Source organism: Schistocerca nitens, chromosome 5, assembly GCF_023898315.1.
Source record: "Schistocerca nitens isolate TAMUIC-IGC-003100 chromosome 5, iqSchNite1.1, whole genome shotgun sequence".
Classification (NCBI taxonomy): Eukaryota; Metazoa; Arthropoda; class Insecta; order Orthoptera; family Acrididae; genus Schistocerca; species Schistocerca nitens.
In genome coordinates this window covers 62,935,305-63,007,393 of record NC_064618.1, presented here as the reverse complement: position 1 = coordinate 63,007,393, position 72,089 = coordinate 62,935,305, and positions in this window count along the sequence as shown.

Sequence of the window (72,089 nt, the reverse complement as noted above, 5' to 3'; positions counted from 1 at the left end):
ATCAGTGTACTCACTCCAGGTGTATCGCTCCATTAGTAAACAGAGACAATGCACTTCTACACTGGTGGACAGCAGTAGCCTACAACTGCTCTAACAGCTGAAGAGCTTAATACGACTTCCACCGGTTTAAAGAATCCACATAGGAAAACATTACATTACGGAAAAACATTTGTTTTTATGTCCTCTACAACCTCCCAGAGTTTGTCGGTTTAAATACTTTTCACCCCGTATATCTACCTGATATGTGGAAGAGAGAGACACGATAATCTCTCCACTGGCAAAACATCCCATATTAGCCCTCCATTTAGATAATCGGTTGTTGACTACCAGGGTGGAAGTGACCAGCTCTGCCGTGCTGCTCATGTGTTTGTCGACCACCAGATGGCGCGCGTATCTGCTAGTCGCCCGAGGGCAGCACCACGGCGAGGCAAGAGTGGGCTGTTAAAGCGAATCCTTCTTTTGTACGAAACAAAAGTGACAGTCTCACCCTGCAACCGAAGCCGGGCAGCTTTGAGCAGCAGGTGGCCAGACTTCGGTACCTCGCCGCAGCAATCCACAGCGCGATGAGCGAGTTTTCTTAGTATCAGGCTGGTGTGTGCCAGTGTCAGCGCGTTTCTACATACAAGGGCTGCACAAACATAAGGAAACAATGAGAGATACTTGAATATAAATGCCTTCAGGTTGCGCTATTGCATTTGACCAAGAAAGACGTCTGCGGAATGTTGTGAATACGTTAGGAAGTATCAATCGCGGTCAGAGAGAAGTGGTCAGTGCATTACGTCGTGGCTAAGTGAATTTGAAACTAGGCAAATTGCGGAAACGGATAGGAAGCCGGAAGCCTGAGGGTGATCGCATGAAGACGAAGCCGGCAGTGCGGCGGAGCAACATCGCAACCGTGCAGATGGGAGACCAAGGCTGGGTGTGACTCGGTGTGAACGTAGGACGGTGTTTGGTGTTACAAATCCGGGTGATATGTGATGTCTGGGAGCGACTAACCGCTTGCAACTAACCGCTTGCTCATCAGCGTTTTCTGTTAAAATAGCTGGAATACATTTCATTCTAGTGAGTAGTGCTATGTTTTGGTGCAAGTATCAGTGGTGGGCTACCTAAGTATCCAAAGCTCCACACTGGAATCACAACAATGCCTCGAATAGACCTGGACTTGAAGAGTCATGGTCTACACCGATGATAAGAAATTGCAACATCAAAAACGAGTTCTGTGACATAAACGAAAGTTGTTAGGAGTGTTTCTATAATTAAAACAAGTTGTCTACTCAAATTTCACGTCAGCTGCATAAGAGTGGCCTAATAGTGTCACTATGAGGCTGCAAAACAGGTTTCCTTTAAATACACGCTGTAACTGTCGTGAGCTGTGGTTACCTTTGAGATTTGAAGTGGTGAGCTGAGCGTTCTAGACGAGAAAGACTCCATTATCAACACCTCATTGAGTTAATAATGAGTAGTAGTGTAATGCGGTTACGAGAAGCTGCACATTCCTTCTGTGATACTGCAGAGAGACTTGGCAGAAATATAGCCACTGTACATGACTACTGGCAGCGGTGATCACAAGAATGTGGTGTCACAAGATGACTGGGCTCCAGATGGGCACGTATCTCTGCCAAGAAGGAAGACCTTGGTGTTCGGCGTATTGCTCAGGAGCATCGTACTGCATCTGTAGCAGCAATTTGAGCAGCAGTTAGCACCACAATGGCACAACGAACTCTTCTAAATCGGTTACAACAGCGTCTCCGAGCCACTCGACTTGTGGTGTGCATTACATTGTCCCCAAACCACCACCATTTGTGACTGCAATGACGTCAAGTGAGAGCTCATTTGAGGGCAGTGTACAGGAGGCCTGTTGTCTTTTATGACAAAATTTGTTTCTACCTCGGTGCCATTGAAGGCCAAGTGTTGGTTAGAAGCAGGACAGTTGAAAGCCAGCAACCCATCGGTTTGTGTGCTGTATACACTGGACTTACGTATGGAGTTCTGGTGTGTGGTACTATTTGGTCTGGCAGCAAGAGCACTCCCGTGGCTATCCCACACACCCTAGTGAAAATTTGTACGACCATCTGGTGATATGACCTGCTTGTGCTTCCGTTCATGAACAGCATTCCAGGAAGTGTTTTGCAGCAGGACAAAGCTCGCCCATATACTGCTGTTGTAACCCAACAAGCTCCACAAAGTGTTCACATGTTACCTTGGGCTGCTCGATCACCAGATCTGTCTCTAATTGCGCACATATGGGACATCATCGGAAGACAACTACATTGTCATCCACAAAAAGCATTAACTGTCCCTGTATTAACCACAAACTAACGTCCAGCACCTGTACAATGCAATGCATGCACGTCTTCATGCTTCCATTCAACATCCTGTCGGTTACACACAGTTATTAATGACCAGCACTTCACATCTGCAATGGCTTGCCTCGCATTTACATTAACTTGTGATCTTGCAATGTTGATCACTTATATATGTTACTTAAATTAGCTATTGTTTGATGTAATGATTTTTTTCAGCAGTGTTTTAACTGATTTCTGTTGCAGGCAGGATTTTTACTGTTACTGCTGTTGTCTGTGCTTCTTTCTACAGGATTTTCATATGATTAATGTCTTACTACTGACTGGATCTGCCTGTTCTAATATTAGCTAAGATGCTAGCGTTGGTTGGGTGTATTGTTTGATTTCGTAACCTACTCCGCTATTTTCGTATGATAATTCATGTCCCTTTTATTGCTGAGTTTTCGTCGAAAATGGACTCAGCACTGAAATTTCATGCTGCGTATTAGGTTAGCGCTTCTTTATTTTTGTATGTTGATCCATGCCCCTTTGTAAAGGTGATTATTACTGTGGGGAGGGAGATCTATAAAGTATTATCTTATTGTACTCGTACTAGGTATCATGTGTTCTTGATAAACCAAGCAATGTTTCTTGGTTTGTCCGATTTCATGTATGTGCTCTAAGTTACTGTATATATTGAATTGATTAGTAAAATGATTCACATGTCGTTAAGACTTTGATCCTCTACAACTCCAGCTACTTTTCACTACCAGCTTTTCTGTGCCACAGATTGTAGCGGAGTATGGGTGTGAGTTGTGTGTGAGTGTTGCTACTGATATAGTTAAAATAGTGATATTTTGGTTGTATGTTCATGGACCCTTCGATTGTGGCATTGCACGAATCGCTATTCTGGACGTCGCAGCGCCAGAGGGAGCTGCTCCCAGAGGGAGCTGATGATTAAGAAATGATTCGTAGGCATAAGAATGTGCTATCACAGAACTGAGTTAACCCAGGAACTTTGCCAGGTGGTGGGGGTCGTCTTTAGTTGAAATCAGGGCGGCAGCAGGACGTGATTAAAGAATTTCCTCTCATAAAGTCAGATCTTACTGGTGTTGAAATACTTGTGGAGTTTTTAGAAAATGAAGTGCCGGCCGCCGTGGTCTAGCGGTTCTAGGCGCTCAGTCCGGAACCGCGCGACTGCTACGGTCGCAGGTTCGAATCCTGCCTCGGGCATGGACGTGTGTGATGTTCTTGGGTTAGTTAGGTTTAAGTAGTTCTAAGTTCTAGGGGACTGATGACCACAGACGTTAAGTCCCATAGTGCTCAGAGCCATTTGAACCATTTATGAAAATGAAGTATCCTCCCAAACCGATTTAAATAGGCAGCATGCTAGGCTTTCACCCCTACTGTTGGGACTAGACGCTGGAATAATCATTTCGTGGCGTTGTGTCCTCCTGTGTTAGAGGTAATGAAAGAGCGAGAGTTTTCTTTGCTTTGATTGCGGAAACAGAGCTGTTTCTATTCTACTTCGTATTTTTGATTAAATAGAATGAAGTGTTCAGAATATGACACAGCGGTGTAGCTGAATGTTTCGTTAGGGCGTGGAATAGCGTGTTTGTTTGGACAGATCCCTTGGAAAAAATGAAAGAGTGCTGGGAAATTTTTCGCACACTTCTGCTGAAACTTAACCACACAGAGCACTTCCCGGTCTGTGCCTAGCTAGCACTCACTGCTGTTTCCTTGTGGTACATTTGTTGTGTCGTAGTTGATTTCATTGTTATTACACACTCTTAAGTTCTCCAGATAATGACCATTTTAGTGGAGAGGCAGGGGAAGGGGGGCGGGGGAATTGTGAATTAACAGTTTCAGGGCACAGAAGAATTCCTGCCCCTCTTAACTGTTATGCCAGTGCTAGTGATCTGTTGGTGGCACAGCAGAGTGCACGCAAATATGCTTGTGAATGAGATCGCAGGCGTGGCTAGGCGTGCTGTCAGAGCCAATTGCAGTTCAGTGTAGAGTAATTGGAGCTAGCGATGTGCAGCCAAGGGCCGCAGCCGAAAAGACTGTAGCGCACCGCTGCGGATACGTTGTGGCAGCTGAGCTCGTTTGCCATCGGCTTGGCTGGCATAAGAAGTGCCGGTGTCGACGCAGTAGCCTACAGATGGTGGATTTGTGGGCGCTGTCACCATTGGGAACAGGCAGTCACCGTGCAGAGGAGGAGTGAAAACTAAAAGAGCTAGTAAGGTGAAGCTTGAAAGTGGCTGCCTAGAGGCGAAGATGAAAGTGTGGCGGAACAGCACGACAGCTAGGTGGATGTAGCGCCGAGTCTGGATAAATGGGAGTGACGAAGTGCTTGCTCAGGAGTGGCTCCTGGTACGACGATTGGAACACGGTGTACAGTGGTGAATAGCGCTATCTCGTCTTGCAAACAGTGCCGGTGGTTGACTACATAGGCATCCCAGGTTTCACAGTGGAAGCACAACAAACACGTCGCTATTCCTGGAATCGTAGAGCTGGCTCTAATCAATTGCATTGTTGCAGTGCAGAATTTTGGCTGTTACAGCTCTTCCTTTCCTTGTTCTTCTGGCTGCAGAGTGTACTTATTGATTCATGTATTCTTGTTAATTGTGTCTGTGTATTTGTGTTGTCTCTATAGTGTTGGCTAAGATAAAGGCCTTTGATCGGTGCATTGTAAGAAAAGGCATTCTTATGTTCTGATGTTGGTGCTTGTTATTCCCATACGATATTTTTTTGCCTGCTGTAGTGTAAAATTTTGATCTAAGAGGCGTTAAAAATTTATATTTTGTGCTGTGTACCAGATTACTGCTCACTTATTTTTGTATAGCTGACTGTTGTGTAGGACGAGATTTTTATAGAGTTTTGAACTATGGCACTTGTTATCAAGCGTCCTTGGATGAACGGAGCTCTGTTTCCTGTTTGTTATCCATTTTGTGCATGCTGTCTAAGTTAATGTATGTTTTAAATTGTTTATTAATTTTCTTTTGTATTTGGTTAAGGCTTTACACTTACACATCCGCTACCACTTTCCATTCCCATAGTTTTCTGCATCACATAACGAGTCCGAAGTGTGAATGTGGTAGGAAATGTAGACGGTGTGGAAAGGAAAAGAGCAAGGCACAGTCAAGAAATATTCAGAGACAATGAAGTGAAATGGAAAGAGGATGTGGATGTCTGGTGAAACAGGTGCAGGACGTTAAAAACGGCAGCTGAAGATGGAATAATGGGATTAGGAGTCGTTGTGAACAGGAAGGGAGGGCAGAGACTGAGTTAGTGGGAACAGGGCTGTGATGGGTTAATCTCATCAGATTCAGCGGCAACTGTACACCAACAACAACAACTCAGGTATATTGTGTCCGTAGTAAGAAGAAAATGAAAAGATGGCGAAAGAATATGACAGCAACGAGCATGCAACCCTGTACCTGACATCAGAAGCAGAAAGCCACAACGTAGAATATGAAGACTTTAACTCCCTATGTAAATGGAGATCAGTGTCTATTAATCATGGGGGGCTGACATGGGGGATAGAAACGCGGTAGTGGGGGCAGTAAAAATGAGGAAGGAGACTGACTCTCTGACTTCTGCAATAAATTACTGCTACTAATGGCAAAACCACAACAGGAAGATGTATATTACGAAGACGCCTGGAGACAGGGGAGTATACCAGCTGGCTTACATCAGTGTTAGATAGTAATCCTAAAACTGGATACTAGGTTGTACAGCGTGGCCATAGTAAGAGAATTTAGATCATAATTTACTGATGATGAAGAGTAGAATCAAGTTTAAGAGAATAGACTAGAATTACCAGTCTCCAAGAAGAGTTGAGGATCGGTAATGTATATTAGAAATTTTCAGAGACCATAGTACTGCTATAAGGAATACACATGAGGTAGTTAAGTTGAAGATGAATAGACATTTATGAAAAAGGCAGTCTTGACAGTTGGACAGATAAATATAGGTACAACTAAGAAAGGAATGTAGCATATGTAGGTAACAGGAGAATTACGACAATTGATAGAAATATGAAACTGCAAAACCGTTCTGGAGAAGACTGGAATCCAATAGTATAAGTCACTTAGCATTAGACGACTAGGGAGTGCATGTTTGCCAAGGCAGAATGGTTGTGAGTATAAAGTGGAAGACAGTTCAGAAAGAAGTAACCATTGGAAGGATTGATATAGAGTGTACCAAGCCAAACAAACGGCGCTGAAGGTAAAAACAAAGATTTGAACATTAAGAAGAGTGCAAAACGAATGCCACTGTCAATCGCAAAGGAGAGACCTGATAGGTGGCAAGCGTAAATTGCATGTGTCTACAAGGGGAGGGAGTATATGCTCACGTGACAGAGAAAGAAATTAGGAAGCAATTTAGAAGCTTGACAGAACTTTTAGAAAAATATGTCATGAAATAAGGCATAATGGATAGACAGCATTCACATAGTGTTGCTTAAATAATTAAGGGACGTGGCAGCCTAAAGACTACTCATGTTGCTTTATAGAAGCCTTGGGAGTGGAAAGACACCTTCGTAATTTGATAAAAAAACGTCAACCACAAGATATGGATGATAACAATGGCAGGCAAATATGAGAACTATCACACAATCAGCCCACAAGCTCGTCCAACGAATTTATCAACAACATACAGAAGAATGGAATGGAAAAATTAATCATTTGTTACAACATTTTGGCGCTACAAAATGGAATGAAACAAGGGATCCAATTTTGACATAGCACGTTACGACATTTCTGGCTCTGTTACCCAGTGTATTCACTCCCAAGCCGCATTCCATAATGGAGACGGTATTTATTGAAAGGGGTGTGATATAAGAAGTGGAGTCACGTGATGACATTCTTTTCCTAATTAATATTTCTTTGATATTATCCTGATTTAGTTCACAATTACTACAGTGATCCTGAATAGTAGGCCATTATACCACATTCAGATTGAAAGTTCGTTGCAGATTAAAACTTCCTGACACATTATAGCTGTGGGCCTGATTATAACTGTGTGCCTGACCGAAACTCGAACTCGGGGACATCCGCCTTTTGCGAGGAAGTGCTCTACCAGATGATCTACCCAAACATGACATTAGTCTTGAAAGTTTCGCAGGAGAACTTCTGTGAAGTTTGGAAGGTAGGAGGTGAGGTATTCCTGCGAGCGCGGGTCATGAGTCGTGCTTGGACAGCTCAGTTGGTAGAACAATTGCCCGTAAATGTACCGAGTTCTGTTCTCGATGCGGAACACTGTTTTAATCTGCCAGGAAATTTCACATTAGCGCACGCTGCGCTGCATAGCGAAAATTCATACTGGAATATTGAGATTCTTTTTGTGAGCTTTATTCCTTAACAACTTTAGGATTATGTACGGCAGGCAATGTGCTTCATGAGGCTATGTGTACTAAACCAAATGTTTCAGGCTGACTTTGGTGATCGAGTTTCGTACAGAATCAAGTGAGCACATTCGAGCAAGGCAGCTGGACGGTGGGGTTGTATGTGGAAGGCTGCAAGTTTAGCATCTTCATTTCGCACCATCTATGTAAATATCTTAATGTATCAGGTCTCAGTGAGCAACGTAAAGGAGAGCGTGTAAACATGAAATTTATTTTGGTACGGGGCAGTAACTTATGTAAAGTTTTATGAACACGGATTATCAGGGTTACTTATTTGAACTGTGTTCAATAGTAACTTGTAGCCGAATTTTCATTATATCTCTTGTTAGCAATTTGTAGCTTTGTCTCCTAATGGTACGTGTGCTCATTAAAAATGTCACAGGCATTACTGATTGAAATTTTATTTCTTGTTGTGTAGCGTTGAGAGCCTTCGTCTACCCATCAGACAATTTCTTATAGCCTTCACATCAACAAAGATTAATTCACAAACTATCCGTGCTGCTTCTGACCAATGAAATCTACAGAAGACACCACATGTACGGAAAATTAGAATCTACTATTCGGCCTTGCTGCGGCAAAGTACACCTAGATCTCTCGCACGCTTTGCATACACAGTTAAAATAGATACAGGCGCATATTATCTGTAGCGATAAAGTGAAAACACACAACGTTGGAGCATAGAACAGTTGACTCTTTTTTGCGTTACACTGCAAACGTTAATTATTTTCAAACGTTAGCAGTCCCTCTCGTATGGTTTCGCCACACAGGGTAGGAATAATTAAAAGTTCTCTCAGCGCGTGAGGCTGCAACTTACTTCTGAGGACAGGTGACAGAGTTTTAACTGAATTGAATTGTGTAAAAGTGTAACTGAACGGTATCTGGACTGTTTCAACTGGTGCTGTAAACAATTTATTATATATAACATTCGGTAGATGCTCGCTGCATTACGTGAGTAGTATCGTTACAGAGATTTCATCATGGAACGTGTGACGAAGCTAATTATTTCAAGTCTTTCCACCTTGCAAAAAAATGGCTCTGAGAACTATGGGACTTAACGTCTATGGTCATCAGTCCCCTAGAACGTAGAACTACTTAAACCTAACTAACCTAAGGACATCACACAACACCCAGTCATCACGAGGCAGAGAAAATCCCTGACCCCGCCGGGAATCGAATCCGGGAACCCGGGCGTGGGAAGCGAGAACGCTACCGAACGACCACGAGCTGCGGACTTTCCACCTTGCAATCTTGTAGAGTATGTACGCATGAAACGGGAAGAGAGAGAGACAGAGAGCTTCAGTAGCTCAGATGGTAGAGCACTTGCCCGCGAAAGGCAAAGGTCCCTAGTTCGAGCCTTAATCTGTCGGGAAGTTTCAGAGAGTACTGGATTTTGTTGTCACATACGTGCAGCTGACGTTGTGGCCGCTGGGCCAAGGCGCTTGTTTATCTTCAAATACTGCACACACTCATAATGAAACTAAAAAGCAGTATTAAATTCTATTCGGTCTTCTTCATACTCCATAAAGAGACTTGTACTGATGCCACAACTGTACTGTAAACATTTTAGTTTATCTTCAATATTTTCGAAGGTATAAAGTTTTACGTAAACTCAATAATAACATTACTGATACTAGGTATAAAGTTTTACGTAAACTCAATAAAAACATTACTGATACTACAAAACTGATATCATTAACAATCTCATTTGAAAACGTAACCAACAATATCAGCTCATATAAGCTGTTTCTCTATAAATTTCTTTTCTTTTATTACGGTAGCTTGCTGATAGCCCTGGAGTGTTACTGGGAGTACACTCGTTGTACAGCAGTGTTTCCAAAAAGTATAGCTAATGGCCAACAGAAAACACTGCATTTCTATGCTTCCCAGTAGTTTCATGCCTTAAGAAGCCAGTACGGTTATTACCTCCAAAGAGTCAACAGTGTATATCCTTTTCAAGATATTTAACGTTTGGGGTACAGGCGCACCCCAGCATGGCGCAATTACTCTAAGAAATTTCAGGACCAAGGTTCTTTATATCAGTAAGTATGATGTCAAGTACAGTATACTTTCACTTAGTTGTAGAAAATTATAACATTGCTCCTTACGAAGCTTCAATTACCTAGTGTTTTCAACAATTACAGTGGATAATTGAAAGTTATCAGTAAACTGACTTTTTATAGGTAAAGAAAATGGCATATCAAAACCAGATTTTCGACCCTACAAAGGAGGAGGATATTATCGAAATACATCGTATGCTCTTAAGTTCAGATTCTGAAAGCTTTTATTCTGAAACCGATGAAGAGAATTGTGTCATTACGGATTTTAAAAACAGGGAGGAACCTGAAAATTAAGAAGAACAATGGGATGCTCTTCCATGTCAAATTCGCTGTCCCACTGCGCCAGTTTCCGATCCTGGTAAAGATAATCCACCACAGCGTGTTCAGATTTCTGAGTCATCGATGCTGAATTTTATAAAGGCTCCAAATAAACTCTATGGTGGAGTGGTGAAAGAGGTTTCCCTATTGCACTCCTAAAAGGAATATTATAGTGCTGTTAACAGGGAACAAAACGCAAGACACCTAAAGAGGCCACTGGATGCTTGGCAGCAAAACAAAAGAAAATTTAGATCTGATTACAGAGTGCACTAACAAAGAAACTGAAGCTCAGAGACCTACATGCAACGAAATCAAGTATGACTAAAAAATACTTTGATGCAGTACATGAAGACATAAGCCTTCATAAACCGAAAACAGTGATTGTACTGATATCAAAGCCTTTATAAAATTGATGTGCTATGCTGGAGTAACAAAATAGGGAGTTGTCATTAGAAAAGACCTTTTTGACATAAACAGTGGAATAGGAATATTTCGGGCAACCTTACCTGTTCTTGATAAATTGTCTCGCGTTTAATGACAAAGACACTCGAGTGCAAAGAAGACTTGAGTGACAAATTGGCTCCTTTTAGGGAAACACCTCAGGCCTTCATAACCGAAATGAAAGAACTACCCGTACCTTCCGAATACACCACAACATACGAACAATCAGTTGGGTTTAGAGGCCGGTGTCCAATTACAAAGTATATTCCTTCCAAATCAAACAAGTATGCGATCAAGATAGTGATGTCCTGTAACGGAAAAATATTTTATGTGCTGGAGGAGGAAGTGTAAGGGATCTACAACAGAAAATATATGTGTGATTCGATATTATTGTGGAACCCTCACTTCTCCTTTCAATGGAACCAATAGGAACTTATATGTGGACAATTGGTTTACATCCATAGAAACCGCGAAGAGCCTTTTAGAGAAGAAAATTACCACAGTTGGTACACCGAAAAAAATAAAAGAGAGATTCCTCCATGATTCCTCAGCATCAGGGAGAGAGAACCAAATTACGCACTCTTCTGTTTCACTGGTCACCATAACCTGTTATCACACTGCCCTCCATAACAAAGGAAAATGAATGTTCCTATGTTGTCAACTATGCATGACAAAGGGGATGAACCAGGTCCAGTAGAACTCTCGGAAATTATTCAGTTTTGTAACTATACACAAAGAAATGTTGACACGCTACGCCAGTTATGTCAGAGGTATTCTTGTGCTAGGAAAGATGAGGATTATAATGAAATATTTGATGGTAAGGAAATATTTCGGAGGCGAAGATCTTACCTAAAGAGTTCCGCTGCGGATATGATGCGACCAAACACGTTGAGACGTTTGGAGAAACTGACTTTCAGAAGCGGACTCTATCACACCATCACTCGTACTTTAGACATGCCAAAGGAAGAATAAGCCGAACCAGAATCCACAACAGGACGGTGTATTTTTGCAGAAGGGCTCGAGACCAAACATCCAGAGCTAAATGAGCTATTTTAAAAAATCATCTTTCTTGGATCATCAACGAAAAGTGTGTGCTTCCTGTCTTCAGCTGACATAGAAGGGGAAATCAATGATTAGAAATATGGTTCGAACAAAAAGCAAGAAGGGCTGTGTTCTAGTAGGTGACTCTGTAGACTGTTTGAGTACAAGTTAATTCCACTATTCCTAAATGAAAGGTAGTAAATACCCCATGGGAGTTTGAGGTTACTTTTGAACACTGGCTGTAACAACAAAAGATAAAGTGAGTTGCTACTAGTTTTGAAAAAGTCGTTACGTCGTGTGGGACAGGAGTAATGAACTTACATAACACATGTAATTAATTTGTGCATGCATTTTTGAATCCACGCTGGTCTAAAAGCACACAAAATGTGTTAATGTAGAATTTGCGCCAATACTAGTGGCGATAGCTACAAAGAGTTACACTACCATCAGAAAAAAAAAATGTATTTCGCTACCCCTTAAAAGGATATGGCCTGACTGCTGTTATAATACTGAAATTCCTGGCGAGAGTGCCGGAGAAACTCCTTAGCGCCAACCAAGAGATGCAGATTACGTAATGCACGTATTTTGAGCTATCAAATTCGCTATCATGCTACAAGCAAGGGCAGGAAGGAATAGGCAGAGAACGGACAGACAATGAGCAAAGTGGAGACAGCTTCGGAAATGACATGCATCGAAACTGGGAAGAGAATGAAGCTCTGTGACATAGTCGGAGCATGGACAGGTAAATAACGATTACCTGGTGACCGAGATAATTGACTGTATTATTTTATTTTATTTTATTTTCATACAGTCAATTATTTTCTTGGCTTCATAAACCCACCATCATCTTTATTATTCTTCTCTGACGGATATGGATGTACTGATGTCTGTGATAAGTTGGAGCGAGTACAGTATGAGATGCGTTGACCTGATGTGACATCATATGGTTTGCATATTTAAACTTTGTATGAACATGATATACCGCCTAATGAGACTGTATTGTATGTGTATGTTATGGTGTTCTGGTATGATGAAAACAAATTTACACTTGATGTGTGAGAACCACATATATTTCTCAGTAATGTACTCAGCGCTCTAGTCACTATAATTTTCACCTCATTTGCTTTAAGTTAGAATTTTTAAAAGTGTGGCACCAGCCTTTAACTAAGCTAATTCAAATTCTGTTATCTAACTATTATTTATCTTACGCTTTCCTCTGATATTCTTGTGGCGTCTGGTACTTCACATACCATTCACAGCTTCTCTTCCAGTACCGTATACTTACTGTAACCATCCCTAGTACTTGTTTTCTTCCAGATCATCAGCCGCTTTTGTTACCCACAAATCCATGTCTCCACAGTTGTTTTAAGTTTTTTGGAATTACTTTCGTCACCTTACTCTAAGTTTTCACTAAAAGTACAGCAGATGGACAACAAAAATTATGAAATAATTCCACACATCACTAAGATGTTTCAAAGTAAATTCATGTAAGGACTTAACAAAATAACACATGTCGTTCCCTGGTAAGTCCATTCTCTTGCTAAGACTACTGCGCAACGAGAGTAGCACATTGTCAGAAGAGAGTAATTTTTATGGGTTTCCTGCAGACAGTTCCGCTGTGGTACAGGGAACAGGAGCACCTCTGTGTGGGTGTGAAATGGCGTGTGAACTGGAAACGTATTCTAGAGTCGAAGTACGCAGAGAATTACCATTGTTGTGGGTAAGCACTTTAATTTTCTACTTATTCAATATGAAATCATGATGGCGTATGGACCAAATAAGATGACGTCCCCAGCGCGTAGGATATGGGGACAACAGTTATAACAATGTGATGCTGATCAGAAATTACAGATCTTGCACAGTGTAGTTTCCTACTTCTCAGCAAGAAGAGAAAACATTTTTCCAATGATAAGGACGTTCTCAAAGTGGTTCTCGAATGGCTCCGTGAGAGAAATGAACGGCGACCTTTTTAATAGTTAAAAACGATTCAACAGCCAAGATCGCATAAAATATTTTTTTATTTAAGACAACCGGTTACAACAGACTATGTTTTCATCTCCAGGTTTTATAACAACAGATTCTAAGACCTGAAAATGACAGCAGAGACTACTGAAAGCAGTTCTCATAGATAAAAAATAATATTTTATACGATGTTGGCTGTTGAGTGGTTTTTAATTGGTATAACATTCAGAAATTAGCCTACAGAAACTTGTTCACTATGTCGAAAATTAATATCACGTATCCGTGTAACTTCGAAGCGTCTTGCAGCGATCAGTGAAAGTTACGTGACCTGCAATAATAATGTGTAGCTTACTTTTTAAGTTCACTCACATAGTAAAACGGGAAGAAAGAAAAAGTAATAGTAGTTGTCATTCAGTGTCCCAAATATATTGTGCCGTTCATAGAAGACGGCCTAATTCTCCAAGGGAATAGGGATAACATACAGCTTAAAGCCATATTGACTGTTAATCGATCGTGACTGTTTGGAAAAAGTGTAAAGGTTTTCAGGAACCGCTATCAACCACAAATTTAGTTCACTTACTTAAATTATTTAATGCAGCAACATTTGTCGAGGTAGAAATCTCGTTTCCAGGTTTCAATCACAACTCAAAAATATTTACCCAAAATATACAGGGAAATTAAAGTTATCTTTTACAGTCTCGGCAAGAGCTGTGGACATCTTGCGCAAAGAGAGGAGGGTAACTCAGTATCAAGGAATAGTCACATATGTGTAACTTTCATGTTCGGATTATTTCTTTTTTATTTTTCAGCTTTATTTGTTTATTTATTTAACATAATTGCTTTGTTCGTACGGAATGCCTGTCTTTCTGTGGTGTGTTCTGTTACCTCCATTCCTTGGATCTTGTTAACTACTGTATACAAACAGAGTAGGGCCTGCAAGGACACTTAGAAAAGAAACTCTATACAGTGCAGTAGAAGCAAGATGACATCATAACAAAGCTTGTTTAGGTTTAACTAGCGATATGCCCGAAGTGCTGGTTTCTGGAAACCATGGTGAATTTCTGATGATGGTCGACAGAATACATTTCAACAATAGAGACTCTGACACCTTCATGTTGAGAAAGACAATATAAAGATTCTTCTAAAGAATCTACAAAAATATTGCTACTGGAGCACTGTTAAGTATGTAATCTTGATCTTTTCGTAATTTCTGTTTTAACAGTATTGAAGTCGTTGAAGAACTGTGGGTTCTAGAAATTTTTAATTCGTTCATGATCTTGTTTCTCTAATTTAGACCATGAGTGAATTTTTCAGTCTCCACTTGTAAAATAGTTCAATTCATTCCTACTGATGTACGATTCGTTTTAATGTCGAGTTATCTGTTGTTTGTTTTGATTTAAGTAGAAGGAAGAATATGGCACTGAACACGAATTAATTTCTAAGCACTGTAGGATCTAAATCTGGGCAGAGAGATGAAAACTGGGGCTTACTGAAACTTAAAAGGTGAGTCACTCCAGTGGAGCTGAAGCGAAAGAGTCGCAACCCGACTGGACTCCGACACAATGGTGGAGCGTAAAAAAATTATGACTGTGCCCTGGAAGGTGTTTAAAAAATTCAGTGAGACCGGAGCAGTGGAGCCCCTGAAGTAGAGTTCTGCCATCGTCCCAAATGCCCGATAAACCAGGAGGCGTCGTTTTCTGCTCTCCCCAAGATACGACGGTTGCTGCTAGTCATGTCAAGGGGGCTGTAAGCGGATTAGTATGTTTCTGCGCAGTCCTATTGTGACGCGTGACATTCCATATGAGACAGAAGACACTTCTACCCTTGTCAATAACACAAGTCGCTGTACTGTTCATGTCCATTAAGAAAAAACCTACAGAAACGTAGTATCTACGTCTATAATACTTCACGACAACGCGAATCACACTGTTCCTCATACAAATAGATTCCAAATCATTTCGACTTTTCTCACAACACATGTTGCATGTTGATTAAATGAGCGAGATAAATACTGAATTACATTTGGTACCAGTCTAACAGCCGTGCACCCTAGTACACCACTTCCGGGATTTGGGGTGGCGTCCAAGCCCCCTCCGGCTTTGACGTGATTTTCAGGAGGTTTCCCACATCAGAATTAGTGAATACCACTCGGGTCCCAAAGTCCTGGTACAGCTGCACAATTCGCAGATATTTAGATAACATTCTCAGATTTTCACACTTGGTAACACTAGAAGCATGCAAATGGGGTACTCAAGCTATGTCCAGGGAAAGCAGGGGGGAGGGCGGTGGAGGGGGAATGATGGCCTCACAAAGGGCATCCAGTCAACCTCTACTGCTAACACTGCCAAATCGCATAAATGGTGTGCTCGCTGACCCTGTGTATTTACTGTGTAAGGCAATGAAAAAGAAAGAAAAAACCGAAATAGATTTGGCCAGACGATTTGAAAATTCTTTTACTTATACTGGATTCTTTTGCGATCTTCCTCTGAGTGTACCAAATACACATGGCTGACGAAATTCAACATTTCATTTCTGCTGCAGCCTTTTTTCTTAATCTCCCTCTTCTACGACAATTGTAATTTCCGTGTTCTTGTTTCTATCAAAGCAGCGTCATTATTACAATGACTGAGTGTAGTGAGTCGCAACGCAACTTAGGAAAAAAGTACTGCAGTTCTCGTAAATAGAACTTTAATTAAGGGGAGCCGGAGGTGCCTATGCTGCCCATGTTAAAATCACTAAGTTTGAGGAACATTTATGAATAAACTACCAAATAGAAAAATTTGAATTTTTTTCTTTTTACATGTAGAGTGGTTTAGTATTGCAGTTATGACAGAGGGATTTTGGAGTATCTTTTTTGTTTCCTTCAAATTATTGTTTTATTAATGACCCAAATTTTTTTACAAATAATTGCTTTATAATTAAACTGAAATGAAACTACTGAACATATTGCCAAATGGCTGTCTTACAATGTAAGTTTGACCACTAGGAGTGCTGTATAAAAATTTTAGCTTGAGTGGATTTTGAGAAAATGTTCCTTATATTCGAAAAATTTTAATTTACGGGAAATGGCTATCAAAGTTTCTCAATACATTCCTGCACTGTAGGATGGATTATCAGGGTCTTCTTCTTCATCCTCCAAAAACTTCCTCTTCTGTCTTCTTTTCTGGCCTGTTGTTCCATCATACTTCATATGCCTCTCTTCTTTCTGCTCCTCTTGTCCTTTCTCCGTCAATAATTCTTACTACTCGTACAGTGTTCACCACAGCTGTAAATCCTAATGCCTTCGAACTTCACACTTCACACTGTTCCCTTGGTTGTAGGTTGCTATTGCATCATAAATGCCAAAGTGCAGTGTTTTTATGCTTACAAACACCCTTTTAGGAATCACTTTCCTAATCAAATTGTTTACGCTCTCATTAGGATTCTGCGTCTTTCCGTGTAGACATTTGTGTAACAATTCTGGCTGTGCTAAGTCATGAAAAATTGGTTTTATTGTGCCCTCCTGATTATTGTACATACTGTATATTACCCGGTTTACACAAGAAGTATAATACTGCCAACAACAGGCGCAACACTGAACTAATTCGAAACGGTAAACAGCAAAGAGATGATGTTCCGCGCTCTTATTCATTGTAGTATCGCAACTTGGTATTAGTGTTAATTTTCTTTTCCCTTCGTTCTTCCTTATATACACGGTTACTAAAACGTGGCATCGTAACCAGAACAAAAGTGTCCGACAATATTAAATGGAGCAAGATGTTCGAAATTCTGAGGAAAATAGGAGTAAGCTGTAAGGAAATACGGGTAATATTTGTCACAGAAAACAATGTAGCCAACCCTTGCACACTCGCTGTATGCGTAACAGGCCGAGAAAATCCCAAGCAGTTCGCCAGGAAGTCACAAGAGGGTGTTAGATGCATTCAGCGGCCGCCCATTTCCTCTGCAGGCGTGGGGGAAAATGGTAATAACTCCTCTTCTAAGGCGAGTAGAACAATAATTCAAAGTTTACATTAAAGAGGAATGCCCGCAGCTCGTGGTCGTGCGGTAGCGTTCTCGCTTCCCACGCCCGGGGTCCCGGGTTCGATTCCCGGCGGGGTCAGAGATTTTCTCTGCCTCGTGATGGCTGGGTGTTGTGTGATGTCCTTAGGTTAGTTAGGTTTAAGTAGTTCTAAGTTGTAGGGGACTGATGACCATAGATGTTAAGTCCCATAGTGCTCAGAGCCATTTGAACCATTTTAAAGAGGAATGTTCCAATTAATTTTCGGTAGCAAAAAAAAAAAAAAATTAATATTTGGATTTGACCACCTCTGGCTCGCCTTAACTGGGTTGGGAGCTGTCTGAAGGCAAAATGACAATATCTGTGGGCATCTCTTTAGATTAAATAAAACAGAATGAGAGAAATAAAGACAGACAACGAGCGAGAGCTCACACGTAACGTCCTGATAGCTTCGACAGATATAACCAGGTAGTTTCAATGTTCCTAGATTAAATGTCCCGATCTGTCGCAGTAAAAGCAGACACTAACACAGTATCTTGTGTGGCCAGTAACAAGAGCGACAGGTGTAACGCGGCATGTTAAAATAGCTGTACGATAGTAAATACCATAATGGGAAATCCCGCTGAAGAGGAGTAAAAAACTCGGAAAGGAGCACTTGGAGAAACGCAAGCGGAAAATAATAAGCAAGAGAAAGTGGCAGAATAGTGCTCACTCAAGCAAATATTTTTACGTTAACACATTCGTAAAAAGTAACGTAAAACTAAGTATAGGCCCTTGCAAGATTGCTGTTAATTTCTCTACTTTTACAACGCTCAATGAATTTAAATGCAAAAAATCTGTGCAATTAAGTTTAACTGTAGTAATAAAAAGACGTGATCCATCACTACTCTCCACCTAATGGTGTGATTACATGCAGTGTTTGGGGAAGTTATGAGCTTCAGAAGTGTAGCTTATATTAAATAAACACGAGTGAAAATAACCACTACTTAAATTATCTGCCAATTTCTTTTACGAATATGTAATATAGAACGTATAACCAGTCTTATTGTAACAACGTCAGGAATGCTCAATTCTTGGATAAGCAGTCATCAGTTTTGGCCTGTCTCCCGTAGTGTATTCTGCATGATTCCAAGAACAACACCCTACAAGCTTGTCGCTCAAATCTATGTCTCTACCTACCTCTCTCCAAAGATGTAATATAATTCATGAGGTTCTTCACAGCGTGTAGGTGGTGATTTCAAGGCGAAGGTAAATTGATTATCATACTGATCATAATCGACATGAACACAAATACCGGAAACATTTGATGACTCCTATGATAGGTGTTTCTTCCTTACGTCTGGAATTCTTTTTGTTGTTTTCTGGTTGCTAAGTAAAGCATTGACTTACAGGTTTCTCAGTGTTCAACTCGGACTATTTTTATTTCATTTCTTATTTTTCTCTTCATTCCTAATTCTTGCATCTCTCTTTTCACGAGGATGTCAGTTAACGTTGCGAGCGTTATTTTTCAGGTGTCTGTCATCTCGTATTTACGTTAGTTTTGGTTGAGAATTGGTGAAATTTTGGTACAAGGGATTGTTTTTGTGTAAGTGGTTGATAACCGTCAAACAGGGCTCCAGACTGTCATTTGGTACTTTATAACCTGTCTGCCTCCCTAGTTACCTGTTGAGCGCAGTTGACTGGCGTTATGGGGAACTCGGGTTCGATTCTCGGTAGCAGCATGGTTTTTTGTTTGGCAGAAGGACCGGAACGGGCTGCACTGAGCTTCGTGAGGCAAACTATACAGCTTCTCTACCGATTAGCAGTATTTCCAAGGTCAAGTAACCCGAAGACGACCATGTGAGCGGTGTGCTGACCACATGGTCGTTCACACTGCGTGCGGTGACGTCATTATTAAGGATGACACGGCGGTCGGTCACGCCTGATTAAAGCATTTAGTGCCAAAACACGAAACTTCTTTGATAATGCAGCTTCTGATTGCAAGTACTTGTTTTTTTTTTTCGGAAATTCAGTAGAATATCAGATACTGATTCAATTACTGCATATTCAATAACTTGTATCAAGTAAAGAAATTGCTAGATCGTTGTGTGAAGCACATTAAATGAAGTAACCATCATAATCCTGTAATGAATAAGTTTGCGTGGTAATATCGAATTTTGGCCTATTAAAAAATCTGGAAAGGTTATACAAATACAAGAATCTTAAATTGAAAAATTAAATAAAAAAGATACATGGATGTCTATGTGTGTTGCGTGTATTTCTACATGTTCTCCTAAACCGCTTATTCGATTTCTACCAAATTTGATACACATATCCCTTAACAATCGCTGTGTGGATAAGAGCAACCTGAATATCATATTGCATTAGATATGGCGTCATAAACAATGACGTTATAAAAGGCTGGAGCATCATGAATGATGTTTAAATTATTTATATATTTACCGTATAGCGACAAACTCATATAGTTTACAATTATACGTGTAGCGATTTAGGCACAGAGCTAATAATTTCCAGTTAATGAAACTGCGAGGGCTATTCGGAAAGTAAGTAACGATTGGTCGCGAAATGAAAACCACAGTGAAAACCAAAACAGTTGTCTTTGCAACAGTTAGCTACAACTTCCAACTTCGTATAGCCATAGTCGCCGATCCGACTTAGACGTTTGTCGTAGCGTTGTACCAACTTTCCAATACCCTCGTTATAGAAGGCAGCCGCCAGTGCTTTCCGCCCATTCTCTACGCTGGCCTACAGCCCGTTGTCCGTGCCAAAATGTTGTCTTCATAGAGATGAAACTCAGAGGGAGACAATTACGGGGTGTATTGTGGGTAATCAAAAATTTGCAATTGGAAACGATGCAGGGGTATCTTCATTGCAGTTATGTAATGTCGGCTGTATAGCTTCAGGCGAAATTTCTAGACAGGCCCTCGTACTTGGAGGAATACACTATTGTTCTGGGTATCTTTATGTGCTCCATGTGTACTCAGAACTAAAAAGAACAACGTAACGCATCGACGGGCATACTAGAGACACTGTCCAACAGTCCTTTGCAAAACGTCATCGTATTTTCTCTGTGGTTTCCATTTAGCGACCGATCGTTTCTTACTTTCCGAATAACCCTCGTAATAATTCAATGGTACTAAGAGCAGGTCGTTTAAACCATAAAATTATGACTATTAATTAAAACAGACTGAAGCCAACTGATAGCATAGGGAATAACATTAATAAAGTCACTTAATGGTCATGAGTTCTTCCTCAGAGGGCAGTCCCTGAGAATACGCTGAACGGTTCGTTCTGGGGCACCACAATTACAGGCTGAAGAGTCTCGGAGTCCCGACTAGTGAATCATAGAACTGCACCTGGTGTGGTCAAATCTTATAGTGTTCAATCGTGTCCGCTCACTTCTCTTGGTAGACTGGCAGATGTACCTTGAACACATTGATGTTTTATTGTTCCAGCATTCCACCTCCTGCACTACTCTTCATTAAGGTCAAACGTCTTGTTGCTTCTTCCATTATGCCACAAAGGATTGTGTGAGATCAAGATGACTGGAGGTAAGTCATTTAAGACGGTCTGAACTGGAAGGTCTTGCGGGTAGTATGGGTGATTCAGCTTCTTCCATTCTCGATCGGTTGCTTCCTGGTGTCGCAGTTCAGGTGGTGCAATGTTACTGAGGCTGTGCAGCCAAGGGATCGGTGTGGGTTTTAGTGTACACTTGTGTCACTCAGTTCCTTTTATGATATTTCGAGTCTTTGGCTTTTGGCTAGTGTTTCCAGGCGGTTTTCATACGTTAAAGACTGATTGAGTGTGGCACCAAGGCATTTAGGCTGTAAATTATGTCTAATACCCTACTGACAGAAATTCACATTGAGGTGATCATTTACGATTCTTTTGTTTAAGTGGCTGCATTTGGTTGGAGTCTCCATGCTTTGTGTATGTGCTGAGCTTCCATTCGTCTATTAACTTGAGTACTGACAAATATCTTTGCACAAAGCTCTATTTTTACGCAATTCAGGCGAAGGCGACGTAATCTGACAGCAGCGTTGTGATCTGCAGACTCTTTTTATTTCTGCACTGTTATTTGCTGGAAACGGGAGAGTAGGATGTAGAGGGAGGAGGGAGGGAGATCGTGAAGTTTGAGGGAGTGAAGACGGCGACATCACTGATATGGGTGATGACGTTGTTGATGTGATGAATGGACACTGAGGAGGAATGTGATGCTTTGGCGTAAACAGTATGACACTCATGTGCTCACAGATGTAAACACAGTGCAGTGGAGAATACCTTGCTTTGCTGCTGACACTCAATAGCTACCATGGTACTGGAGGGAGGTGTAGATCGTTAAAAATGTATGGGTGGACAGAGTGGGTTGACAGAGACTGGTTTGCCTCCAACGTGTAATTGAGGACTTTGGGTGGTAGTGTTGCTCAAGGAGAAAGGCAGCAGTATGAGAGAGATATTGGTGGTGGTCTGTAGTTAAGTAGTGGGAAGACTGATGGAAAAACGATATTCACTGTTGTACAAATTACATGCAACTGGTAGTATTAATGTCAATATATAAGAAAATGATTTGCTTATGTATCAATCGAAAAAATGATTACACATATGACATGTACTGCGAAATTATACAAGTTTTAGTGAAAAGGAGAAGTAGCTGTATGGACATCAAGAGTTCAGAGGAGGAGCTAATGCATGAGAATTAATAATCGGAAATATTATGAGTCACTGCTGCAGTCCACCCATATGTTTTTCAACCAGAGCATTATACTTTACTGTGTGTTCTGGCTTAGAGCAGGTCTTGTCATGGGGGAAGCCTCGTCAAAGAGATCCACCGCATGAGCGTCTAGGAAAGTCATTCCAGTGATGATTTCCCGTTGCGTTCTACTGATGAAGATGAAATGATAATGAGGACAACGCAACACACAGTCTCTGAGCGGAGAAAATCGCCGACCCAGCCGGGAATCGAAACCGGGTCCCTAGGCGTGACAGACCGCCGCGCTGACCACTCAGCTATCGGGGCGACCACCTGAATACTGAGAAAACGTTAAAGGAAACGAAACAAAAATTTGAGAAGTGAATTAAAGATCACCGAGAAGAAACACAAAATTCTAATTTAAGGCCGGCCGTTGTGGCCGAGCGGTTCTAGGCGTTACAGTCTGTAACCGCGCGACCGCTACGGTCGCAGGTTCGAATCCTGCCTCGGGCATGGATGGGTATGATGTTCTTAGGTTAGTTAGGTTTAAGTAGTTCTAAGTTCTAGGGGACTGATGACCTCAGATGTTAAGTCCCATAGTGCTCAGAGCCATTTGAACCATTTTCTACTTTAAATTACCAATGACAGTAAGAATATCATTTGCGGCACTGTCGCAACGAGGTAGGTTAAACATAATGGTCAGTATCACAAAAGATTTTATCAGATAGAAACCAGCAAAAGTAAAACAGCTGTACACTTAACAAAAACTAGAGGATGAATAGTAGAGGGAACGAGATATATAAGTCTTTGAAATAGGGAACTACAGAAGAATTTGAGGACTAGATTGGCAGGTCAAGTAATTAATGAAGAGGTTCTGCATTTTATTGAAAGAACAAATGTTTTTATATACAAAAATGACAAAAAAAACTTCTGGCCTAATATGACACATCCAGAGCAATTAGAGAACAAAATTTTTTTTATTGAGTAACGTAACTGGGAGGGGTCGGTAGGGTGGGAGGAGAACTCTTGAATGTGGTCGAAGTTCTTAGGCCACATTGGTTGCAGTTTTTATGCAGTTGAATAGATGTGCAGAGAGCAGACTCAACTCCATAACAGCAAAAGTTTCGTCTCTGCACAGAATAACAAAATTAGCTTTTCTTTTTAAAATGTCAAGTTAGATCATACTGCAAATAATTGTGGACTTATGTACTAAACGAGTCGTATAAAATGGAATAAGCGAGACGAAAAGACTAATAAGCCACAAGTGACGCACTTTTTGGAATAGCAATTTTTGGAGATATTAACCAAAACTCTCCTAAAACAAAAACATGATTTATCTGTCATGACAGCCGGCCGCGGTGGTCTCGCGGTTCTAGGCGCGCAGTCCGGAACCGTGCGACTGCTACGGTCGCAGGTTCGAATCCTGCCTGGGGCATGGATGTGTGTGATGTCCTTAGGTTAGTTAGGTTTAAGTAGTTCTAAGTTCTAGGGGACTGATAACCACAGCAGTTGAGTCCCATAGTGCTCAGAGCCATTTGAACCATCTGTCATGACATCTGGTTATCAGAGCTGGAAGTAGTCTACTAATCTTCTACGCAAAGGAAAGGAATCTCCAATATGAGGTTTGAGAACTTGATGTCAGAAGCTACGTTCGAAACTGTGTACACATTTTCAGTGAGTGTGTCGTACTTATAGGGCCTTCAAAACGCCAGGGATTTAATATGGCAGAACGTGAAGAGGTTTTCCATTGTAGATAAGAATGATGGAAAATATTATATTCCGAAAGTTTTACGTGATATGAGGAACAAGTTGTATTGTTATTTAAGTGGTTTTCTGTCAGTCATATCGAATGGGAGTAGTTTCGTTTCATCAGCTGAGGTTGATGATGTTTTGCGCCCAGCTACGCCCAGCAGGCAATTATTGTACATTATGTTGCGATTGTGTGTATAATGATATGAATTTTGGTGACGGAATCAAGTAAATAATAACTATTCTGTAACGCCCAGGCATGAAGTAAATAATAACTATTGTGCAACTCCCAGCCTGACGCCAATCAGACGCCAGTTCGTCAGCTGTTGTGTAAATGTCTCTGCTTGCGTATTCCAGTTAGTCTTAGTTTGGTCTCACGACTCTGAGTCGTAGCTATGACAGCGTCTTGCGACATATATTACGAGATTCATAGCCGATGTGCAAAAGCCCAGAAGTGTTCCTCATTACAACAGGGAGTTAATTATGGTGGTCAATAAATCTTCGCTAATGTACCACGATTCTATTCGATAACTGTGCTAACATTGGTCTGACTACGGTTATTTTCGACACTTGGAGCCGAGCCAAAGATATTTCTTTCTTTTATGCTGTCCTGACCACTGTCTGCGGAAGTCATTCTCCTCCTCGTGTGATTCCGGCCAAGTTTCTCTGAGCGCGACATCTGCAGTGGACTGTTGCTGTCAACCGCACAAGCAGATTCTGCCTCTCTTATATGGGGCGCTGAACCGATGAAGGACGGGCATACGGAAGAACTGGATTGGGTGTAGGGGAGGAACGAGGGCGCAGGAAATTGCTTGGAATGCGGTGTCCCCAATATTAACAAGTATCTTCTCTAGGAAAGAACGATCTGTCATTTATATCTACTGTAGCGATAAGCACTCTTTAGAGCTATGTGCAGCGACCTATCCTTACACTTCATGTTCTACGAGTCTGTATAAGACTATTCTAGTTCTTTGAATCATTGGCTATACTACAGTTACAGTGTTACTGTATTCCTCCTTACATTTAGTAACGTATACTGCAGCCGGTGACCGAGTTACATAAGTACCGTCAACATTCATAAAACCGACAAACTGCAGGGACAGATTCCTGACTGCAAATGGAGGAAAAAAAAGCCTGGGGATATGTGTCCGGAAATGCACGGTGTGCGTGCAACGAGAGCAAATCATCCCGGACCACATACAGAGCTGCATTGCATCCGCGTCACACACATTTTCCATGTGGCCTCCTTGGGAGTGCAGGTGATTTGAATAACAGCGCCTGTCGCGGAGGATAACGTAACCGCACTTTGGCTTGCATCACGTTGAAGCGCCACATGTCTGGAGCTTGTACTACTGTTCGTCTCAATATCGTGAACAACCTTGCCCACCAAATCCGGTGTACACACATTCCGGCAATTCTTCCCTGCACGTTCATCTGTCTGAAAGGACGCATGATGACACAAGCGCAGAAAAACTGCTTGAAAAGTTATGTGATGTGGTTGATGTCTACGAGGGTACTATTGTCGTAGTGTCCACCAGGTCGCTCGTCTCTGCCTCATTCTTCATTCTCTCTCTCTCTTTATATATATATAGATATATAACGGAATAAAAGAGAACCGCACCGACAAACTCTTGCACATTCTTCCAACGGGATGAACGAGAACCGCACCGACAAAATCTTGCAGGTTCTTCAGCTATACTTCATGATTACTTTGGTATCAGGGGCCAATGTCCTACACCGTCCCGTTACGGAGCAATAGTTTAATTATGATTTATTTGGTTTCTTCCCACAATTGCCCTTTTTGTGACAGTACTTTAACAACATCGAAGCAATGAAGAAGCCTTTAATACGCAGTATCCAAGACGTACAGCACACAACACACTCATTCTGTTCTCTTAGTGTTCAGTACAACTCTTAACAAAAGCAGAACTGTTCCCTTATGGGTATAACTCGAAATTTCGATCACTGCGATCACGGTATACTATACAGCAATGCACCCTTCGACTGTCCTACATCTCTTAAAATTCCAGGAGTTTAGCATACTATTTCCAGGTTTTTAAAGAACCTTACCATTCAGGTCTGCTTGAATAGTGACAGGAGTCTCGCAAACTAGGCTTCTCACATGAACCCAAAGAGAGAACGGCTTTAGTTTTATGTGTGGCGACTGAGCTGGCAATGGAACAGACGTAAAGCTGACAGAGGAAAAGAACCAAATGAAACATATTAACTCTGTACTGAGCCATCAGAGCCGGCCGGAGTGGCCATGCGGTTCTAGGCGCTACAGTCTGGAACCGCGTGACCGCTACGGTCGCAGGTTCGAATCCTACGTCGGGCATGGATGTGTGTGATGTCCTTAGGTTAGTTAGGTTTAAGTAGCTCTATGTTCTAGGGGACTGATGACCACAGCAGTTAAGTCCCATAGTGCTCAGAGCCACTTGAACCATTTTTTTGAGCCATCAGAGACAGTTATTACCAAGAAACAATTCAGAGTTTATTCCTGAACAACCTCTGGAAGTTTGTCAGAGGAGTTCTGGAGATATATACATAAGGGTATGTGTGCTGGTATTTCCACTGATGACTGATGATAGTGCACTTAACTACCTTACATCAGTGTTTACTCAATTTTCAGACCAGTAGAATTTCTTGGCTTGGTTAGTACCTCCGTGGTCTCGGGGTAGCGTCTTTGATTTTTAATCAAAGCGTCATCGATACTGGGTTAAAGTCCCGCCAGCGCTTAAATTATGATTAATAAGCAGCATTTGGCAGCCGAAGACTTCCGGCATAAGGTGTCGCTCTCTTTCTGACAACGGCCTTGTCAAAGAGGGCGGAGGAGCGGACAGAGATTCAGGGCACTCTCTTGTCCTTGGGGTGGGGAACTATCCCTAAAGGCGGAAGAATCAGCAATGATCAACGGCATGAGGATGCAGAAAGCAATGGAAACCACTGAATTAAAGACACATAACCTATATCGACAGGACATGTGGCCTATAATTGAAAAAGTCTTATGATGATTTCTCCATTGACCACAGATTCCGAAATTGTCCCCCATTCGGATCTCCGGGAGGGGATTGCCAAAGAGGAGGTGACCATGAGAAAAATCCTCAATAATCATCTAAAGGATAACGTACTACAAATGAGGGCGTGGAATGTCATAAGCTTGGATGTGGTAGGGAAGCTATAAAATCTGAAATTGGAAATTAGTGGTAGGATTCTATGGGACCAAACTGCTGAGGTCATCGGTCCCTAGACTTACACATAACTTGAACTAATTTACGCTATGGACAACACAAACGCCCATGCCCGAGGGAGGACTCGAACCTTCTACGGGGTAGCCACGCATTCCGTGTAAAGTCGCCTTAGATCGCGTGGCCACCCCGTGCGGCAGAAAATCTGAAAAACGAAATGCGAAGGCTCGGAATAAATGTAGAAGGGATCAGTTAAGTTAAATAGAAACAATACAAGGATTTCTGGTGTGCTGAGTACAGGGTAAATTCAACAACAGCAGAAAATTGTATGATGGGTTTACGATTCTTTATGAATAGGAATGTAGGGCTGAGAGTGTGTTACAGTGAACAGTCCAATAATACGACTGTTCTTATTGGAAACGACAGCAAACCAACACCGAAAATGGTAGTTCAAGTTTACATGCCGACATCGCAAGCTGAAGATGAAGAGATAGAGAAAGTATATGAGGATATTGAAAGGGTAATACAGTACATAAAGGGAGATGAAAATCTAATAGTCATGGAGGACTGGAAGTCAGCTGTAGGGGAAAGACTGGAAGAAAAAGTTACAGGAGAATATGGGTTTGGAACAAGGAATGAGAGAGAGAAAAAGAGTAATCGAGTTCTGCGTTAAATGTGAGCTAGTAATAGTTAATACTCTATTCATGAATCACAAGATGAGGAGGTACACTAGGGAAAGACCAGGTGATACGGGAAGATTTCAATTAGATTGCATCATGTTCGGACGGAGATTCCGAAATCAGATACTGGACTGCAAGGAATACCCAGGAGCAGATGCGGACGCAGATCACAATGCAGTAGTGACCAAGTCTAGGCTTAAGTTCAAGAGATTATCCAGGAGGAATCAATATGCAAAAAAGTGGGATGCAGAAGTAGTAAGGGATGACGAGAATCGCTTGAAGTTCACTAAAGCTGTAGATACGGCAGAAGGAATAGCTCAGTAGGCAGTGCAGTTGAAGAGGAATGGACATCTGAAAAAAGCGCAGACACAGAAGTTGGAACGAAAAACACAGGTACAAAGAAGTTAACTGCGAAGAAACCACGAGTAACAGAAGAAATACTTCAGTTGATTTATGAAATTAGGAAGTACAGAAACGTTCAGGGAAATTCAGGAATACAGCAATACAAGTCGCTGAGGATGAAAATAAATAGGAAGTGCAGAGAAGTTAGGACGAAATAGCTGCATGAAAAATGTGAAGAAATCGGAAAGGAAATGATGGTCCGAAGGAATGACTCAGCATACAGGAAAGTCAAAACAAACTTCGGCGACACAAAAAGCAAGGGTGGTAACATTAGGAGTGCAACGGGAATTCCACTGTTAAATGCAGAACAGAGAACGGGTAGTTGGAAAGAGTACATTGAAGGCCTATATGAGGCGAAAGGTCTGTCAGATGTGATAGAAGAAGAAGCAGGAGTTGATTTACTAGAGATAGGGGATAAAGTTTTTTAATCAAAATTCAGAGAGCTTTGGATGACTTAATATCAAATACGACAGAAGCAATAGATAACATCCGTCAGAACGTCTAAAATCATTGGGGGAAGTGGCAACAAAACGACTATTCACGTCGGTGTGTAGAATGTATGAGTCTGGGGACATACCATCTGGCTTTCGGAGAAATATCATCCACACAATTCCGATGACTGCAAGAGTTGACAAGTCCGGGAATTATCGCACAATCGGCTTAACAGATCATGCATGCAGGTTGTTGTCAAGAATAATATCTGTAAGAATGAAAAAGAAAATTGAGGATGTGCTAGGCCAGTTTGGCTTTAGAAACGTAAAGGCAACAGAGAGGCAGTTCTGATCTTGCGTTTGATAATGGAAGGAAGACTAAAGAAAAATCAAGACATATTCACAGTATTTGTCCAACCGGAAAAAGTGTTCGACAATGTAAAATGGAGCAACATGTCCGAAATTCTTAGAAAAAAAGGGGGAAGCTGTAGTGAGAGACGGGTACTATACAATATGTACAAGGGGCAAGAAGGAATAATAAGAGTGGACGACTAAGATAGAAGCGGTCGGATTAAAAATGAAGTAAGAAAGGGATGTAGTCTTTCCCTCCTCCAGTTCAATCTGTACATCCGTGAAACAATGATGTTCATAAGAGGAAGCTTCAGGAGTCGAATTAAAATTAGATGTGAAAGGACATCAATGATAAAATTCATAGATGACGTTGCTATCCTGAGTGAAAGTGAAGAACATTTACATAATCCGGTGAATGAAACGAACAGTCTAATGAGTACAGAATGTGGATTGAGACTGAATCGAAAAACGACGAAAGTAATGAGAAGCAGCGGAAATGAGAACAGCGAGAAACTTAACATCAGGATTGATGGTCATGAAGTAGATGAAGTCAAGGAATTGTGCTACCAGGTAAAGTAAAATACCCAATGACGGACGTAGCAAGGACGATATAAAGAGCAGACTAGCAATGGCAAAAGAGCATTTCTGGCGAAAAGAAGTCTACTATTATCAAACATAGGCCTTAATTTGAGGAAGAAATTTCTGAGAATGTATGTCTGGAGCACATCATTGAATGCTAGTGAAACATGGATTGTGGCAAAACCGTAACAGAAGAGAATCGAAGCATTTGAGATGCGGTGTTACAGGCGTATGCTGAAAATTAGTGGACTAATAAGGCACGTAATGAGGAGGTTCTGCGCCGAATCGGAGAGATGAGGAGTATGTAGAAAACATTGACAAGGAGAAGAGAGGATGATATGATATCTGTTAAGACATCAGGGAATGACTTCCTTGGTACTAGAGGGAGCTGTAGAGGGCACTAACTGTAGAGGAAGACAGGGACTGGAATACATCTAGCAAATAGTTGAGAACGTAGGTTCCAAGTGCTACACTGAGATAAAGAGGTTGGCACCAGAGTGAATTTTAGGCAGGATAGATCAAACCAGACACAAGACAGATGACCCAAAAGAAATACCTCCAGGTATGTATGGCACAAGGAAGCCATTAATGTCTGCTTCCCTGTTTTCAGCAGCAGAGATAATAATGAGAAAAACGCCTGTCAGTGTAGACTCTATTTTGTGTCAATTCACGACCTGTTGCCCAGGGGTAAATAAGCATTAATGCCTTGCTTGTTCCACACATACTTGGTTGGCTGGATGATAGGATGGGATAGGATACGAAAGGAAGTTGGCCGTGCCCGTTCCAATGAATCATCCTGGCATTTGCCTGAAGCGATTTAGGGAAGTCACAGAAAACCTAAATCATGATGGCTGGACGCAGGTTTCAATCGTCGTCCTCCAGAATGCGAGTCGAGCAGTGTGTTAACCACTGCGGCACCTCGCTCAGTCATATATACATCGAGTTATTACCTATCTAAAAAACTACCCATAATAACTATAATTATTATTCTCAAAATGAAGTAAATGATGACGCAGTGTTCTTCAGTATACTGTCTTCAGTCATATCTTCTTTTATACCATAACGCCATTATAACTGCTTCTCACTTACAAGTCGTCATAATCATTTTGTACAGTATTTCGGAAGATATATGCAACCCAATTTTTTGAGATTGTAGCTACAATCAGGACAAGTAAATTATGCTTGCTCTATTTTTCATGTGACATACTGCTAGAACTGGATGGTCCAACTTAAGTTCAATGGGAGAAGCAGATCTGGCGAAAGCTGACCTGGGCCAGAAATGCAGTGTCACAGGACGTGGTGATCGCCTGTTTGTATCTAATACATCTCTCACAGTAGAGGATTCCTTCTCATAGGCGTTGGTATTTACTTAGAGACTCAGTGTTAAGAGAATTACATTCATTTAAGTTTGTAATCAACTGTCAATGTGGTTCCACGTTTAATTCACGAGGAGGGTTGTTACAAAAAGATGACATTTGCATTCTACAGAGGACTGTGTCAGATGCAAACTACACGGAAGGGTTAGGAAGATCAAACCATGCTACCACGACTGATGGAAAATGATTCATTGCTATAATTACACACCGAAATTGTCGCAAAAAACAAACACTAGTAATAACTGACGATAATGCAACACATGCATTGAGAATTGAGAGAAACTACTGTTGACAAAACAACATCTGTAGAAACCGACCCCAAAAGGTCGCATCAGGAGAGAGGGGTGGCAGCTGCACGTATGATCTCTTCGATGTGCAGTCACGAGCTAACCAACTTAGAGTCAGTCTTATCTCAACTCCCTACCACCCGTCACCCCTCTCTCTCTCTTCACCGTAGGTAGGGACACAGTCCTGATCTATCATGTTGCTGATGTTCCAGAAACAGATCCATCTGGTGGAGATCATACAATGTCTCCAGTCTGTGGAAATCAGTAACAAGTGGACAAAATACTCAAGAAGAGGGCGATTGCTGCAAGCCGTTTTACCCTCCAAAACCCTTTCGTCTAACGTCTACTGGTTGGGAAACAGACAGCTGCGACCACTTCTGCTGGCCGAAAACTCCACTCCCAGATATGGCAGGGGCTGCGACCAGCTGTAGCCACGGACACAGCCTCCCTGGCTGAGCAGTCAGTCCAGGCAGTCAGCGCTATCGATACTGATATAAGCTACTCACAAACAGTAGACCGCAGAATAAGGCGAAAGAAATGCCAGTTACCCTACTGCATGTTGTTTGTCTAAAAGTGCAGCTGTTGCATCCAAGAATGTGCAAACACTCAGCACTGCCGCCAATCACTGATGTGGTAACTACAGAGGGTGGAGATCTATAGCTATATATCTGACAGATGTATTAACTTATCTCACATCTTTATATATCCCACTCAAGCTTAACATCGAAGAAAGCCTTTTACTATTTTGCTGCAAAAACTATCGATCACCACTGAATGTCCTCGTTAAATCAAACATTCATCACAGCACAGAAAAAGCGCGATTTTAAACTCAGAGGAAAGCAAGAAAAGCACTCTAACGAAATAAGTACGTTATGCAGTTTCTTTGAGTTAGATGCAGAAAATTACATGGTTTGAGGGCGTCCCTGGCGTTCGAATCAGTCTCACTACATTAATTGCCATGCATGTGTGTATTACATAGATTTCAGAGGCGGGAAATACCATTACAGAATACAGATAAAAAACACAATCTTCTTTCGATCAGCAATGATGATGATGAGGTCCCATTCTCCAAGGAACGTAGGGAACGATGCAGAAGACCCGCTCCGCCGACTAGGCACGGTCGTAGTGGAGGTAGTTTGCCATTGCCTTCCTCCGGATCAGCAAGAACAAGCTATAATTCAAGAAGACATTGTTGTTTTGTACACTGTGACAGGTCGCATTGTACCAGTGCCTTGGTATATCATGTTGGCATTGACAAAATGAAACACAGAAATCTTGAGACCATGCCTTGTAACAGAACCTCCTAACTTCACATAGTAGAGAACTCTACAAGATTCGTCCAATACATTGAAAACAAATACCGCCTCCGTGTTGACATCAAACATTCATGCTCCGTAACTCACCTCTACCGACGTGTTGTACAGTTTCCGTCACCTGTACCTGAAGAAGTCCACATCCAGCAGACCACAAATCACTATAGGAACAGATTCTTGTGTTGTTGTTTCGTAAGCAATTTCCTCATCACAGAACTGCCTATTTCGCACAGTATACTAGAAAGTCGGGAAAAACACTTTCATTTCTAGGTTGTACAAAGAGTCATAATTCATGTGGTGGCTACATTACAAGTAGAAGTTGTGAAGTATGAAATAAGACATGAATTTACAGTAATAAATATTTTGAAACACACAGTCATGACAATATTAATGAAAAGACCCATGATTTCAATAAAATAGATACAATCGATTTCTATTAGTTTTATGAGCAAAATCGGTGAGAGCATTCCGTGTGCTTAAATTACAAATTGTCATGCATAAGGGTTTACATTTATTTTAGATGTATGAAATACTGATGCAGATCAGCATGTATACAGTCATTTATTACGTTCAAAAGCACACCTCAACGTTAGTTTGTAACATCCAGAGTGGTTAAATAATATACAAACTATATTCATTCTAACTTGAACGATTCATACCACTCCTTGTAATACAACCTTCTTAAATCCTATAATATTTTACAGTCTCTCTCTTCCAGAATATCTAAAAACAAATACCATCGAACACATTACATATGGATGTACTGGTCTTTTGGAGAAGGTGGCCAGTGATCGAAGTCACTTACACAAACCTGTATAAGCTTTTGTCGCCTGTACTGCAGGAAGGTAATATCCCACGGACTATCAATCAAAGGAGGAGATTCATGTTTAGTTTCTTCATCAGCATTATGATACATTGTTTATCAGCTGTAACACATCCAAGCAGTGTACGACCACACTTTTGGGACACTGTCATACATATTGTTTCTCTACCATGACTTGTAAATCTATGTCAAGTGCAAAAGCAAAATTGACATATTTTGAACCATTGGCTCTTACAAAATTTTCTATATCATATGCTGTAAGCTATGCTGCTCCGACAACTCACGGGATGGGAGAAATAAAACACAGAGGCAAGTTTCCTACTCACAGAAATGTGTAAGTCATCGCAAAATATGGAAACTGAAAGAGTTTGCGGCATTGTGGAGCGTTTCCAAACATGTCTGAATGTGTTGACCTCTACAGTCAATCCTGTGTTCCACAGTGATAAGTAGCAAATATCCAGTGTTCCTACAAGGCTCTCTCCATCCTAAACAAGTGATGTCAGGTAATCATTATGTGGTAATCAACTGCATACCAGTGTACTGATGAAAAGGACACCATCGACACGGGACACTGTACTGCAGTAAGCACTGCAGTTGACAGCATGATCTATTTTAGCAATTTTACTATTTGATCCGTAATTTCAACGCCCGTCAATGACGCAGCAGATTGCTTCCCAACTTCTGTATGATCGCTAAAGCACCCCTCTACTACTTTGCAAGTCCTATATACGAGACTGCGAATGCAGATAGATGTCTGTGCAGTATGTCTATTTGGTTATAAACACCAAGATATACCAGGCAGCGTCCTATACCGATGCAGTCTGTTTATACTTCTAGCACATCAGTCATAAAGCTGAATTTACGATTATGACTCACCGTTTTCCCTATGAGAATGGGGGTCACAGAGTATTCTCGCATTCATAATATAAAGTTGGAGATTGAAATATCTCGCCCCATGGTAGTTGACTAACCGTCCCGGCAATGCAGTCACGAATTATGCCTGCAAATGAGAAGAAGCAGGAGGGCTGTATACCCACCATATTGCTCTTCTCGTGAAAGAACAGAGTGAAATGAGTTCGTGACTGCCGCTCAGCGCGGACTGTTCCTCACCAATCTCACTCATGGCAATCCATTCAAGTGCACAATATCTCTCCAGATGCATGCATATTGAGGAAGTTAGCAACCCTCATCGGTTTATAGTAAACATGAGAGTGTTGTGGTGGTGAACTGTGCTATGAATTTTGCAGTATTACTCCAGTGTCTTGAGTCAGTACCAAGAATATGCTATATTATTCCAAACATGAGCAAAAATTCCTGACAGCAAACCAAGACTTTTGTTTGCAAGATAAATGTTACCATAAGCATGGTGATGCCACTCTAAAAAGCAGTGGCGACTGTTACATCTCCTTTGGCTACTGATCGTGGTGCTTACTCCCTTATGAGGCCTTGCTGCTCTTTAGGTTCATTTTCATGCAGTAGGAGATGAGTTCCCACTCCATGTATCACGTATCAAAAATATTCATGTCGTTTTCCCTCGATCTATCTCCTAGAGAGACATAGCCACATCCGTCAAAACTGATTCTACTACAAATAAGCACGACTGACGTGGGAAATATGATTGAAGGCACATACGTTTTCAACTTAAAAAGAGATACAAAATCCATCAATTTCCTAAGTGACAGAACAGCAGTCTCTCGACGTCGTTCTAGTTGGTTTATAAGCACTTCAAGAGGCGAATATGCAGGCCACTTCCTAGGGTGCTTGGATAGTGTAAAAGGAAGCAGTTAGGTTGTCTTAAAGTTTGTCGCCAAAGAGACTGAGCTAGAAAACTTGCAGGGTGGTTATACATCAGATGTTAAACACGTATGTCCTGCATCAGAGTGTGAAGAATGTTGCATTCTGAACAACTAATAATTTGTAAATCATATGGCCTTAACAATATAGCAGTTTTAGATGAAGGACCATCTGACCTAATGTGTGTGTGTGTTTACGCTCTACAGTCATTTATCTACTGCTGGTAACTTCTTGGTACTGACTCCAGAGATTTGATTAACACACCAGAATTGACAGCGCTGTTGACTGACTTAGAATGTTTTAAATTCCATGCATCTGGAACTCCATCATGCATAATACACATGTTTCTTTTTAACCTTGTTTTATATCACCACAAAACTCTCATGTTTACTATAAACTGATGCGGGGTGCTAACCAGCTTGACATACACGCAGCTGGAGACATCTTGTGCACTGGGATCGGTTCAGTCAATAAAACTGGTGAGAAACAGTCCTGATGGACAGCAGTAACGATATCAGTTCGCTCTGTTTCTTCACGAAAAGTGGAATATAGCGGGTATAGTACCCTCCTACTTCTTGTCAGTTGCAGATTAAATCGGTGACTGCGTTTCAAGAAGGGTTTATCATGGGCAATCCTATCAATGCGAGAATACTCTGTGCTTCCCATAGATACAGGGAAAGATGGATAGTCATAATCGCAAACTCTGCATTGTGATAGATGTGCTAGAAATATGCATATAACCTAACTGCATCAGTATAGGAAGCTGTCTTGTATATTTGGCGTTCATGACCAAATGGACGTACTGCAGGGTCATCTACCTGAATTCGTAGTCTCTTATATGGTACTCGCAAAGTAGTGGAGGTGAATTCAGAGATGATACAGAAATTGAGAGGCATTCTGTTGCGTCATTGGCAGGTGTTGAAAATACGGAACAGCTGGTGAAATTGCTAAAATTTATCATGTTCGCAACTCCAGTGCTTATTACAGTACTGAACCCATATCGATGGTGTCCTTTCCATCGCTACTGTCCACTGGTACACTGTTTACTACAACATAAATATTGACTGACACTACTTATTTGAGATGCAGAGAGCCGTAAAGGAACACTGGACATCAGCTACTTGTCACTGTAGAACATGGGATTAAATTGTGGTCTTCACCTTTAGACAGTTGTTTGGCGATGTTCCTCAGTGCTGCAGACTTTATCCAAATGCTGCGATAAATTCCATATTTATTTACCAAAAAGGTAAGAGTACCCCCTTTATTTCTACTACCGTCCACATGTTGTGAACAAAACATAGGGGGGAAGGAGGGAGGATTGTAAACACCTGAACAGTGATCATATACATTACAAAGTGAGGAAACAATGCTCTTAACATCTCCGAGATGGAACACGAAGACATTTGGTGCCATGTCACTGTGGAAAATGAGATTAAATGCATAGGTGACCATCTGCAGCCAGACGTTTGGAAAGCTCCACAATGCCGCAAACTCTTCAAGTTCCCATATGTGGTGATGTCTTCCTCTACGTTTTATTTCTACCATCCTGTGAGTTGTCGGAGCAGCATAGTTTATACCATATGACATAGAAAATTTTGTAAGAGCCAATGATTAAAAATATGTCAATGTTGCTTTAGCACTTGACATAGATTTACAAGTCATGGTAGAGGAACAATACGTATAACAGTGTCCAAACGTCTAGTTGTACACTGATTGGATGTATTACAGTTGATAAGCACTGTATCATACTACTTATGAAGTAACTACACAGGAACCTTCTCCTTTGATTGATAGTCCATGGCATATTATCGTCCTGGAGAACAGGTGATGTAAGCTTGCACAGGTTTGTGCAAGTGACTTCGATCACTGGCCACCTTCTCCAAAGGACTAGTACATCTATATGTAATGTGCTCGATGGTATTTGTTTTTAGATGTACTGGAAGCGAGAGATGCGGTAAAATATTGTGGGATGTGAGGATGTTGTATTACAAGGAGTGGTATGAATCGTTATAATTAGGATGATTATAGTTTGCAGTTTTTTTACCCACTCTGTATATTACAAACTAACGATGAGGTGTGCTGTTGAGTATAATAAATCACTGTATACATGCTGATCTGTATCAGTATTTCATAGATCTGAAATTAATGTAAAGCCCTTATGCATGACAATTTGTAATTTAAGCACACGGAATGCTGTAAAACTACTCCTATGTTTCTCTTAAAACTAATAGAAATCGATTCTATCAATTTTCGTGGAATGATGACTCTTTTCTTTATTATTATTATGACTGTGTGTTTAAAATATTTATTACTGTAAATTCCTGTATTATTTCATACTTCATAACCTCTACTTGTTATGTAGCCACCACATGAATTATGACTCTTTGTACAACCTAGAAATGAAAGTGTTTTTCCCGACTTTGTAGTATATTGTGCGAAATAGGCAGTTCCGTGATGAGGAAATTGCTTACGAAACAACAACACAAGAATCTGTTCCTATTGTGATTGATGGTCAGCTGGATGTGGACTTCTTCAGGCACAGGTGACGGAAACTGTACAACACGTCGGTAGAGGTGAGTTACGGAGCATGAATGTTTGATGTCAGCACGGAGGCGGTATTTGTTTTCAATGTATTGGACGAATCTTGTAGAGTAGTCTACTATGTGAAGTTAGGAGGTTCTGTTACAAGGCATGGTCTCAAGATTTCTGTGTTTCATTTTGTAAATGCCAACATGATATACCAAGATGATTCGTTATTGTCCGTGTGGGGAGGGGGAGTGTCCAATCTCGTGGTGATATACGTTTAACAGCTTTCAGCAAGCATCCTGTTGTTGAGCCTTTGGCCATCTGTGACTCATTTCTGCAGACCGGAGTCATTGTGTCATCGTCATTAGATGCACCTCTTTGTGGAGCATCAGTGAACGGATAGAACAGGCATACACCCCCACCTACTTCGAGGAGAGTGACGGATGAGGGGTGGTAAGGGGTTGAGACATGTCTGGTTCTAAGCTGGTTAGTTTGTGACTGCACATCGGGGAGAACACACATGCAACTGGCGCCCTCTCTACTGGTGCTACCTTATCGTTTTTGCGAAAATGGTGTTTTTACAATGATTCTTCACATTTCACAGTACATGTCTTACATTATGACCCATTGTTTACAAGTGCTGGTTGATTTCATGACAATTTAGATGTGTAATTAGAACACTGAGGTATTTTCCATCAATTGTGTTAGTGTGTATGGGCCTTCCTCAGACTTGTGTGAAAGTATGTTTCCCTGTCCCTTCTTATTACGTATACAGCAGCTCGACAAGGTAATCTCTCGGGGACAGTGTGATAGGACAATACTGTATAGATATGAAGAGAGCACCATTGATGTTTATTACGAGCACCAGTGCGTTTGTTGAGCAATGCAGTGGGAGGCATCTGTAGCGAACTTCGATGTCAAACAGCAACAGACAGAGTCCCCTGCTGTTTGCATACAGGCAAATACACTTATTAAACTTCTCTCTTACCAAAATTAACATCACATTAATTGAAGACATTTTCTGTCAAAAGTAATGATAATACCGTCCACTCCATCACGTAACTGTGGGCTCCAGCGGAAGCAATTAGTGAAAGCAGAGGTATCACCAACATGTAGGTGTAGGGATCATCTTCCAGAGAGTTTGAGGATATCTGTCATTAGTTTCGATTTAAATTATGAATTATTTTTTCCAGCACGATAACATCAGTAGTATGAGATTGTCAACTTTTGGGCCATATGGCGATATTAGGCGTTCTTTGTATAGCACTATACAATTATAAGTCTAATTGGAGGCAACCTTTGCGATTCATTGGTAATTACTACCCAACTTTACTTCAGTTTCCCACCCAAAATAAATAAAGTACACTAACATAACCTTCCTCTCCAGCATCTCGGAAGTATCCCGAAGTGTGGGGGTGCCCTTGGGCTTTCCTCCCAGAAGGATGGGGCTTTGAGTTCCAGAAAGAGCACTGCTATTTGGAATTTCCCGCCAATTCCCAGGTGGGGCATGGGATTTCAGCAATGGCTTGGGACAAAGGAAATCCCTCAATTTGTTAAATTATCACCATTTTTGTAATACCTGCCAAAATACCATCATCCTACTACAGTTCATCATTCCCGCCAAAATTCGGAATTCCTGCCCATAGGGCAGTTGGGGGAGGGGGAGGGGACTTGACTGGAGTGGAGGACAGGTGGAGGGGTTGGCGATCGACGTGGTGGTTGGGGAAAACCCATGATGCCATCTGGTGGTAGTGCTGGGGAAGGGTGGTGTTGGGTGGTCGTGGCGGGGGTGGTGTGTGGGTGGTAATAAGTAATGAATTTAATTAATCTGCATGAAAATTTGGTTTAAAATTTGTCCCTGTACTGCCATCATCCCACTACTATCGCCATCTTTATTAAAGGCACTATTATTGCAGAATGACCTGGATGTAATCGCATAGCCGTCATTACATAGCACAAACTAAGAAGGAAATACCATTGCTGCTATACGTGACGATTTTTAGTTCAACCTTATTACAACACATTACTCTTAATACTGTATTTCAATTTAATTAAATTCTCTGAAATTAATTGAACGTGTTCAGTGGGGATTTAATAAACTGGATGCCATTATAATAAATGGTGTCACTGAATTAATTTCAGAAAGCGGACCTTTCCATGCAATTAGCATGTCGTGACATGGAAATAGTGGTTTACCGACGTCCGTCGAGAGAGCGGTCCTATTATAATCCAACTGCAGTGCCCATTTCAATCAGCTACGCAACACAGAGTGGCATGAGTTCCACACACAACACGACAGTGCCTGAAGACAACAGGTGGACGAACATGAGAGTCATATACGCATTTGCACCGCGTATTGTATTCTTGTGAGATCTGTATTACTGACGAATCATTTCGAATACACCTTGATAAATGACGTACGAACAATGACCGTCAAGGTGAACCATTTCAGAACTAAATTTATTGATGAAATACTTCAATATTCTTTACGCAGGAGTGACGAACGCAGTCCGTGTTTTCTGAAACAGTTGATTATTTGCTAAAATGTGTACAGACCTTATTTTCAACCATTTTCAAACAGCATTGCCAGATCTTCTCTTGTTTTGGACACCGACACTTCGTCACAGAACTTCGTTACAAGCTACCAAAACTTTGTAATGACACCTGCTAGCTCCACAGTCTTAAATGCTATTGGTTGTAATAGGAAATGTGTTGCAGATGACAATACCAAATCGGAATCGTGGAGGTCCAACAAAAACTTGCTACATAAGAAAGTCTCGTTGCTGGGATATTTATGATTGCAAAGCTTTGACAAAGAACAGTTGCCAGTTACGGCGGAAAAATCACAAATTATTATTGGTATTGCAGGCAGCCTCTGGTAAAAATCAGCTAGGCCTGGGTGTTTTTTGTTTATTGTAACATAGCCTACATTTATTATTTTTATAATTGTGAAAAATATATATTTTCCGAAAGCAAAAAGAAGTAAAAATAGAAACCCAAGACTTTCATATTTGGTTATTATCGCTGTTGCTGGTACTCTGTACCTCATTAGATTATTGTATGTGCCTTTTTTAGCATAACAAATACTTGATGGAGCAATTTAGAAATAATGGACACGTCATTGCATAAATCTGCATGTAGATTTAGGAATAATGTTAAGTTAAAAATTGCTTTTCCAAAGAATTCTTTTGCTAGTACAAATATTGTCGACAGCGTTACATTATCTACTAGAACATTATTTTGTTTAAAATTATGAAGTAGAAGAACACAGAAAGATCTGCGGAATGGTAGGTTGCCAGCTGAGAAACACACTTTATAACTCTGGACATGAACTCGTAATACCTCATAGCAGTATTTCAAACCAACATCGTATATCTAGCCACACTAAATCTTTTTCTTCCTCTCCCTCTCTCTGTCTGTCTGTCTGTCTGTCTGTCTCTCTCTCTCTCTCTCTCTCTCTCTCTCTTTCTCAGGATACTCCGAGGTAAAACGATTTTCGATCAAGGATGTCGGGGCGCAAGGGCGACACGTGAGAGCGATTACCAGGTAACAGGTCTTGGCAGTCCATCAATATTGTATCTGTCTTACCGTACTGGCTGCAGACTCCAAATAAGATACTACAGACCAAACTTAGTCTCAAAAAGCTTTATATACATGTTACTGAGATCCCGTAACACTTTCATATTACTTGATCTCCTTGGGCCTCGGAACAGTATGTTGCGATGTTTTCCAAATGTTTTTTGATATATTCCGTCTTTTAGTGCGACCATTACTCTTATTTAGCTCCACAGGTGTTCGTTTACATGCTTTTAGTATCTTCCTGAGGTATTTAAATACCTGTGTTTCAAGATGTAAATATTCACACATTTATTTGCGCCATTTCGTACCATCGAGCTCTCAAATTTCGAAAGGGTTATCTGCCGTCGCTCAGGTAAGTTACGCAGCGACCGAGTGGTTCTAGGTGCTTCAGTCTGGAACCACGCTGCTGCTACGGTCGCTGGTTCGAATCAGGCCTCCGGCATGGATGTGTGTGATGTCCTTAAGTTAGTTAGGTTTAAGTAGTTCTAAGTCTAGGGGACTGATGACCTCAGATGTTAAGTCCCATAGTGCTTGGGACCATTTCTTGAATCAGGCAAGCTATGTGGGCAAAGGAACTAGATCACAAGAGAGTTTTGATCATAAAGGAAACGAGTTGGTTGTACAATCCCGAACTGTATTAGATGCTCAAGTTGTTCGAAAATTATCAGATCTCTTAAGCACAACAGATTCTTCTTTCAGTTCGAGATATGGATATCGTGTCAAAAGTAACTTCAAAACTAACTGCAGTATAGCTGTGATTACATTTTGTCACCGTATTATTAGGATTAATCCTTCAATACGTATATCAATTCTGACTGGATTCTAATTATTTCGTATGATTTAATTTTTAAGATGTACTGCCATGTACATTGTTCACAGCCGATGAACATTTAATTGAGTATGTCGGATGAACTGATTCTGTAAGAGTGACGGGATTGGTGGAGCTGTCAACGTATTTTTATTGTGTAAAGGCATAATTAACCGCATAAAACGGCGACTTAAAGTAACTGGCAGACTAAAACCAGGTTATATACTACCGATGAAGTCAAGTTTGGTCAACAGACTATAGTACCAATTTCTAACGAGTTCTAGCTGCTGCACCGTCGTTGATGTTTGGTATTTACTTTGTACCCTCGAAAGGATGAGAAAGTCGACGTGGCAACTATCAGGGAAAATGCTCAGTGTACACCACGCATTCTGCAAGTGGTGTATATCGAGGCGGCTAATTAAGTATCAATGTATATGTGTAGAACCTACATTTTTGTTGGAAAGTACAGAAAATTACTGTGGTATACACCACTTCTAACAAACACCGAACAACGCGCTCCAGTACGCGGCCGCCAAATACATCGCTGGCCGCACTTCTCTGGGCGGCCCGCTGCTTGCATCGCTGGCCGTCTTTACACGCACGCTCCCTTACGTGGCCGAGAAATCTATCGCTGGCCGCACTTCTCCGGGCGGCTCGCGGCTACCATCGCTGGCCGACTTCGCGCGCGCACGTTTGTCAGCACACAGCAATTGGCTACGCCAGGAAACATTGCGATTGGTTTTCCCTGGAAAACAGCGACCCCAGCTGACGGCTCCATTGATTAGCAAGCCTTATATAAACCCGGCCGCCGCCGCAAACGACAGTTCTCATCGGGAAGTGCAGTACGCCGTGTTCCAGCTGCTTGTGGATGACTCGCCGCTCCACTCGAGGTTTCCTGGCTGCTCGGCGGAAATCTTGCGACTTCACTCGGAGAGACTGAACTTCACTGGCCTTGGGAATAATTACGGGACGTGCACCCCACCATGCACATTCGGACATTGGTAGAACCAAACTTTAATTCTGCATTACTTCTGAGTGTGAGCCTGGGTAGACGCTTGGCTAACATAATTGTTAAAAAGTGATTTGTGATTTAATAAACCAGACTGAAGAGGTTATTGTGTTATTCCTGGTTATAACACTTACATATGGTAATTCTTCGTTTACATTTCTCTCACAGTCACGTGGAATTTATACTGGTGACTAAGTTCTGAGGTAGCCGTTCGTTTTCGAACCAGACCTTTAATTAAAGTACGTATCAAAGAAAATATTCCTTTGACATACATGGGAAACGACCACACAACACATAGTACTAAAACAATTATGTAGTGATCTTATTACCTGCATCGTAGCTTTCATCAGCGTTATTTCATCTGTCGAATACATCAGCCATATTGGCCTCCCAGGTCCCCAGACCTCAGTCCGTACGATAATTGGCTTTGGGGTTCCGTGAAGGCGCAAGTGTATCGTGATCGACCGACATCTCTAGGGATGCTGAAAGACAACGTCCGACGCCAATGCCTCGCCAAATCTCCGGACATGTTATACAGTACTGTTCACAACATTATTCCTCGACTACAGCTATTGTTGAGAAATGATGGTGGGCATATTGAGCATTTCCTGTACAGAACATCATCTTTGCTTTGTCTTACTTTGTTATGCTAATTATTGCCATTCTGATCAGATGAAGCGCCATCTGTCGGACATTTTTGAACATTTGTATTTTCTTGGTTCTAATAAAAACCCCATGTCATTCGAAGCATGTGTGTCAATTTGTACCTCTCTATCTACATTACTCCGTGAATTATTCAGTTTTCAAATTTATACTGACTTTTTGATCACCCGATACATCTACGGACTAACAAATTTATACAGTGTTTGAACAATTGGATGATTTATTCCAGAGAGAGTGCTTCATTAATTGAGCAAATCAGTAACCAGTTGGTCGACCTCTGCCGCTTATGGCAGCAGTTAAGCGGCTTGGCATTGACTGACAGAGTATTCTGCGAGATATCGTACCAAATTCTGCCCACTTGGCGCGTTAGATCGTAAAAATTGCGAGAAGATGGGGAGCCCTGCTCTTAATGCTCCAAACCTTTTCAATTGGGAAGAGTTCCACTGAGCTTTCTTACCTAGGAAGACTTTGGAAAACCGTGAAGACAAGCAGTAGAATCCTTCACCGTCTGCCGGCGGCCACCAACTTACTGAAATGTAAACCCACGATACGCTGCCGAGGCGTAGAACATTATCGACGTACCAGTGTGCTAAGCCCGCCCAGTTGGCCGTGCGGTCTAACGCACGGCTTTTCGGGCGGGAAGGAGCGTCTGGCCCCCGACACTAATCCGCCCGGAGGATTTGTGTCGAGGTCAGGTGAACCGGCCAGTCTGTGGATGGTTTTTAGGCTGTTTTCCATCTGCCTCGGCGAATGCGGGGTGTTTCCCCTTGTTCCGCCTCAGTTACACTGTCCGCGATGGCTGCTTCAAAAAATGGTTCCAATGGCTCTGAGCACTATGGGACTTAACATCTATGGTCATCAGTCCCCTAGAACTTAGAACTACTTAAACCTAACTAACCTAAGGACATCACACAACACCCACTCATCACGAGGCAGAGAAAATCCCTGACCCCGCCGGGAATCAAACCCGGGAACCCGGGCGTGAGAAGCGAGAACGCTACCGCACGACCACGAGCTGCGGACGCGATTGCTGCGCAAGCAAGTTCTCCGCGTACGGGTACACCACCATTACTCTACCACGCAAACGTAGGGGTTACAGTCGTCTGGTGTAACACGATCCCTGGGAGGTCCACTGGAGGCCGAGCCGCACAATAACCCTTGATTCGATGTGGGGCGGTGGAGGGGTGAAGTGGACTGCGGTAGTCGTCGTGGGGTTGTGAACCACTGAGACTGCGGCGGGAACGGAGCCTCTCCGTCGTTTCTACGTCCCCGGTTAACATACAACCAAAGGGGCTCTGCTACGATGGCAGCCCACGCAGTCACTCCTGATTGTCGGCTGCCCTGGCCATGTGGGTCACTTCGAAGTGGGACTCATCAGTGAAGACAATTCGTGGAACTCATCAGTGAAGACAATTCTACTCTAGTCAATGAGATTGCAGGTCGAAGACACGTCTGGAGACGTCCTGGACAGCAGTGGGATACCAACCAGATTTTTGCCTGCCACATGGCACGACAACTATGATGATGATGGTGACGATGTTTGGTTTGTGGGGAGCTGAATTGCGCTGTTACCAGCGCCCATACAAATTCCCAAACTTTGCTCAGTCCAGTCTGCCGCTTTCATGAATGATTAGGAAATGATGCTGACAACACAAACACTGAGTCATCTGAAGACAGGTGAAAATCCCTGACCCCGCCAGGAACCGAACCCGGGTCTCCGCGCTTGGGAAGCGATAGGGTGACCACGAGACCACGAACTGCGGACCCCGACAACTAGGACTTATGGTCAGGGATCCCATTTCGTTTCATAACACGGCCCCTTTGGTTGTCATCTGCGACATCCTTAGAGCGGAGTGGTACGTCGAAGATATTCTACTCCCCGTTTTGTAGCCCTTTATGGCAAGCAATCCTAGGCTTACATTTCAGCAACATAATGCTCGTTCTTACACAGCGAGAGTTTCTACTGCTTTCTTGGCCAGCAATGTCGCTGGATCATTCCAAAATTGAGAACGTTCAGATCACTATGGACAGGGTCCTCCCGCCACTTCAATATTTTGACGATGTAGTAATCTGACAGATTCTGGCACGATATCCTTCAGGAGGGCATCCAGCAACTCTATGATTCAATGCAAAGCCAAGTAAAGGCGTACTTAAGGGCCAGAGGTCGACCAAAGCGTTGCTGTCTTGCTCAAGTGTGAAGCTCTTTCTCTTGAACAAACCACCCATTATCTATCAGATTGTACTCATTTGACTATCTGTACATGTGTAACACATACACCTATTTCTGTCCCATTTGATTAATTTCTTCGTGGTGGGTGGCTATTTATGGCCTTAGAGTGTACATTGCCACAACTGTACCTTGTAATTAGTGAAACGCGCCTTGAGAACTGATATCAAGTTAGCAAGTACTTTATCGTGTGCACTCTTATCTTTTGCCGGCCGCATTGGCCGAGCGGTTCTAGGGGCTTCAGTCCGGAATCGCGCTGCTACTACGGTCTCAGGTTCGAATCCTGCCCCGGGCATGGAAGTGTGCGATGTCCTTATGTTAGTTACGTTTAAGTAGTTCTAAGTCTAGGGGACTGATGACCTCAGACGTTAAGTCCCATAGTGCTTAGAGACATTTGAGCCATCTTATCTTCTCCATTTAACCTTTCAAACACTTTGTTCTGATCAGTAAAATGGGCTTAAATACCGTCTTCAGCTGGACTAGAAACAGTTTTAACTTGACACTGAAACGACGAAATATGGCCATAGTGTTTAGTAAACAAAAGGTCTTTGTTTGAAGTCGCACGTTTAACAATTTTCACAATTTTCTAACAGTTTTCATAGTTTCTAATTCACATAACCAGTCCAGACTTTTTAATTCAGAGATGTTTCTGTTATTTCCTTTATGACTATACCGGGCTCAGAATAAAAAAGTGATTGACATTTAGTCAAGAACCACTCAGGGAGTCAGCTCGATAATGGCTTTTCTGTGCTTTTGTCACATCGCACTGCCACCTCAGCTGCCAGGTGATACAGTGAGTTGCGGAAAAATCATAACTCTTTTTTTGTGTGCTTATTGTTTCTCTGTGTGATTTGATCATTTTTCTTATTCGAGAGCATGTCCCAAAGTAGCTGTGAAGTAGGCAGCGAATTGATAAGATCAGTACCACTCTGCGAAGGCACCGCCATATTGGCCGTTAAGTAGCAGCGTATGAATATCTCCAAAACGCAAGACCTCAGCTGTTCCTGTCGCAGCCATATTGTGTAACCTACGTCACCGCCATTTCCTATGTTCGACTGTGAGTCACTTTCTCATTTGGACTGAGGTATAAATGATGTCATTCCCTGCCGGCCTGCGTGCCGCTCTTGTTGCCGTGACCTCATTGTTGTGCAACTGTGGAAGTTTAAGAACCAGGTACGGCATGACGAGTTGCAAGAACGAATATACGATGAGGCGCACCACTATCAGACCAATGTTGTGCCGCATGTGGCTTGTGGATTGCGGTTTTAGCATCCACGACATTAAATCGGAGACTGTACCCTCTGGTGTTGCTGCTTACTGGCCACGTATTTGGAGCACTTCTGCTATGATATTATAATGTACATCTCTTAAGGAGCTCCCAACGACCAGATAGAATTACGTGTGTCTTAGATATCGCAGTACTGAGACTGAAATTCCATCCATCCACTTCGTTCATCTGGAAAACAATTTTAAGTTTTATTATAAATTCTTTGCTTGGAAGACAATTCCAGTTATAATATAAATTCGTTATCAGTAACCGCATTCCTAGATTTGGATTCTACACTGGGACAGGGTTTCATCATATTGGTTACAACATACTTATGATTATTACTTTTCTACATTTTCTTCAAATACGAAAACAACTTGCGCGATCCTAAGAAGAATCTCTTAACATGACTATAATGTTTTTTGTTGAGATACACTTGCTTACTGTGTTTCAACGTATACTACTTAAATGGTTGTATAATTCCATTCTTACCCGATTCTCTAGCGCTAATGTGTTTTTGGTAGATTAGGACATCACAGTTAATGAATTTTAAGGGTTACTAATACAGTTGTTCTGCTCTGCATACATGTGGGTATTCAGTTCAGTGCAATCGGAATTCAGTCTCTGTTCCTGTAAGACATTTCGTCGAGGGAAACTGTTTGATTGTTGAGCGCTTGTTCATGCTTGGACATGCAAATTAGATAACGGTATTGTCTACGCCTCACCCTGTGGCGCTAACGTGACCTATATATTCACGTGACGTCACTAATTAGCTCATAAGCCTCCAATGCCCGCGAACTATTCCTCATCCCTCCACTACCACTGTTCACTGTGTGTATAGTTTTCGTCCGACGATACTGACATTGACATGTTTATCAGTTTCTGACAATTATGCATTTTCAAACTAGTGGTTTGAGGAATCTTGAGTTAGAGTTTGGAATAAACCCCATCAGCCGAGAAATGGGTCGATGAACATCCGGGATTCTATTCGCAATGGGGCATTTGCTATAAATTACTATAATTTCGTCACTGCACTTGCAAAATCGTCTCATTAGTTTCATTTCTTTACTCGAATACCTATATTTGAGGTACGTTAAATCAGTTTTGGTTTGCTCCTTTGTGTTAAAGTTTCGTTGCTCCCTGATTTCCTTCATACTTCGAGAGTCTGTCTTATTTTCTTCCTGCGTCCACTTTCTTCCTTTTGCATACCTCTTCCTTTCCTGAAAGCCTTCCAGTTGTGTTGATTCTCTATGCATTTACGTGTTATGTCTTCTTTAATTCCACAGTTTTTCATATCTTTTGCAATTTCGGTGAAGCATGTAGGTTTGGATTTGCATCTGTTTAGTAAGTTGAAGATGTGGTTCAAATGGTTGAAATGGCTCTGAGCACTATGGGACTTAACTGCTGTGGCCATGAGTCCCCTAGAACTTAGAACTACTTAAACCTAACTAACCTGAGGACATCACACACATCCATGCCCGAGGCAGGATTCGAACCTGCGACCGTAGCGGTCACGCGGTTCCAGACTGTAGCGCCTGGAACCGCACGGCCACTCCGGCCGGCTCGAAGATGTGCTGAAGGTGAACTATTACTATCTACTCGATACATGTGTCCATGTAATTGTAGTCCTCTTTTTCTCTTTACATCAGCTTTCCATTTTCAAATATAGTTCTCTGTTTGTTCTTAATTTGTATCCACCATTACTATTATTGCTAGTCTCAGTGTCATACTTAGGATTCATCTCCTCCACCTCCCAACTTTTTACATATTTCTTAGTTTTGTGTTCCAGAATATACTATTTTTGTAATATACACTCCTGGAAAATGAAATAAGAACACCGTGAATTCATTGTCCCAGGAAGGGGAAACTTTATTGACACATTCCTGGGGTCAGATACATCACATGATCACACTGACAGAACCACAGGCACACAGACACAGGCAACAGAGCATGCACAATGTCGGCACTAGTACAGTGTATATCCACCTTTCACAGCAATGCAGGCTGCTATTCTCCCATGGAGACGATCGTAGAGATGCTGGATGTAGTCCTGTGGAACGGCTTGCCACGCCATTTCCACCTGGCGCCTCAGTTGGACCAGCGTTCGTGCTGGACGTGCAGACCGCGTGAGACGACGCTTCATCCAGTCCTAAACATGCTCAATGGGGGACACATCCGGAGATCTTGCTGGCCAGGGTAGTTGACGTACACCTTCTAGAGCACGTTGGGTGGCACGGGATACATGCGGACGTGCATTGTCCTGTTGGAACAGCAAGTTCCCTTGCCGGTCTAGGAATGGTAGAACGATGGGTTCGATGACGGTTTGGATGTACCGTGCACTATTCAGTGTCCCCTCGACGATCACCAGTGGTGTACGGCCAGTGGAGGAGATCGCTCCCCACACCATGATGCCGGGTGTTGGCCCTGTGTGCCTCGGTCGTATGCAGTCCTGATAGTGGCGCTCACCTGCACGGCGCCAAACACGCATACGACCATCATTGGCACCAAGGCAGAAGCGACTCTCATCGCTGAAGACGACACGTCTCCATTCGTCCCTCCATTCACGCCTGTCGCGACACCACTGGAGGCGGGCTGCACGATGTTGGGGCGTGAGCGGAAGACGGCCTAACGGTGTGCGGGACCGTAGCCCAGCTTCATGGAGACGGTTGCGAATGGTCCTCGCCGATACCCCAGGAGCAACAGTGTCCCTAATTTGCTGGGAAGTGGCGGTGCGGTCCCCTACGGCACTGCATAGGATCCTACAGTCTTGGCGTGCATCCGTGCGTCGCTGCGGTCCGGTCCCAGGTCGACGGGTACGTGCACCTTCCGCCGACCACTGGCGACAACATCGATGTACTGTGGAGACCTCACGCCCCACGTGTTGAGCAATTCGGCGGTACGTCCACCCGGCCTCCCGCATGCCCACTATACGCCCTCGCTCAAAGTCCGTCAACTGCACATACGGTTCACGTCCACGCTGTCGCGGCATGCTACCAGTGTTAAAGACTGCGATGGAGCTCCGTATGCCACGGCAAACTGGCTCACACTGACGGCGGCGGTGCACAAATGCTGCGCAGCTAGCGCCATTCGACGGCCAACACCGCGGTTCCTGGTGTGTCCGCTGTGCCGTGCCTTGCGTGTGATCATTGCTTGTACAGCCCTCTCGCAGTGTCCGGAGCAAGTATGGTGGGTCTGACACACCGGTGTCAATGTGTTCTTTTTTCCATTTCCAGGAGTGTATTTAAGTATGGAATTCTCCTTTCATTTTACATACCGTATTTTCTGCGGCTACCTTTCTGTTGGTTGCTTGCTATCCATTCTCCTAGTTATTTCAAACAATTTCTGTTAGATATTGTGTTGTTATAAATTTTAAGATTTTGGATGCATCATCGATAGTTTAGTAACAGAATTACATTCCGAGTCCCAAGTTTCTTATTTTTCGCTATGTTTATCAAATTATCCTAAAATCCGTATATATACCGATCATTTGAGCATGCTATAATCCTCAAGTTTCTCTTCCGTCTGCAAATCAAGCCTCTCTTATGCACTCCTCCAACTCACGCTGCACATCTAGAATTCTCACACCACATCTACCACCCGTCACACATACATGCAATGCATTTACAGTCGTCCCGCAAAACTCGCAGCGAGTTTCTGTAGTCAACTCAGCTACAATTTTTTCTTTTCCTTTCACACCCATATAAGTGGAATGAATAGCTATTCGTCACTCCGCGAAGCACAGCTATAAAATTTTGAACATCTATTCTACAACACTCACCATATAATTACTCCAGTCATTGACGTAACCGTACCTAAACTTGCAAGTCTAGAACATTCCATTTTTATCACATACAAATCATTATCGAAACGTTTTCCAATCCTCCATCGTCTTAAAATCTCTCACTGGCCTTGCAACAAGGCACGCGAGCAGTGTAAAATCCCTTCTACACCTCCACCATTCCTTCCAAGTTATAACTGTCAAAATATCCCGATATCAGATACCAAACTTCCTTTCAGACACATAACATCATTAGTTTCATCCTTTATTCAACACTATAGACGTAGCCCACATTCTATAGCTCAAGACAGAGTGTTGACAACAGGAAGAATATTCGCGTTTTACGGGAGACCTCATAAAACCGTTCTACCAAAAATTTAATCTACAGAATTTCCTCGACATGTTTCGGTAGTCATTTCATACACCCAAACTCAGATAGCCATTCTTTACCATTTTTTCAACCACCCTTAAATCCAAATTTCAACAGATGATATTCGGGAAACGTCTAGCGGTTCTAGGCGCTCAGTCCGGAGCCGCGCGACCGTTACGGTCGCAGGTTCGAATCCTGCCTCGGGCATGGATGTGTGTGATGTCCTTAGGTTAGTTAGGTTTAAGTAGTTATACGTTCTAGGGGACTAATGACCACAGATGTTAAGTCCCATAGTGCTCAGAGCCATTTGAACCATTTGATGTTCGGGAAACGTCCGAATATGGAATCGGTTTTCGGGCCTCAAAGGTGGCGAAGTCTCCTTTCCTCGATATATCGGCCACTCCATTAAATAATTCACCTGAGCATATGTCTTAAAAAAGAAGCGTAGATGTAGGAAGTGGTCCAAACTATTAGAACTGATCATATCCCTGTTCTTGCATAACTGCTCACGGTGGCAATGCTAGACTTAATACTTACTCTAAACTTAACCAAGACGAGTCACATAGCTACAGCAATGTCTGTCAAATATCCAATGCTACAGTCGTTAGACACCACCTCTTAACGATTCGTCAACGTCATCCAGCACCTATCTTGCTGGTAGTAAATCCTTTCTATAATACGATCTCATTCACAATAAGCAACGTTCAACTGACAGTGTGAACAAAGTTTTGAATTAATCATCAAAGTTACCTTCAAACGTCGTGGTCCATGACATCTTAACTATTATTTTATTTCTGGAACGAAAGTAGGTACTATTTTGAATATTTTAGAACTTTTCCACTTTACAAATGATATCACAATAGTATATAAAAATTTGGCAACGACGGTTGACACGCAGATGTACTGAACAGCTATTTTTTAACATCTTTCTCTTTGCAACGCCCTTTATCGTGCTGGTTTGTATTACATGCTGCATTTATGCCACGTTTATTACTTCGCACAGTGCATTCGAATTCTACAAATTGAATTATGTGTAAGCTGAAATATGTTTACTAGCATACTCTTTTTAATAAAAAAAAAGACTCTTAGGTCAGAAGCATGTCACTATGACATATATGGGTGTAGTAGAAGTAAGTGCTTTATGTAAAATCAGTTCCCGCTGTCATGGTTCATGATAGCAAAGTAGATATTTCTGCAGCAGGAGGGAATAATTTGCTTTATTGTTCATACATTCTGTTTTTTACATATATTAAAAAACAGGTTTGCACCACCTCAGTTATGAGAGTTCCGAAACCTATACAGAAAATTGGAACGGAGATCAACATAAACATCATTTCCGTCCTTTTTATTGCTCAAGAAAACCACACATTGCATGTTGTTCCACAAAACAGGGAGACCGTCACAGATGGTAGTTCAGATTGCTGTACACACCAGTACCTCTAATACCCAGTAGCACAATCTCTTGCGTTGATGCATGCCTGTATTCGTCGTGGCATACTATCCACAAGTTCATCAAGGCACTGTTGGTCCAGATTATCTCGCTCCTCAACGACGATTCGGCGTAGATTCCTCAGAGTGGTCAGTGGGTCTCGTCGTCAATAAACAGCCCTTTTCGATCTACCCCAGGCATGTCTGGTAGGATTCATGTCTGGAGAACATGCTGGCCACTCTAGTCGAGTGATGACGTTATACTGAAGAAAGTCATACACAAGAAGTGCACTGTGGGGGCACGAATTCTCGTCCATAAAGACGAATGCTTCGCTAATATGCTGCCGATATGGTTGCATAATCGACACGAGGATGGCATTCACGTGTCATACAGCCGTTTCGGTGCCATCAATGACCACGAGCGGCGTACGTCGGCCCTACGTAATGCGACCATCAAACACCAGGAAGCCTCCCCCTTGCTGAACTCGCTGGAAAGTGTGTCTAAGGCATTTGGCTTGACCGGGTTGCTTTCGAACACGTCTCCGACGACTGTCTGGCTGAAGGCATATGCGACACTCATCGGTGAAAAGAACGTGTTGCCAATCCTGAGCGGTCCACGTGGCATGTTGTTGGGCCCATCAGTACCAGGCTGCATGGTGTCGTGCTGACAAAGATGGACCTCGCCATGGACGTCGGTAGTGAAGTTGCGCATCATGCAGCCGGTTGCGCACAGCTTGAGCCGTAACCGTCGACCTGTGGCTGCGCGAAAAACATTGTTCAACATGGTGGCGTTGCTGTCAGGGTTGCTCCGAGCCATAATCCGTAGTTAGCGGTCATCCACTGCTTTAGTAGCCCTTGGGAGGCCTGAGTGCGGCATGTCATTTACAGTTACTGTGTCTCTGTATCTACTCCATGTCCGATCAACATTGCTTTGGTTCACGCAGATACGTGTACAGCGGTATTGATCGTCTAGGCTTGGCTGAACTACAGATAGCACGAGGCGTGTACCTCCTTCCTGGTGAATTGACTGGAACTGATCGGCTGTCGGACCCCCTCCGTCTAATAGGAGCTGCTCGTGCACGGTTGTTTACATCTTTGGGCGGGTTTAGTGACATTTCAGTCTGAACAGTCAAACGGACTGTTTCTGTGATATACGAGGGCAGTTCAATAAGTAATGCAACACAATTTTTTTCTCGGCCAATTTTGGTTGAAAAAACCGGAAATTTCTTTTGGAATATTTTCAAACATTCCCGCTTCGTCTCGTATAGTTTCATTGACTTCCGACAGGTGGCAGCGCTGTACGGAGCTGTTAAAATGGCGTCTGTAACAGATGTGCGTTGCAAACAACGGGCAGTGATCGAGTTTCTTTTTGGCGGAAAACCAGGGCATCTCAGATATTCATAGGCGCTTGCAGAATGTCTACGGTGATCTGGCAGTGGACAAAAGGACGGTGAGTCGTTGGGCAAAGCGTGTGTCATCATCGCCGCAAGGTCAAGCAAGACTGTCTGATCTCCCACGTGCGGGCCGGCCGTGCACAGCTGTGACTCCTGCAATGGCGGAGCGTGCGAACACACTCGTTCGAGATGATCGACGGATCACCATCAAACAGCTCAGTGCTCAACTTGACATCTCTGTTGGTAGTGCTGTCACAATTGTTCACCAGTTGGGATATTCAAAGGTTTGTTCCCGCTGGGTCCCTCGTTGTCTAACCGAACACCATAAAGAGCAAAGGAGAACCATCTGTGCGGAATTGCTTGTTCGTCATGTGGCTGAGGGTGACAATTTCTTGTCAAAGATTGGTACAGGCGATGAAACATGGGTTTATCACTTCGAACCTGAAACAAAACGGCAATCAATGGAGTGGCGCCACACCCACTCCCCTACCAATAAAAAGTTCAAAGCCATACCCTCAGCCGGTAAAGTCATGGTTACAGTCTTCTGGGACGCTGAAGGGGTTATTCTGTTCGATGTCCTTCCCCATGGTCAAACGATCAACTCTAAAGTGTATTGTGCTACTCTTCAGAAATTGAAGAAACGACTTCAGCGTGTTCGTAGGCACAAAAATCAGAACGAACTTCTCCTTCTTCATGACAACGCAAGACCTCACACAAGTCTTCGCACCCGAGAGGAGCTCACAAAACTTCAGTGGACTGTTCTTCCTCATGCACCCTACAGCCCCGATCTCGCACCGTCGGATTTCCATATGTTTGGCCCAATGGAGGACGCAATCCGTGGGACGCACTACGCGGATGATGAAGAAGGTATTGATGCAGTACGACGTTGGCTCCGACATCGACCAGTGGAATGGTACCGTGCAGGCATACAGGCCCTCATTTCAAGGTCGCGTAAGGCCGTAGCATTGAATGGAGATTACGTTGAAAAATAGTGTTGTATAGCTAAAAGATTGGGGAATAACCTGGTGTATTTCAATGCTGAATAAAACAACCCCTGTTTCAGAAAAAAAATGTGTTGCATTACTTATTGAACTGCCCTCGTAGTATCCACAATCGACCTCTATCTTCAGGAGTTATGGCAACCTCGGTGATGTGTGTATTTGTCGAGATATTAATGTAAGTGTGCCTCTTGTTAATAGAGGTGCCCGTGCACGGTTGTTTACATCTTTGGGCGGGTTTAGTGACATCTCAGTCTGAACAGTCAAACGGACTGTTTCTGTGATATAGTATCCACAATCGACGTCTATCTTCAGGACTTCTGGCAACCAGGGTGATGTGTGTATTTGTCGAGATATTAATGTAAGTGTGCCTCTTGGTAATGGGACCAGGTATCGTGTCGATGGCACATAAACCGTTCACGAGAACAGTATGACAGTTACGCAACATATTTGTCAAGAAATTTACGACAATTGTCTTAAAAACCACTTCAAAGATTGTCAACGTAGCACCACGCTGCGTGTACGGCAGTGAAAAATGCAGTACCGTAGTGTAATTACACTTATATAATTATAAAATTCGTGTAACGATCGAGTGCAAAATATATCGATAACCATCATTTAAAACTGTTGTAGACATTAAGACTGACATAGGTGTTTTCTCAGAATGGGCATGAATTTCGAAGTATTTACATGTGTACGATAAATACTGTATCATAGATTTTGATATGTAATTGAATTTGGTGTGTAATCAACACCCAGGTTTCGGCTGTGTATCTCCGTTTCAGACTTCAATTTTAAAAATCTCTATACACTTCGTTGATCTCTGAATTCCATCCCAATAGTTCATAATTGTTTAGGAAACGAAAAAGTGAAACACTAACGGCCTAGTTGCACACTGTTCGTGTTTAAGCTTCAGTTCAGAAATAGAAATAAGGAAATAAGAAACTTCGTGCCCTTGTTTGCAGGTGTTACAAAAAAAAATAAATAAAATAAAATAAAAAACCATTATACTAATCGGATAATAGGGTTTCGTACACATCCCTTAACAGTGTTATTGCCATATGAGTTTCGGCTGGACAACACTAAATGTACGCAGTTTGTTTTCTTTGCGTCTATTTCGAGATATTCAGTACTATAAAATACGATGAAGCTGTGCGGCAATGCTTGTTTAGAAATTATGAAGTAATTAATAGTAGGCAAGAGGCTACTCCTGGGACGAATTCCGAACCGCAAACCCCAGCCGTATTTACTCGGCTTATGCCACCCTCTCTAACAAGTAATCTGCTGAGTTTCAGCTCAAAGCGGCTTCCCACTGTGGGGTACCAGCTAGTGAGAACGGCTTATGATGGCAGATAAATGCGGCCTACTTGGTAGATATCAGGAAGGATAGGATTATCCTGTTTCTATCTCTCTCTCTCTCTGTCTCTCCTTGTGTGTGTGTGTGTATGTGTACGTGTGTACGTGTGTGTGTGTGTGTGTGTGTGTGTGTGTGTGTGTGTGTGTTTGTGTGTGTATGTGTGTGTGTGGGGGGGGGTATGTGTGCGTATGTAAAAGAGAAACACAGAACGAAGATTAAGAAAGGAAAAGAACGGAATGAACATTGGAGCTAATACGCGATTACAGTTGCTGCGATTAATGTGCAGTGTGGATGTACCCATGAAATTTTCGTTATTTCACATTGTTAACTGACAGTTATGAAGTATGATACACTATTATTATGGTATTTTCTATTTCTTCCGTGAGTATAAATTGTTCTCCTGACGGGAAGATACGACAGCTCATAACGCGAGACAGCTGTTAGTTGCGGCCCAAGAGGTTAGCTATGATAATAATCGCCACCTATTAAATTTTCAATCCATGTCGTAATAACATCGGGCTGTCACGCACAGTTCCGATTACGTGTACGTATCGATGAATTTCGAATTAAAGTACTCAGATACATATGCAAGAAGATGTCATCGTATGAGAGCGCTCATTGACGGTCTTCGCACTAATTACAAGCAAATGTTGAACGACGCACTTGTCCAGATATTGGCAGTCAAAGCAATCTTGCACTGATATTAAAAAGAAGTTAATGAACCCTTCATGTACTACTACATTTATAAATTATAAGTATTCTCTATATGAGAGCGGGCAACAATAATGACGGAGGTCTAAACAACGCCGATATTACATGTGCTTTGTGAAGAATCTGAGGTAAGGAAATGGTGTACGCACGCACGCATATACACACACACACAAACACACACACACACACACACACACACGCACAAACACACACACACACGCACAAACACACACACACACACACACACACACATACACACACACACACACACTCACATTTTTCCGTTGTTATGCTAGTGCAGTGCAGTCTAGCGGGTTTTCTGATTTAATATGTAATACACTTGCCTTACCCGTAGTCTAGGGGTAGGGTCTTTGATTCATAATCAAAACGTCTTCGGTCCCGGGTTCGATCCCCGCCACTGCCAAAATTTGATAAATAATCAGCATAGGCGGCCGAAGACTTCCGGCATAAGAAGTCAGCCTCATTCTGCCAACGGCCTTGTCAGAGAGGGCGGAGGAGCGGATAGAGGTTCAGGGCACTCTCTTGTCCTAGGGGTGGGAAATTGCCCCTAAAGGCGGAAGAATCAGCAATGATCAACGACATGAGGATGCAGAAGGCAATGGAAACCACTGCATTAAAGACACGTAACGTGTATCCACAGGACATGTGGCCTGTAATTGAAGAAGTGTCATGATGATCTCTCCAATGGCAAAAGATTCCGGAACAGTCCCCCATTCGGATCTCCTGGAAGGGACTGCCAAGGGGGTTGTTACCATGAGAAAAAGATTGAATAATCTACGAAAGGATAACGTTCTACGAGTCGGGGCGTGGAATGTCAGAAGCTTGAACGTGGTAGGGAAACTAGAAAATCTGAAAATGGAAATGCAAAGGCTCAATCTAGATATACTAGGAGTCAGTGAAGTGAAGTGGAAGGAAGACAAGGATTTCTGGTCAGATGAGTATCGGGTAATATCAACAGCAGCAGAAAATGGTATAACAGGTGTAGGATTCGTTATGAATAGGAAGGTAGGACAGAGGGTGTGTTACTGTGAACAGTTCAGTGACCGGGTTGTTCTAATCAGAATCGACAGCAGACCTACACCGACAACGATAGTTCAGGTATACATGCCGACGTCGCAAGCTGAACAGATAGAGAAATTGTATGAGGATATTGAAAGGGTAATGCAGTATGTAAAGTGGGACGAAAATCTAATAGTAATGGGCGACTGGAATGCAGTTGTAGGGGAAGGAGTAGAAGAAAAGGTTACAGGAGAATATGGGCTTGGGACTAGGAATGAAAGAGGAGAAAGACTAATTGAGTTCTGTAACAAGTTTCAGCTAGTAATAGCGAATACCCTGTTCAAGAACCACAAGAGGAGGAGGTATATTTGGAAAAGGCCGGGAGATACGGGAAGATTTCATTTAGATTACATCATGGTCAGACAGAGATTACGAAGTCAGATACTGGATTTTAAGGCGTACCCAGGAGCAGATATAGACTCAGATCACAATATGCTGATGTTCAAGACATTAGTCAGGAAAAATCAATACGCAAAGAAGTGGGATACGGAAGTACTAAGGAATGACGAGATACGTTTGAAGTTCTCTAACGCTATAGATACAGCAATAAGGAATAGCGCTGTAGGCAGTACAGTTGAAGAGGAATGGTCATCTCTAGAAAGGGCCATCACGGAAGTTGGGAAGGAAAACATAGGTACAAAGAAGGCAGTTGCGAAGAAACGATGGGTAACAGAAGAAATACTTCAGTTGATTGATGAAAGGAGGAAGTACAAACATGTTCCGGGAAAATTAGGAATACAGAAATACAAGTCGCTGAGGAATGAAATAAATAGGAAGTGCAGGGAAGCTAAGACGAAATGGCTGCAGGAAAAATGTGAAGACATCGAAAAAGATATGACAGTCGGAAGGACACACTCAGCATCCAGGAAAGTCAAAACAACCATTGGTGACATTAAAAGCAACGGTGGTAACATTAAGAGTGCAACGGGAATTCCACTGTTACATGCAGAGGAGAGAGCAGATGGTGGAAAGAATACATTGAAAGCCTCTATGAGGGTGAAGATTTGTCTGATGTGATAGAAGAAGAAACAGGAGTCGATTTAGAAGAGATAGGGGATCCAGTATTAGAATCGGAATTTAAAAGAGCTTTGTAGGACTTACGGTCAAATAAGGCAGAAGGGATAGATAACATTCCATCAGAATTGGTAAAATCATTGGGGGAAGTGGCAACAAAACGTCTATTCACGTTGGTGTGTAGAATATATGAGTCTGGCGACATACCATCTGACTTTCGGAAAACCATCATCCACACAATTCCGAAGACTGCAAGAGCTGACAAGTGCGAGAATTATCGCACAACCAGCTTAACAGCTCATGCATCGAAGCTGCTTAGAAGAATAATATACAGAAGAATGGAAAAGAAAATTGAGAATGCGCTAGGTGACGATCAGTTTGGCTTTAGGAAAAGTAAAGGGACGAGAGAGGCAATTCTGACGTTACGGCTAATAATGGAAGCAAGGCTAAAGAAAAATCAAGACACTTTCATAGGATTTGTCGACCTGGAAAAAGCGTTCGACAATATAAAATTGTGCAAGCTGTTCGAGATTCTGAAAAAAGTAGGGGTAAGCTTTAGGGAGAGACGGGTCATATACAATATGTACAACAACCAAGAGGGAATAATAAGAGTGGACGATCAAGAACGAAGTGCTAGTATTAAGAAGGGTGTTAAGACAAGGCTGTAGCCTTTCGCCCCTACTCTTCAATCTGTACATCGAGGAAGCAATGACGGAAATAAAAGAAAGCTTCAGGAGTGGAATTAAAATACAAGGTGAAAGGATATTAATGATACGATTCGCTGATGACATTGCTACCCTGAGTGAAAGTGAAGAAGAATTAAATGATCTGCTGAACGGAATGAACAGTCTAATGAGTACACAGTATAGTTTGAGAGTAAATCGGAGAAAGACGAAGGTAATGAGAAGTAGTAGAAATGTGAACAGCGAGAAACTTAACATCAGGATTGATGGTCACGAAGTCAATGAAGTTAAGGAATTCTGCTACCTAGGCTCTAAAATGGTTCAAATGGCTCTGAGCACTATGGGACTTAACAGCTGTGGTCATCAGTACCCTAGAATATAGAAAAACCTAAACCTAACTAACCTAAGGACATCACACACATCCATGCCCGAGGCAGGATTCGTACCTGCGACCGTAGTAGTCGCGCGTTTCCGGACTGCGCGCCTAGAACCACGATACCACTGCGGCCGGCTGCTGCCTAGGCAGTAAAATAACCAATCACGGACGGAGTCAGGAGGACATCAAAAGCAGACTCGCTATGGCAAAAAAGGCATTTCTGGCCAAGGGAAGTCTACTAATATCAAATACCGGCCTTAATTTGAGGAAGAAATTTCTGAGGATGTACGTCTGGAGTACAGCATTGTATGGTAGTGAAACATGGACTGTGGGAAAACCGGAACAGAAGAGAATCGAAGCATTTGAGATGTGGTGCTATAGACGAATGTTGAAAATTTGGTGGACTGTTAAGGTAAGGAATGAAGAGGTTCTACGCAGAATCGGAGAGGAAAGGAATATGTGGAAAACACTGATAAGGAGAAGGGACAGGATGATAGGACATCTGCTAAGATATGAGGGGATGACTTGCATGGTACTAGAGGGAGCCGTAGAGGGCAAAATCTGTAGAGGAAGACAGAGATTGAAATACGTGAAGCAAATAATTGAGGACGTAGGTTGCAAGTGCTACACTTGCGTTTAGTAAAGTGTCAGTAGCTAATTTTTATTCATCTACTGTTCCCTAGCTACTAGACGTAGATATTTTTATTAATTTATAAGTATATTTACCAGCCCAAATTCGTATCCGAATGGTTCACCGGTCTGTTGCCAATGATACATTGAACATGCTTACTTCTATGAGTGATTGATAAAGCAATATACGTTCGTAGGATCTGTCGACCTGGAAATAGTGTTCGACAATGTATAACAGAGTTTGATGTTCATCTACATCTACATGCATACCACGGGAGCCACCGTACAATGTATAACGCAGTTAGATCTACATCCACATCTACATACAAACTCCGGAAGCCACCGTACGGTGCATGACGGAGGATACCCCTGTAGCATCACTAATCGCCTCCATTTCTGTTCCACTCGCAGACAAAGCGAAGGGTAAAACGACTGTTAATGCGCCTTAGTATGTGCCCTAACTTGTCGAGTCTTATCTTCGTGGTCACTGCGCGAAATGTATGTTGGGGACAACAGAATCGTTCTGTAGTCAGCTTCAGATGACGGTTCTCTAATTTTTCGCACTGGTGTTGTTCGAAAAGAAAGTCGCCTTACGTCCAGGCATTCCCATCACAGATCTCGATTCGTCTCCCTAACACACACGTGTTTTTCAAACCTACCAGTAGCAAATCTAGCAGCCTGACTCTGAATTGCTTCGATGTGTTCCTTTAATCCGACATTGTCTGGATCCCAAACCCTAGAGCAGTAGGACTAGCGTCTCTGTGCGGTATCGTTTAAGCTGAACCAAACTTTCCTAAAATTCTTCCACTAAACCAAAATCGACCATTCGCTTCCCCCACCTCAATCCTCACTCGCTCATTCCATTTCACATCACTTCGCAACGTTAAAAATGGCTCTGAGCACTATGGGACTCAACATCTGAGGTCATAAGTCCCCTAGAACTTAGAACTACTTAAACCTAACTAACCTAAGGACATCACACACACCCATGCCCGAGGCAGGATTCGAACCTGCGACCGTAGCAGTCCCGCGGTTCCGGACTGCAGCGCCAGAACCGCTAGACCACCGCGGCCGGCGCAACGTTACGCCCTCATACTTAAACGATGGGACAGTGTCGAACAGGACACTACAGATGGTGTACTCGAAAGGCACGGTTTTGTTTCTCGCAATCATCCGCAATTGCTTCGATTTTACCACATTTAGTGCCAGCTGCCATTCATCACACCAAGCCGAAATTTTGTCAAAGTCAACTTGTTTTATCCTACAGTCACACATCCTCGACACCTTAACGTACACAACGCCATTATCATAGAACAACCGCAGATTGCTGTCCACACTGTCCGCCAGTCATTTATGTATGTACACTACTGGCCATTAAAATTGCTACACCACGAAGATGACGTGCTACAGACGCGAAATTTAACCGACAGGAAGAAGATGCTGTGATATGCAAATGATTAGTTTCTCAGAGCATTCACACAAGGTTGGCGCCGGTGGAGACACCTACAACGTGCTGACATGAGGAAACTATCCAACCGATTTCTCATGCACAAACAGCACTTGACCGGCGTTGCCTGGTTAAACGTTGTTGTGATGCCTCGTGTAAGGAGGGTAATACGGAACGCCGTGCTGGATCCCAACGGCCTCGTATCACTAGCAGTCAAGAGGACAGGCATCTTATCCGCGTGGCTGTAACGGATAGTGCAGCCACGTCTCGATCCCTGAGTCGACACATGGTGACGTTTGCAAGACAACAACCATCTGCACGAACAGTTCGACGACGATGGCGGCAGCATGGACTATCAGCTCGGAGACCATGGCTGCGGTTACCTTTGACGCTGCATCACAGACAGGAGCGCCTGCGACGGTGTACTCAACGACGAACCTGGGTGCACGAATGGCAAAACATTGTTTCGAATGAATCCAGGTTCTGTTTACAGCATCATGATGGTCGCATCCGTGTTTGGCGACATCGGGGTCAACGCACGTTGGAAGCGTGTATTCGTCATCGCCATACTGGCGTATCACCCGGCGTGATGGTATGGAATGCCGTTGGTTACACGTCTCGATCACCTCTTGTTCGCATTGACAGATCTCTGAACAGTGGAGGTTACATTTCAGATGTGTTACGATCCTTGGCTCTACCCTTCATTCGATCAATGTGTAACCCTACAGTTCAGCAGGATAATGCACTACCCCATCTTCCAGGTCCTGTACGGGCCCTTTTGGATACAGAAAACGTTCGACTGCTGTCCTGTCCAGCACACTCTCCAGATCTCTCACCAATTGAAAACGTCTGGTCAATGGTGGCCGAGCAACTGCCTCGTTACAATACGCCAGTCACTACTCTTGATTAACTGTGGTGTCGTGTTGAAGCTGCATGGGCAGCTGTACCCTATCACACTTGCCTGGGGAAACTCTGACGATACCCTTATTGTGACGTTACGGCGTCACATGCAGGGCCGGTGTTTGAACTGAACCGCTGCTGCCGGCAGCTGAGGAGAGCACACCGCCAGAGAACAGCGGTTGTCTGCCAGCTGCGAAAGACGCCGCCATGGTGGACGGCGAGAGGCAGTTCGGCGCTCGGCAAGGAGGAGCGGACTGGGATTCCCGTCGTCATCCAGGAAGTAAGAAGTGGTCCCTGAACACCGACTTGAGGAGGACGTATGCCGACATTGACTGTGGCGGTCCGGGTTGTGACATATGCTGGCTAATAGTCGGCACAGAGGATAGGGCAGAATGACGTGAATTTTAAAATTATCCCGGCGAATTGACAGGGCAGAATGACGTTGGTGTTACTTGCAGTAAAGAGTATCATTTACTGCAAACAGTGTTCTGCACTTTAGGGATGAAGTGTTGTGTCTGCTATAGGCACTCTACCTGGGATACTAAATTTCCTACTGTGTCCGACTTTATTGTCATAGGCGCTGAGGGTTTTGTGGACTAGGTGGATATTGGCGGACTTATCCACTGCGGTACTGCAAGTGTTCTGAACTTGTTGGGCTTTCTTGCCACTTGTGTTGCGCGGTACCTCTGTTTTTAAGTGCGTGGAAAACCGAACCTTGCATTTTACTGAAAATAAAAGTGAAGCCTTTACGATACTAGTCAGTTGTGCCAAAGCAGTGACTTGATGGAACGAAATTGTCCAGAAATGTGTTAACTGGTGAGGTTGTTATTCTAATTGAGCTTTGTAGTTAAGTTACAGAGCTGTTGTGGCCTTTTCTTTTGTCAGATACTGACTATTTATTACTGTTTATGCTTTGGCGTATGGTACATAAGAAGCTATGCTTATACATGTCTTCATGTCCTTGGTGATTGGGTGAAGTTAAACACTTTAACATCTGTTACTACTGTTGTAGAATTTGCCCAGTGGAGAGGTCTCCTGAAAGTAAATGTGATTGTGTGCTCCTAGCACATGACTTGGCTTGGGCGGTTAGGGCTTACAGAAGTGTTTGTTGTTCGGCCGATCAGCGGTTTTGGTGTAATTAGAATTAGTGGCTCAAGTCGCTGTGCTGGCGACGAATTGAATTCTGACCAAATCATTATTGTCAGCTGGTCATTCGTAACGTTTTCTTCCTGCTAGTTTTGGTAGCGGCATTAGAATTGGAAATCTGAACTGCCGAATGTGCATTCATAATGACCTTCTGTTTTCCTATTAGTAGCTATTTGTAACAAGCTTCGAAAAAATGTGTAGAGTTGAGATTTCAAAGTATGTAGCAGTAGCTGTGAGAAAAGCTGTTGGATACCAAATAGGTGCTGAACTGTGACTGTGTGTCATAAATTGTAATATTTTGACAACTGATGCCTGATATTGCTAAATTCTAGTGCCGTTTGGTTTCTAAGAAGGAAAGCACGTGGCTAATATTTCATTGGTATTCTGGATATAAATTGGTATTATGTATTTTGTTTCTCATTGTTAAATTATTGCAACATTTCAAATTGATATTCTAAGAAGGAAAACATGTGACTAATATATAATTGCTATAATACATGTTCATTGATATTTTGTATATTATTTCTTATTTTTAAAGTTTTGCAACAATTTCTACATTGATGCTACAAGTAGCCTGGAAGGCCGGGTTGTCAAAAGAAAATAAATGAAAGTAGATTGAGTATGTTTTCTCCTCTCAGCTCAGAACCACCCGCACCCAGCGCAGTCCTGTTCTTGCTACTCGTATCTCTAATGAACACTAGTCGTCGAGGGCAACATACCGTGTTATATTGTTTTCGAAGTCTTCGAGTAACTCACATACCTGCGAATCTATTCCGTACGTTCGTACCGTCGTTAACAGTCTGTTGTGACGAGCCTTGTCAAATGCTTTTCGAAACTCTAGAAATATGCAATCTGCATGTTGCCCTTCATCCGTAGTTCGCCCTGTATCATGTGATAAATGGGCAAACCGTCTTTCACACGAGCGATGTTTCTAAAACGGTGCAGATTCTTGAAAAAAACCATTTCGATGTATAGGAAATTTATTATGTTCCAACTAAGTATTTGTTCTAGAATTCTACAGCAAACTAATGTTACGGATATCGGTCTATAACTTTGTGGGGCCGTTCTTCTGCCCTTCTTACATAGGGAAGACAACCGCGCGTTTCCAGTCGCTTGGGAAGTTGCGCTGGCCGACTGATTCTCGATAGATGCAAGCTAACTAATGGGCCCGAGCCGTGGAGTACTCTTTGCAGTACCGAACTGGGTTTCCATCCGGACCTGGCGACTTATTTGTTCTGAACTCTTTCACCAGTTTCTCTACGACAGCGATACTTCTTACTAGTCGTTCAATACGGGACTCTGTGCGATGGACAAACGGCGGTATGTCCATACCGTTTTCTTACGTGAACTACACTCCTGGAAATGGAAAAAAGAACACATTGACACCGGTGTGTCAGACCCACCATACTTGCTCCGGACACTGCGAGAGGGCTGTACAAGCAATGATCACACGCATGGCACAGCGGACACACCAGGAACCGCGGTGTTGGCCGTCGAATGGCGCTAGCTGCGCAGCATTTGTGCACCGCCGCCGTCAGTGTCAGCCAGTTTGCCGTGGCATACGGAGCTCCATCGCAGTCTTTAACACTGGTAGCATGCCGCGACAGCGTGGACGAAACCGCATGTGCAGTTGACGGACTTTGAGCGAGGGCGTATAGTGGGCATGCGGGAGGCCGGGTGGACGTACCGCCGAATTGCTCAACACGTGGGGCGTGAGGTCTCCACAGTACATCGATGTTGTCGCCAGTGGTCGGCGGAAGGTGCACGTGCCCGTCGACCTGGGACCGGACCGCAGCGACGCACGGATGCACGCCAAGACCGTAGGATCCTACGCAGTGCCGCAGGGGACCGCACCGCCACTTCCCAGCAAATTAGGGACACTGTTGCTCCTGGGGTATCGGCGAGGACCATTCGCAACCGTCTCCATGAAGCTGGGCTACGGTCCCGCAAACCGTTAGGCCGTCTTCCGCTCACGCCCCAACATCGTGCAGCCCGCCTCCAGTGGTGTCGCGACAGGCGTGAATGGAGGGACGAATGGAGACGTGTCGTCTTCAGCGATGAGAGTCGCTTCTGCCTTGGTGCCAATGATGGTCGTATGCGTGTTTGGCGCCGTGCAGGTGAGCGCCACAATCAGGACTGCATACGACCGAGGCACACAGGGCCAACACCCGGCATCATGGTGTGGGGAGCCATCTCCTACACTGGCCGTACACCACTGGTGATCGTCGAGGGGACACTGAATAGTGCACGGTACATCCAAACCGTCATCGAACCCATCGTTCTACCATTCATAGACCGGCAAGGGAACTTGCTGTTCCAACAGGACAATGCACGTCCGCATGTATCCCGTGCCACCCAACGTGCTCTAGAAGGTGTAAGTCAACTACCCTGGCCAGCAAGATCTCCGGATCTGTCCCCCATTGAGCATGTTTGGGACTGGATGAAGCGTCGTCTCACGCGGTCTGCACGTCCAGCACGAACGCTGGTCCAACTGAGGCGCCAGGTGGAAATGGCATGGCAAGCCGTTCCACAGGACTACATCCAGCATCTCTACGATCGTCTCCATGGGAGAATAGCAGCCTGCATTGCTGCGAAAGGTGGATATACACTGTACTAGTGCCGACATTGTGCATGCTCTGTTGCCTGTGTCTATGTGCCTGTGGTTCTGTCAGTGTGATCATGTGATGTATCTGACCCCAGGAATGTGTCAATAAAGTTTCCCCTTCCTGGGACAATGAATTCACGGTGTTCTTATTTCAATTTCCAGGAGTGTATTTCTTAAACTCGGAATTTAAAACATCGTCTATTGTTTTGCTAACTTCAGATGCCACACCATACTGGTCAACAAGGGGCTGAATGGAAGCCTTAGATTCTCTTAGCGATTTCCCGTAAGACCAGAATTTCCTCTTGTTCTTGGCCAGGCCTTATGCTAAGCTTTAGGGTTGTTGCTCTGTGCTTCGCGCATAGATCTTTCCACAGATGCACAAATCTCAACTAACTTTTACCTGTCGTCATTGGAACCGAGAGTGCTACAGCCTTTTGATTCCTTAGCACATTCAGAATTTCGTTGCTAAACCACGACGGATAATTTCCATCCTTAATTCACTTACTAGACAGATACTTGCCCAGAGCACAATTTACAGGCTGTTTAAATTTTGTCATAATTATTCTGTGTCCATGACACCGGAACTTAAAGATGTCCATTCATTGTCCAAGTGAGATGCTAACAACTGCATATCTGCTCTTTCTAGCAGAAATATTCTCGTAGCTTCACCATAGCAGAGTTCGTGGTGTGTATGATATTCTATCTTATTTTCAGTCACTTATATACCATTTTCATAATATTGACGTCATATATTTCTCCGTTCCATAGCACTACTAGAAGCTGGTCTCAGGTATCATCTCCCGCTTTGTTGCTCAGTACTTACTGGTCATCTTGAGGCTGCTTCTTTTTCCTCCTTATCGATTTCATACGGAGGCACGCTCTTTTCATTTCTCCTCTAGACATTCCTGTTCTGCCTTTTATCGCTCTCTATGAATTTCACATTTGGAAGGTAATTAGTACTAAACAAATTAATTGTGGTATTTGTTGAACAGATGAAAGTGATTCCCTGTTATTTAAAACTATCATCACTCCTCAGCTGCAGATCGTTAATTCTGAGCGCACCTCTCACTGTGGCCATGTAGCCCCTGCATCGTAAGCTGGCCACGTACCGGCAGCCCCTCACTCTGGTGGCCTCATCCATAACCGAGAGCTGGCGTCCACTCTGCGGACAGCTCCCAGAAGCTGCTCGCACAGCCGGCCAGTAATTAACTGCTATTCTGCGAAGCCAGATCGCAGCTCGACAACGTTATAATTACAGTCGCTCTGAATGGATCCTAAACAGGGCTCCACTCTCGCTGTTAATGAACAAGGTACATCTCTTCCACTGCCCCGTACTAAACATACCGTTTGTAACACTGAAATCACCGTCGTTCCTGAAACAAACACTCTACATTCCTCGACACTGTTTTGAAGTAATGCACAGGCCAGTTTGGGTGCTCTTCTTTTCTTGATTTTCCTTCAATCCAACACTGTGAACTGCGATGCTCGTCCGGCTTAGATGGAAAAAAAGTATCGAAGTTACCGAAACATATATATAGCTTGATGTTAACAAAATACCTGTAGTGACAGGTACTGCTTTTGTTCATCTTTCGTCTTTGAAGTGCAACAATATATCAGTCGATGTTTTACGACGAGCTGATAATTCTAACGTTAATACAACCATAGTGGAGCAGTGCATCTGAAATGGTAATTCGAATATTGTTTCAAGACAGACACGAGACTGCATTGCGTATTTGCGGTGAGCAGCCCCTAACATTCAAGTGATAAAGGTGCCATCTGGCACCAGTTTTACCCGTTAAGGCCAGTTAACATTATAACTATAACAGACACAGCTATATTTGACTAAACTTCTGATATTAAGTAGTCACTTATTTCCAGTGTACCCACAGAATCGAGCAAAAACCTACAACAATTATGTGTAGGGAGTGCACTGCCCACAATGCACACGTTAATATAATGACCATAACAAATTCAGATGCTGTGCCACTGAGACATCATGTCAATAGAATTTCCACCTATGATTCGTCTTTGTGTTAGTTGCTAGTTCTTCAGGAAAGACATCTCTATCAGTCATTGAGCCTGCCTGCATTGCGAATAGTTGCTGCTGTCATCATCCTAGACCTGATAACTGTAAGAGTGAATCTCACCTAAGGCCATTAAAACTGGGTCTTTATAGTCTCCAAGTAGTGCCTTCTCTTCAGAGACTATATTTCAGTTTAGTGATATGTTCGTCAGAATTCCAATTGGCAACCACATGCATTCTATGCCGTATTTAAAAACTTTTGTAGTGAACTACCCCTATTCACCTTCTGTTTAGTTTTGACCATGACCATACGTTCAGACGATACACAGTGACCAACAGTACGATAAGCCATTAATCTGAAAAATAATCGCCAGCCGCTAGTGGCTGTGTGGTTCTAGGCGATTCAGTCTGCACCGCGTGACCGCTACGGTCGCAGGTTCGAATCCTGCCTCGGACATGGATGTGTGTGATGTCCTTAGGTTAGTTAGGTTTAAGTAGTTCTAAGTTCTAGGGGACTGATGACCTGAGAAGTTAACTCCCATAGTGCTCAGAGCCATTTGAACCATTTTTTGAAAAATAATCACGGCAGTACCCAATATGAAGGGATTTATGCTTTCGTATCACTTCAAACAATTCGGTAGCCTTTAAATGTTCACTTAAAATATGATTTTATTATCAAACCCTGTCCGTTTCATTGCAATGAGTTATTGGGTGTTTTAATTTTCCTCATTACGGTATTAAGGGAACTTATAAATTACAAGTAAATAATCTTGAGTGCTTGAGAGGCGATTTTTCTCTTATCTGCCTGTGGACAACGATAAAAATTTTTGCTTATAACCAATGTCTACTTACAGAAAACAGCCAGTCCAGACTGCATAGATGTTTGAAAGCCTACCTGATGAGCCGTTAATTGTTGGGACTTCAATATATTACTGTAAGGCATCCAGAACTAATCTCACCGAATTTCATACAAACAACAGGTGTTAGTATTTAAGAAGCACAAGTTCATAACGCTCTTCAATGTTTGATCTGGTTCATATTCATTCATGAAACATTTGGGACTCTCAGAATTCTTTTATTAACTCTTATTACTCTTAGTGGATAACCTATTCATCTGTATTATTGATAGTATTAATTAATTTATGGCTTATTTAGCCATAACTGCTTAGTGCTTTTGAAATATGACAGTGTGTTAACATCTGTAATATTTTGAGAAGGATGCTCCAAAGACTCCGAGAATGCGTTGTGACTCCAATTAGCACAGAGATAGATCGTAAATCAAGCACTATGATCGATGTGTTAGAAACATGTAGAGTGCTGTCTCATATAATTTGATGATGTATGTAATCGAGAATTAACAATGAATGGACGTATTGCACTGTCATCTACCTACATTCGCAATCATACTCGCAAAGTGGAGAACGGGTGGGTTAACTATGATACTGAAATTAGGAATCGTGCTGTCACATCATTGAAATTACTGTAAAATTGCTTAAATTGTTCACAGTGTCAACTGTAATGATTATTATTTCAGTACATCGGCGGAGTCTTTTCCATCCCATCCATCCACTGGCATGCTGTTGGTTACCTCATAATGAGTGACTGACAATGCTCGTTTGAGCTGGAGAAAGAGTTTTGTGAAGGGGTGACACTTTCTGGGGATGGCTAGCACCAACACAGTGATCGTGTACATGACTGCAATATGAGCAATCAGTCGAAACGGAACACAGAGCCATCTGCTATTCTGTCACTGTGACAGATTACCTTAAATGTAAAGCTCGTAATTCACCTTCGGACTGCGGGCCGCGGTGGTCGAGCGGTTCTAGGCACTTCAGTTCGGAGCCGCGCGACTGCTACGGTAGCAGGTTCGAATCCTGCTCCGGGCATGGATGTGTGTGATGTCCTTAGGTTAGTTAGGTGCAAGTAGTTCTAAGTTCTAGAGGACTGATGACCTCAGATGTTAAGTCCCATAGTGCTCAGAGCCATTTGAATCACCTTCGGACTGCAGTTTGGAAACCCTCCACAACGCCGCAAAACTCATCCAATTTCGTTATGTTGTAAGTGACTTTTATTTCAAATCTTCCAGTGTGTGCCGTGCGTTATGGTAACAGGAGTAACAACATGATTTACAAGGTGCGACGTCTATATTTCTGCGAGAAGTTGTTATCATAACGTGTTAAGGGCAGTTTAGAATCGGACACATATCTCGAAGCTGTGGTAAAAAAACAAAATATTAGAAGGTGTTAGAGCAGAAAATAGCAATGTTTTAAACAACGAGATAGAGTCACAGGGCATGTCTCTTGCAGCTTACAGTATACTGTCATCCTCCCATAGTACAGGTGATGGAACTTTGAACTGGTCTGTGCAGTTGGTCAATACGTGTATATTTAATAGGATGGTCACATGTGCTCCATGCCTGCATCTACGCGGTGTCTGTTTTCGATATATGTGAGGAGAGAAATGCTGTAAAATTATATTGAGTCCTCTATCGAATGAAGTTAGTGGAGCTTTTATAGTTCATAACTTTTCTCTGTTGGATGGTACAGAATAATGAAGATAGCATATTGGGAAGATAGATGTGAACGGACGCGGATCTGTTGTACTTGCATGTACTTTGGGGACGCATCACAGTGCGGTAGCAAAAATCCTAATCCTTCTCCCAGTCCCTGTTTCCATCGAATCGTAAAAACACAGTCCTGTCGCAGTAATGCAGCTTAGCCAGTTTCTCCAGGGGTGTAGAAGGAGGTACATATATTTTCCTCTGATTCCTACTCAGTTCCGACTTAAATTGGAATGATCACATGCGTAAAGCTTGATAAATGGAAGCAGTTGCAAGATGATGGGGGCTAGCCAAATAAATGTTGGAAGTTTACTATAGCAGATAAGAGCTAGAAAGGTGACTTGT